This window comes from Triticum urartu, chromosome 3A, assembly GCF_056163025.1.
Source record: "Triticum urartu cultivar PI428250 chromosome 3A, HENAU_Tu73, whole genome shotgun sequence".
Lineage (NCBI taxonomy): Eukaryota > Viridiplantae > Streptophyta > Magnoliopsida > Poales > Poaceae > Triticum > Triticum urartu.
The window spans coordinates 85,758,391-85,830,479 of NC_141875.1; the positions used below are offsets into that span (position 1 = coordinate 85,758,391).

Here is a 72,089-nt window from a genome sequence, read left to right on the forward strand (position 1 = left end):
ATACCGAGGGGTTGCTACGAACACTAGCAAATGTTTTATACTTGTGTTTCATCAAGTAGATATACTCATATCTGCTCAAATCATCTGTGAAGATCAGAAAATAATGATACCTGCCGCGAGCCTCAATATTCATCGGACCACATACATCAGTATGTATGATTTCCAACAAATCTGTTGCTCGCTCCATTGTTCCGGAGAACGGAGTCTTAGTCATCTTGCCCATGAGGCATGGTTCGCAAGCATCAACTGATTCATAATCAAGTGATTCCAAAAGCCCATCAGCATGGATTTTCTTCATGCGCTTTACATCAATATAACCTAAACGGCAGTGACACAAATAAGTCGCACTATCATTATTAACTTTGCATCTTTTTGCTTCAATATTATGAAAACGTGTATCACCATGATCGAGATCCAACAAACCATTTTCATTGGGTGTATGACCATAGAAGGTTTTATTCATGTAAACAGAGCAACAATTATTCTCTAACTTACATGAATAACCGCATTGCAATAAACATGATCCAATCATATTCATGCTCAACGCAAACACTAAATAACATTTATTTTAGGTTTAACACTAATCCCGAAAGTATAGGGAGTGTGCGATGATGATCATATCAATCTTGGAACCATTTCCAATACATATCGTCACTTCATCCTTAACTAGTCTCTGTTCATTCTGCAACTCCTGTTTTGAGTTACTATTCTTAGCAACTGAACTAGTATCAAATACCGAGGGGTTGCTATAAACACTAGTAAAGTACACATCAATAACATGTATATCAAATATACCTATGTTCACTTTGCCATCCTTCTTATCCGCCAATTACTTGGGGTAGTTCCGCTTCCAGTGACCAGTCCCTTTGCAGTAGAAGCACTCAGTTTCAGGCTTAGGTCCAGACTTGGGTTTTTTCACTTGAGCAGCAACTTGCTTGCCGTTCTTCTTGAAGTTCCCCTTTCTTCCCTTTGTCCCTTTACTTGAAACTAGTGGTTTTGTTTACCATCAACACTTGATGCTTTTCTTGATTTCTACCTTCGTTGATTTCAGCATCACGAAGAGCTTGGGAATCGTTTCCGCTATCCCTTGCATATTATAGTTCATCACAAAGTTCTACTAACTTGGTGATGGTGACTAGAGAATTCTGTCAATCACTATTTTATCTAGAAGATTAACTCCCACTTGATTCAAGCGATTGTAGTACCCAGACAATCTGAGCACATGCTCACTGCTTGAGCTATTCTCCTCCATCTTTTAGCTATAGAACTTGTTGGAGACTTCATATCTCTCAACTCGGGTATTTGCTTGAAATATTAACTTCAACTCCTGGAACATCTCATATGGTCCATGATGTTCAAAACGTCTTTGAAATCCCGATTCTAAGCCGTTTAAGCATGGTGCACTAAACTATCAAGTAGTCATCATATTGAGCTAGCCAAACGTTCATAACATCTGCATCTGCTCCTGCAATAGGTTTGTCACCTAGCGGTGCATCAAGGACATAATTCTTCTGTGCAGCAATGAGGATAAACCTCAGATCACAGATCCAATCCGCATCATTGCTACTAACATCTTTCAACTTAGTTTTCTCTAGGAACATATCAAAAATAAAACAGGGGAGCTAAACGCGAGCTATTGATCTACAACATAGATATGCTAATACTACCAGGACTAAGTTCATGATAAATTTAAGTTCAATTAATCATATTACTTAAGAACTCCCACTTAGATAGACATCCCTCTAATCCTCTAAGTGATCACGTGATCCATATCAACTAAACCATGTCCGATCATCAGGTGAGATGGAGTAGTTTCAATGGTGAACATCACTATGTTGATCATATCTACTATATGATTCACGCTCGACCTTTGGGTCTCAGTGTTCTGAGGCCATATCTGCTATATGCTAGGCTCGTCAAGTTTAACCTGAGTATTCCGCGTGTGCAACTGTTTTGCACCCGTTGTATTTGAACGTAGAGCCTATCACACCCGATCATCACGTGGTGTCTCAGCACGAAGAACTTTCGCAACGGTGCATACTCAGGGAGAACACTTGTACCTTGATAATTAGTGAGAGATCATCTTATAAAGCTACCGTCGAACTAACCAAAATAAGATGTATAAAAGATAACCATCGCATGCAATCAAAATATGTGACATGATATGGCCATCGTCATCTTATGCCTTTGATCTCCATCTCCAAAGCATCGTCATGATTTCCATCATCACCGGCATGACACCATGATCTCCATCATCTTGATCTATATCAATGTGTCGTCACATGGTCGTCTCGCCAACTATTGCTCTTGCAACTATTGCTATCGCATAGCGATAAAGTAAAGCAATTATTTGGCGCTTGCATCTTATGCAATAAAGAGACAACCATAAGGCTTCTGCCAGTTGCCGATAACTTCAAAAAAACATGATCATCTTATACAACAACTTATATCTCATCACGTCTTGACCATATCACATCACAACATGCCCTACAAAAATAAGTTAGACGTCCTCTACTTTGTTGTTGCAAGTTTTATGTGGCTGCTACGGGCTGAGCAAGAACCGTTCTTACCTACGCATCAAAACCACAATGATAGTTTGTCAAGTTAGTGCTGTTTTAACCTTCTCAAGGACCGGGCGTAGCCACACTCGGTTCAACTAAAGTTGGAGGAACTGACACCCGCTAGTCACCTGTGTGCATAGCACGGCGGTAAAACCAGTCTCGCGTAAGCGTACGCGTAATGTCGGTCCGGGCCGCTTCATCCAACAATACCGCCGAACCAAAGTGTGACATGCTGGTAAGCAGTATGACTTATATCGCCCACAACTCACTTGTGTTCTGCTCGTGCATACTACATCAACGCATAAAACCTGGCTTGGATGCCACTGTTGGGGAACGTAGTAATTTCAAAAAAATTCCTACACACACGCAAGATCATGGTGATGCATAGCAACGAGAGGGGAGAGTGTTGTCCATGTACCCTCGTAGACCGAAAGCGGAAGCATTAGCACAACGCGGTTGATGTAGTCGTATGTCTTCACGATCTGACCGATCAAGTACCGAACGCACGACACCTCCGAGTTCAGCACACGTTCAGCCCGATGACGTCCCTCGAACTCCGATCCAGCCGAGTGTTGAGGGAGAGTTTCGTCAACACGACGGCGTGGTGACGATGATGATGTTCTACCGACGCAGGGCTTCGCCTAAGCACCGATACAGTATTATCGAGGTGGACTATGGTGGAGGGGGGCACCGCACATGGCTAAAAGATTGACTGATCAATTGTTGTGCCTCTAGGGTGCCCCCTGCCCCGTATATAAAGGAGCAAGGGGGGTGCGGCCGGCAAGGAGAGAGGGCGCGCCAGGAGGAGTCCTACTCCCACCGGGAGTAGGACTCCCCCCTTTCCTAGTTGGATTAGGACTTGGGAGGGGGAAAGAGGAGGGAGAGAGGAAGGAAGGGGGGCGCCGCCCCCCTCTCCTTGTCCTATTCGGACTAGGGGGGAGGGCGCGCGGCCCAGCCCTGGCCGCCTCTCCTCTTCTCCGTAAAGGCCCACTAAGGCCCATTAACCTCCCGGGGGGTTCCGGTAACCTCCCGGTACTCCGGTAAAATCCTGATTTCACCCGGAACACTTCCGATATCCAAACATAGGCTTACAATATATAAATCTTCATGTCTTGACCATTTCAAGACTCCTCGTCATGTCCGTGATCACATCTGGGTCTCCGAACAACCTTCGGTACATCAAAACATATAAACTCATAATATAATTGTCATCGAAACGTTAAGCGTGCGGACCCTACGGGTTCGAGAACTATGCAGACATGACCGAGACACGTCTCCGGTCAATAACCAATAGCGGAACCTGGATGCTCATATTGGCTCCCACATATTCTACGAAGATTGTCGATGTCAAAACCGGCGGATCTCGGGTAGGGGGTCCCAAACTGTGCGTTTAGGCCGGATGGTAATAGGAGGCAGGGAACACGATGTTTTACCCAGGTTCGGGCCCTCTTGATGGAGGTAAAACCCTACGTCCTGCTTGATTAATATTGATGATATGGGTAGTACAAGAGTAGATCTACCACAAGATCAAGGAGGCTAAACCCTAGAAGCTAGCCTATGGTATGATTGTTGTATATGGAGTTGATTGCCTACGGACTACAACCCTCCGGTTTATATAGACACCGGATAGGGTTAGGGTTACATAGAGTCGGTTACAATGGTAGGAGATCTTGAATATCCGCATCGTTAAACTTGCCTTCCACGCCAAGGAAAGTCCCATCCGGACACGGGACGAAGTCTTCAATCTTGTATCTTCATAGTCCTGGAGTCCGGCTGAAGGTATAGTCCGGCTACCCGAACACCCCCTAATCCAGGACTCCCTCAGTAGCCCCCGAACCAGGCTTCAATGACGACGAGTCCGGCGCGCAGATTGTTCGGCATTGCAAGGCTGGTTCTTCTCCAAATCTTGTGTACCTGTAGGAATAATGTCCAATTTTTGTAATGTAGTGCTCCTCGGCTTCCACGCCCGATAATGGCCGTCTTCCACGTGTCAAAAGAATGCGAAAAGCCGGGGCGTTTTTGCATCCACACCCCTAGCCGTATAAATGAGCCGCCTATTTAACGGGATGGGGATTTAGGTCCAAACCACATCTTCTCCTTTCCGCGAGTTATCATCAGAGCGCTTCCAGCAAAGGTCCATTCCAACATGACCAGCCGTCGCAGCTCCTCCCCTCGCCCCTCCGGTCCCAAACCCGGGGACTGGGAGAGTTGCACCATCCCGCATAGCGAGTTAGTGTCGCTTCAGGCCAAGGGATTTCTCCCTCAGGCATACATGGTCCCGGTCCGAGCCGGTCTCGCCACCTACAATGGCGGAAAACAAGCGGAGAGCACCCCTAATCCTTCTAAAGGAGAGCGGATGTGCCTCGTCTCCTATCTAATAAGGGGACTGGGATTTCCAATTCATCCATTTCTCCGCGGGCTTCTGGAGTTCTACGGCCTCCAGCTACACAATCTCACGCCCGCCTCCGTATTGCATATTGCGGGTTTCGTCGCCCTTTGCGAGCTATTTTTAGGCGTTGAGGCTCATTTCGCGCTGTGGAAGAGGTTATTCTGCCTACTGCCCCGTTCTCAAAAGGGGTCTATATACCAAGTGGGCGGAGCCGAAGTATGGCGCACCGCCGGGACCGGATACCTATCTGGAACCCCAAAGAAGGCGTCCGAGGACTGGCCTTCAGAATGGTTTTACATAGATGACGTCCCGCTACCGGACCCTATCCGGGTCGGTCTCCCTAAGTTCAACAGTGCTCCATTGAAGAAACGCTTGAGCTGGCGTCCGCGGAGCTCTCAGAGAGAAAGCGACAGAGATGTCCTTTACCTGATGGGCCAGATAAGACTGTTGGCTCATTCCGGACTAACCATGATTGGAGTCATGGCCGCATACATTATGCGGGGGGTGCAGCCACTTCAATATAGAGGCCACCCCATGTGGGATTTCAACGGGGAGGATGACGCCACCCGTTACGGTCGTAAGGGGCCGGCCTCAGCTGCCGCTCTAGTAAAGATCTTATCCTCTTTGTACAAGGGAGAAAAGGAGGAATTCCTCCGCGTCAACCCGCAGGCTGGATTTACTATGTACGATCCTCCAAGTTGGGTAAGTGAACAACTGCGCTTGCCCGTTTGTTTTATACTCCCACGGTTAGATATGTAGTCTAACGACTTCAATGTAGGAACTGCGACAGGTGGTAAAGGATATAAACAGCCGCCCTCCACAGCCTGAGGACCCAGAACGGTCCCTCGATCCGGACTCCGAAGAGGATCCGGACATATCGGTGGAGCTTATTGACGGGGTGTTCCATCAGCTAAGCAAGGACAATACCTTGGTAGCCATCACGGCTGATTACCCAGGGTTAATCCCGGCCTCCCAGGTGACAGAAACCGGAGTCTCATTCCCTTGAGAGAGATTCCACTCTCACGTGTTCCGGTGTTTCTGACGACAACCATGTTTTGCAGGGGAGATTTCCGAGGCAGGAGGCCGAACCTGCGGCGGCTAGCCAACGAGGGGCCGCAGGGCCCCGTGGGGCAAAAAGGAATGTAGTCCGGATTGAGATGCCGGCGCAAAGGTATAACGCACCCTCTGTTTCCCTAGTGTTATTCTGTCAGGGCATATTAACGTTCGTGCTATCTTCAGAACAAAGAGACCTCGCCAGACTACATCCGGAGAGGTTGCCAATCGCGCCTCCACCAGCCAGGCTCCAATGTCTGGCCAGGAAGCGGAGGCGAGCACAAGGCGCGCACCGGACGCTCCTCCGACAGAGGATGCGGACAGGCTGTCTGCCACAAATTCTGAAGTGGAGAGTGCCATGAACCACAGGCGTCACCAGACAGTTCTACGCGACGCTTGTTTCTCCCAAGAGGCTTTAGATGCCTTTAATTCGGGAGATGCGTACCTCTGTGCCGCTCAAAATGGTTTAGCCAGAGCCACGGAGCAGTATGTAAAAGACATACGGGTAAGAAAATTTTGGTCAAATATATATATACCAGTAGCCCCCGAGACTTGAAACAGTTAGAGCAACTGATTTAAGGATCATTTAATATGCAGGTTCTTACAGAGAAGAATACTGTACTGTCCCAGGAGCTGGAAAAGTGCAAGGCCCAACTAGAGGCCGCACTAGCCGCAGCAGGGGAGCCCAAAGAGACCCCCTCAGGTAAGATACACTTCGAAAGATTAGTATTGTGCGGTGTGGGTGCAAATCTGACAAATCATGTTGCAGATGGTGCTGGACTCGATCCAGAAAAGCAACAACTCTTACGCCGACTAAAGGCCGGTGAGAGTACGTTGACAAAGGTGAGGCGAGAGAAGAATGATCTTCAGGATGCCAACACCAGGCTGGACGTCAAACTTAAAGATGTTCGTGGCCAGCTGTCGGACTCCACGAGGGAGAATCAGCGGCTTCGACGCGGCATATTTAGTAAGTGCTTGAACAAACTTTGAAAAAAAAAGAGTTCGGCGAGGAAGTCGACTAACAGAGTAATGTCTGTAGGTATGCTCACAGGTCGTCCTGCAGAGGAGATGCCCGGTTCTACGGGTGACCTTCTTCCCGAACTCATGCAACTGCACGAGCGAATTCGGCAGGCGATGCGAGGTGTTGCCCAAGCCTTATGGCCTGCCCACTCCATGCCCGAGGGCCTTGGAGAGCTTGCGGAGAAGCTGAAGGGAGCTCGGCGGCGCTTCTGGTTGTGGAAGATATCGACCTGCCGACAAGGCGCTAGGGAAGCCTGGGCCATGGTGAAGACCCGTTTTACGAAGTCTAACCCAAACCACATGGCCGAGGTCGGACCATGGGGCCTGACAGGAAGGAGATCCCTGTGAGCTTAGTATACGGCCAAGTAGAGTTGGCCGCGAAGTATTCCTAGCAGGACTGTAAATTAGACAGCCTGTTAGATGGTATAGAAGAGGAATACAATCAGTCAGAATGACTATGTAATTTTGAATTGACATGTGTAATGCCTTCTAGCCGGATTGTAGATCGTTTGTCGTTGCCGACCTTTTCGCTTCAACCTCGGGACCTGATGGTCCGGACTGTGTCCGAGTACCATAGCGGTTATATAAGAACCGTGGTATGCGTGGAGACCAGGCATAGGGGTCATTAGTGCTTTATCAGACAAGTGCCCAACTAGTTATGTTATATTACATGGTTAGTAAGAAACATCTTCCAGAGAAAATAGTTCCGTTAGGGGTTCCTTTCGCTGGGAGGCATGCCCTAAAGTGCATGTCCGGACTGCGTAAAAAGACGCATAAAAAAGCATCTGGGGGCGCATAAAATGAGTAAAAAGATCATCTTTTATCTCACCGACCGAATATTCCCTTAAGAACGCTAGCTTTCGGCTTCACCCAGTCTGAGGTACACATCCGGCTGACCCGGCAGTAACAATCGCAGAGGTGCTCCCTTTACCGCCTAGTCGAACAATCGTGAACGTAGGGGTAAGCACAGGAGCCAGGCAACCCCGCTTGGCCAAAACTTAGGTCATATCGATGCATATAATGGTGAAGAAAAAGGTACATGCGGAAGTTTGACGCATGTGTTGGGCGTGAAGCCCGTATAAATAAGCTTCTGTTAAAGAAGCCCCCAGGTTTAATGAGCGCGAGTGGCGCGTCACTAGATGAGACTTTAAGGGATATAAAAGAAAAGAGGGGAAGGAGAGAAATGTAAGACAGAAAAATGCAAAAAATGGACAGAGGAAGGAGACGAACACAGAGTCCGGCGCTAGGCATAGAATCTTCGGAGACGGGTGGCGTTCCACGGGTTCGGCTCGAGTCGGTTATCCGACGCATCTCGCAGGTGGTACGCCCCGCCAGTCAAGACTTGGTCGATTATGAATGGACCTGCCCACTTGGGCTTGAGTTTGTCCTTTTTCTTATCCTGCAGGCGTAGAACTAGTTCGCCAACATTGTAATTTTTGGCCCGTACTTCTCTGCTTTGATATCTTCGGGCCTGCTGTTGATAAAATGCGGAACGGGCTTTTGCCACGTCACGCTCCTCCTCCAAGGCGTCCAAGTTGTCCTGCCGATCGAGCTCGGCTTCTCTTTCTTCGTAAATGCGCACTCTAGGTGAGTCATGAATTATGTCGCAGGGCAGAACTGCCTCTGCACCGTACACCATAAAAAATGGTGTGTATCCGGTGGTGCGATTTGGCGTGGTCCACAGCCCCCATAGCACAGAGTCGAGCTCCTCTACCCAGTGCGTGTTAGATTCCTTGAGGGACCGCACCAGTCTGGGTTTAATGCCGCTCATGATAAGACCATTTGCACGTTCGACCTGGCCGTTGGTTTGTGGGTGATAGACGGAAGCATAATCGAGCTCGATGCCCATGTTTTTGCACCAGAGTTTTACCTCGTCGGCAGTAAAGTTTGTACCGTTATCGGTTATGATGCTGTGGGGGACGCCATAACGGTGTACAACCCCGGATATGAAGTCTATCACAGGTCCGGATTCGGCCGTTTTAACAGGCTTGGCTTCTATCCATTTGGTGAACTTATCCACCATGACCAGTAAGTATTTTTTCCTATCGGTCCCACCTTTAAGGGGCCCGACCATGTCAAGCCCCCAGACCGCAAAAGGCCAGGTGATGGGTATAGTTTGGAGTGTGGTGGGTGGCATATGGCTTTGGTTGGCAAAAAGTTGGCAACCAGCGCATCGTTGGACTAGGCCCTGAGCGTCTGCCCGGGCCGTCGGCCAATAAAAGCCTGTACGGAAAGCCTTGCTAACAAGGGACCAAGCAGCAGCGTGGTGACCACCGAGTCCGGCATGAATTTCAGCCAGAAGGTTCCGCCCTTCCTCTTCGGAGATGCACCCTTGAAGGACTTCGGTAGTGCTTTTCTTATAAAGCTCTCCCTCATGGACTCTATAGGCTTTAGATCGCCGCACTATGCAGCAGGCCTTGTTTTGGTCCTCCGGGAGTTCCTGCCTAGTAAGGTAGGCTAGGAATGGTTATGTCCACAGGGCGATAACCGCCATTATTACGTGGGCTGAAGGTGTAATTTCATTGGCAGAGCCTCCAATTGTGTCAGATTGTTCGGCGTCGAGTGGTGCGGCTGGGTCCGGGCTGTTATTTGCGGGTTCCCCCTCCCATGCTACGGATGGCTTGAACAATCTTTCTAAAAAGATGTTGGGGGGGGACTGCATCATGTTTTGCTCCGATGCGTGCCAGGACGTCCGCTGCTTGATTGTTTTCTCGGGCTATATGGTGAAACTCCAGCCCTTCGAACCGAGCTGACATTTTTAGGACGGCGTTGCGGTAAGCTGCCATTTTTGGGTCCTTGGCGTCGAAGTCTCCATTTATTTGGGATATCGCGAGGTTTGAATCCCCGCGTACCTCTAGGCGCTGGATACCCATGGATACTGCTATTCGGAGACCATGTAGGAGGGCCTCATATTCGGCTGCATTGTTGGAATCCGTGTACATGATCTGGAGCACATATTGGACTGTGTCTCCTGTGGGGGACGTCAGGACGACGCCAGCCCCCAGTCCGGCCAACATTTTGGAGCCGTCGAAATGCATAATCCAGTTTGAATATGTGCCGTACTCTTTAGGGAGCTCGGCCTCCATCCATTCTGCGACGAAGTCGGCCAAAACTTGCGATTTAATAGCTCGCCGTGGCTAAAAGCCTGCGTTTAAAACGCTCTTGTTCAGTGGGGTCTGATGGTATGACGAATTCGTCGTCATCGAGGCTTGCCTCGTCTTCAGAGGGAGGCGTATAGTTATCATCCTCGACCTCTTGGTCTGCCGCTCTCTCATGAGGGATGGCTTTTCCATCTTCCTGTGCCGAATCTTGCTGAGTTGGGTGTTCTTCGGCGCTATCCGGGGTAGTATTATCTTCCGTGCCGGAATCACCATTTTTGCTTTGGCGGGATTTAGAGCGGCGCCGCTGACGCCGACGCTTTGGCTGTTTCTTGGGGGCGTCATCCCCCACTATTCCATCGCCATCTCCATCTTTTGGAGTATCCACCATATATATGTCATATGACGAGGTGGCCTTCCAGCGCCCTACAGGTGCTGGTTCCTGTTCGTCTCCTACATCGTCGTCCATGCCGTCGATGTCTTCGGAGCTGAAGTCAAGCATGTCGGTTAGGTCGTCGACAGTGGCTACAAAGTGGGTGGTGGGTGGGCTTTGAATTTCCACATCGTCCGTATCCCACCCTCGCTGACCGTAGTCCGGCCAGGGCTCTCCTGATAAAGAGAGAGACTTAAGAGAATTCAGGATGTCGCCAAAAGGCGAATGCTGAAAGATGTCTGCGGTGGTGAACTCCATTATCGACGCCAAATCGGATTCGACTGGCAGAGGCGCGGGGGGGTCGGAGTCCGGGGAGGAGTCCGGATCCTCGGAGTCACGGGTCGTGCAGAGTGCGGGGCTAGCGTTCGGCTCGATCGCTTTCGGGATCGCAGCCCCCGAGGTGACGTCCAACCGCTCATCCTCGATTGGCGCAATAGGCTCCGAGTTAGGGGTCGGAACCGATGCATGTGCGGCCTCCAGGACACTGTCCGGGGGCAGGGCTAGATCATGCCCCTCGAGATAGTGCGGCGCGCTTGGCCGTGGCTCGAGCTCGTCGAAGATCAAGTCTCCGCGGATGTCAGCCGTGTAGTTTAAGCTTCCAAACCTGACTTGATGGCCAGGGGCGTAGCTTTCGATCTGCTCCAGGTGGCCGAGCGAATTGGCCCGCAGAGCGAAGCCGCCAAAGACAAAGATCTGTCCGGGGAGCAAAGTCTCACCCTGGACCGCTATAACACCCTCGATGCAACTATAGCTCCCACGTGTCGAGGCACGACTTAGAGGCATAATCGCATTGAAGGCATATGTCGCAAGTTAGGCAATCTTCACAACATCCCATGTAATATAAATAATAATAATAAAGGGGAGATAACATAGTTGGCTTACACTCGCCACGTCAATCAAGTACATAAATAACATTTCATCATCCAAACACTCATGGCCCGACTAAAGTGCCAAAATAAAAGAGAACCCAACATGCGACACGGTCCCGTTCACCCCCAACTGGGCACCACTACTGATCATCGGGAAAGGAAACATAGTAACGTTGAGAGTCTTCGTTGAACTCCCACTTGAGCTCATACGCGTCTCCTGGAGCGGAATCATCAGGCCCTGCATCTGGTGTAATAGTAATCTGTGAGCCACCGGGACTCAGCAATCTCGCACCCTCGCGATCAAGACTATTTAAGCTTATAGGTATGGCAAGGTAAATATAGGTGGAGCTGCAGCAAGCGACTAGCAAGTGTGGTGGCTAACTTATTCGCAAAAGAGGGCGAGAAGAGGAGGCAAAGCGCGAGCGAGAAACTAAAGAGCAACCTGCGCAAACATTACTCCAACACCGTGTCCACTTCCCGGACTCCGCCGAGAAGAGGCCATCACGGTAACACACTCAGTTGATTCATTTTAATTAATTAAGGTTCAAGTTATCTACAACCGGACATTAACAAATTCCCATCTGCCCATAACCGCGGGCACGGCTTTCGAAAGTTCAAATCCCTGCAGGGGAGTCCCAACTTAGCCCATGACAAGCTCTCACGGTCAACGAAGGAATAGACCTCCTCCCAAGATGTTCCGATCAGACTCGGTATCTCGGTAACTCAAGACACTTCGACAGGTTAAAACAAGACCAGCAACACCGCCCGAATGTGCCGACAAATCCCGATAGGAGCTGCACATATCTCGTTCTCAGGGCACACTCAGATAGGTCAAGCTACGAGTAAAACCAACCCTCGAGTTTCCCCGAGGTGGCCCCGCAGGCTGCCTGGTTCGGACCAACACTCAGAGGAGCACTGGCCCGGGGGGGTTTAAAATAAGATGACCCTCGGGCTCCGGAAACCCAAGGGAAAAGAGGCTAGGTGGCAAATGGTAAAACCAAGGTTGGGCATTGCTGGAAAAGCTTCAATCAAGGCAAACTATCAAGGGGTTCCCATTATAACCCAACCGCGTAAGGAACGCAAAATCCGGGAACATAACACCGATATGACGGAAACTAGGGCGGCAAGAGTGGAATAAAACACTAGGCGAGAGGCCGAGCCTTCCACCCTTTACCAAGTATATAGATGCATTAAGATAGCAAGATAATATAATGATATCCCAACAAGTAAATAAAAGATGTTCCAACAAGGAACGGCCTCCAATCTTCACCTGCAACTAGCAACGCTATAAGAGGGGCTGAGCAAAGCGGTAACATGGCCAATCAACGGTTTGCTAGGACAATGGTGGGTTAGAGGTTTGACATGGCAATTTGGGAGGCTTGAAAGCAAGTGGTAGGCATAGTAGCAATGGCATAGCAAAATAGCGAGCAAACTAGCATAGCAAAGATAGTAGCCATTTCGAGGGTATGATCATCTTGCCTGCACAGTTGTCAGAATTGACTGGATCCTCAAAAGCAAACTCAACGGGCTCCTCGTTAGCGAACTCGTCTCCCGGCTCTACCCAAACAAGACAAACAAGCAACAAGGATATAATCAACCACGTGCAAACTCAAACAACACAATGCAAATATGATATGCTATGCGGGATGCGATGCGGGATGCAAAATGCAAGATATGACAGGAATTGCATGAACCTAGATTCAACTTGGAAATCCAAGTGTGCCACTGGAAATATGAGATGAAATTTCTTGAAAACGATATAAAGAACGCCGGAATCGGAGTTACGATTTGGAAATGGCAAGCGATTCAAATGACACCGGTCTGCGATTTACAGCAAGTAGGCATCTAAATGCAATGAGATGAACATGCTACAGCAACCAAACATGACAACAAAATACATGACAGGGATGCTCACAAGATGCTTAACAAAAGTCTAGCACTGGGCTACGGCCAATTCATCCATTAACAGGTTCAAACAAGCATGGCAAAAATGCATATGGCAAACAGATCTCAGACTTAGTGAAATTAACACTTGTTTGGAATTTCAGATCAGGTAGCCCTCTTCGGAGCAACAAAACTATATGCTACAGGAACTGAACATGGCAAAGTAAAGCATGGCATGGAGCTACTCAAAGAGCTTAACAAAAGTCCCTTAGTGACCTTGAGCCAAAAGGGATCAGAAAATACAATTGCAAGCACGTGAACATAGCAAAAACATAATCAGTTTTCAGACTTAGTGAAAACTGGCACATGCTGAAATATAACTCAAGTAGGCATGTTTACGAGCTCGATGCACTCACTAAGGTGCAAGTCATGGCAATACAAGCATACATCCATCAAGAAGGCACAAAATGCAAGCTAGACATGGCAAGAACAATAGCATAGCATGCACGGATCAACTACAACATCACCGGCAAAATTGCAAACAAGTTGACAATCTGCCCAGATTCACAAAGTAGCAAAAGTAGAGCTCGATTGACTCAAGCTAGGGTGCTCCATAAATGCAAACAAAGACATGGATGGATAGGGCACTACAATATTAACAAAACTCCATAACTGATCATCCTCAAAAGAGGCATGGATCACTAGGAAACAACATGAACATATGGCATCATGAGATAAACAGCTCCAGGACTTAATGAAATTACTAAGTCCCTGAAAACAGAATTAGCAAGTGCACCACTTTGCAAGCTTGCAAAAGACACCACACACATCCTAAAAATACATAGGTTGCATATCTGGAAACATGACAAAACCCTTAACAAAACATATGTAGAACTCACGGGCATATCATGCACACAATAATCATGGCAAAAATGACAAAAGTGCTAAACGGAGTAGCAGATCTGACAATTAACTCAAGTAGCCCTCTTCTAACAGCATTTCGGGCATCAAGATGAGCTCAAATGAAAATTATGCAATGGAATGAAATGATGTAATCTCTGAGATGAACATTTTGATATGCTATATGCATGAATCGGAGCTACGGATGCAAAGTTACGGAGCTATGAACATGAGCACTTGGACTGAAAAATAACAGGGACTTAGAAGAAATTTCGACCTCCGGATCTAGGGTTGACCCGGCACACGAACCGAGGCGGCGGCGCTGCTCGCCGGAGATGGCGCGGACGGTGGCCGGAGTGGAGGGGATCGCCGGATCCGGCTCTCCCGCGGCCGGATCTGGCCGGAGGCGAGGCGGGGAGGCGGCGGAGCTGCCGGAGGGCGCGGCGGCGGCGTGCGGTGGCCGGGCCGGCGAGCTCGGGTGACGGCGAGCTCGCGCCGGCGAGATCTCCGGCGATGGCGCAGCGGGGCTGGGAGGAGTGCGGCGGCCGGATCGGGAGGAGAGGGGCGGCGGCGGCGCGCTGGGCTGGGAGGGCCCCGCCTGGGCCCGGCGGGCCGGAGCGCGGGGATGTGGGCGCGGCGCCTCCGTGAACCCGGTGGCGACACGTGGCGGCGGACACGGCAGGCGGACACGTCCGTCGGTGGCGCCTTTGTCCGGCGGTAGCGGGTGGAAATGGATCTGAGGTTAGGGATGGAGGGGATCCGGGATTTTTAGAAGGGGGAGGTATAAATATAGGCATAGAGGGAGCTAGGAGAGTCCAAATGAGGTGCGGTTTTCGCCCACGCAGTCGTGATCGAACGCTCTAGATGATGGAGCAGAGTTTGGTGGGTTTTGGGCCAAATTGGAGGGGTGTTGGGCTGCAACACACACGAGGCCTTTTTGGTCCCTCGGTTAACCGTTGGAGTATCAAACGAAGTCCAAATGGTACGGAACTTGACAGGCGGTCTACCGGTAGTAAACCAAGGCCGCTTGGCAAGTCTCGGTCCAATCCGGAAATGTTTAATCCCCACACACGAAAGAAAGCTAGAAATGACCACCGGAGGAGAACGAAACGCCGGAATGCAAAACGGACAACGGGGAAAATGCTCGAATGCATGAGATGAACACGTATGCCAATGCAATGCACATGATGACATGATATGAGATGCATGACAAAGACAACAACACACGGAGACAAAGACCCGAACCCGAGAATATAAATTAACTTAACGCCGGAAACGGCAAGAGTTGGAGTACAAATTGGGAAAGTTACATCCAGGGTGTTACAACCGCATCGTTGTTGATGATCAAAGGAGCCATCGGGCCTAAAGGCGACGACACAGAGGAACTCTCAATGAAAGCACCAATGTCGGTGTCAAAACCGGCGGATCTCGGGTAGGGGGTCCCGAACTGTGCGTCTAGGCCGGATGGTAACAGGAGGCAAGGAACACAATGTTTTACCCAGGTTCGGGCCCTCTTGATGGAGGTAAAACCCTACGTCCTGCTTGATTAATATTGATGATATGGGTAGTACAAGAGAAGATCTACCATGAGATCAAGGAGGCTAAACCCTAGAAGCTAGCCTATGGTATGATTGTTGTATATGGAGTTGATTGCCTACGGACTACAACCCTCTGGTTTATATAGACACCGGATAGGGTTAGGGTTACATAGAGTCGGTTACAATGGTAGGAGATCTTGAATATCCGCATCGCTAAACTTGCCTTCCACGCCAAGGAAAGTCCCATCCGGACACGGGACGAAGTCTTCAATCTTGTATCTTCATAGTCCTGGAGTCTGGCTGAAGGTATAGTCCGGCTACCCGAACACCCCCTAATCCAGGACTCCCTCAAAGATCTTTATCGGTCAGGCCGCATAACTACATACGTTGTTCCCTTTGTCATCGGTATGTTACTTGCCCGAGATTCGATCGTCGGTATCTCAATACCTAGTTCAATCTCGTTACCGGCAAGTCTCTTTACTCGTTCTGTAATACATCATTCCGCAACTAACTCATTAGTTGCAATGCTTGCAAGGCTTAAGTGATGTGCATTACCGAGTGGGCCCAGAGATACCTCTCCGACAATCGGAGTGACAAATCCTAATCTCGAAATACGCCAATCCAACAAGTATCTTTGGAGACACCTGCAGAGCACCTTTATAATCACCTAATTACGTTGTGACGTTTGGTAGCACACAAAGTGTTTCTCCGATAAACGGGAGTTGCATAATCTCATAGTCATAGGAACATGTATAAGTCATGAAGAAAGCAATAGCAACAAACTAAACGATCAAGTGCTAAGCTGACGGAATGGGTCAAATCAATCACATCATTATCCTAATGATGTGATCCCGTTAATCAAATGAAAACTCATGTCTATGGTTAGGAAACATAACAATCTTTGATCAACGAGCTAGTCAAGTAGAGGCATACTAGTGACACTCTGTTTGTCTATGTATTCACACATGTATTATGTTACCGGTTAATACAATTCTAGCATGAATAATAAACATTTATCATGATATAAGGAAATAAATAATAACTTTATTATTGCCTCTAGGGCATATTTCCTTCACTAGCCACGACGGCCCATACCATAGAGGAAATAGAACCCGCACGAAGCGGAGAGGTTCGGGATGGAGGGCATCCGGAGCCACGGCGGTGCTTGCCATCGCCGTCGACGTAGCCGGCGGTTCTACCCCCGACGAAGGCTGGGTTCTGCCGCGTCGGGTTTCTGTCATTTGGGGAGAGAGATAGAGATGGGGAATATGAGTCGCACGAAGTATGTTTTGATTGGTGGACGGTTCGCTTCTACTTCCGCTTTCGTGGGGCCGAGAAAGGAATCGTCAACGGGAGGGATGTGATCGTGTGGAGCATAGGGATCAACTCTTGAGCTGTAGATCTAAGCCATCTGTGATCAATCAAATGACTGAAATGTTTTAGGATGATGTGGACGCACGAAAACACAGAAAAATCAAGTAGTGGGGTGCCGATATAGTAGATTTGGATGAATAGAGCACTAACTATTTGTGAAAATTAATTTAGAACATAAATGATGACATGGCAACATGGCTGCATTATGCATGTTGATTGGTTGGTGTTTGGATCTGAACGCCGATGTGGCATGCATGATGATGTGGACAGTCCGCATGTAGAGAGAATTGGTAGAAGTGGGGAGGAACTTCTTAAGAATGTAGGATTTGGATACTGTTTTGGTTTTGTTCCCGTAATTGTTGGTGCACGTCCACTGCTGGCGTGGTGTAAAAATAGATAGTAATCAATGAAGAACTTGTTTTCCCCACATATCACTGTTCATGCAAATACATTGTTCTGGTTTACTGCTTTGTGCCTCGGTAGCACCATCATCGAAAAGGAGCGGGAGACAACCGGGGCGGCTCTACATCTCCACTTCGGCCTCTGCCTCTGCCTCTGGGGGTGGCGCGACGGGGTACCTCCTCCTCCGCCTGCCATTTTTAGAAAACTGAACACATTTCTGCAAACACAAGACGATATTTTGAATAAATGTGAACAAAATTTGAAATTCTAAAAGAAGTTTTTAGAAAACATGAATTTATTTTCGGACATCAAACAGATTTTTAAAAAATGGTGAATATTTTCTAAAAACAAGAATCAATATTTGTGAAGGTGATTCTTTTTTAGTTTCGAACAATTTTTAAAATACATGAAAAAAATTTGAATTTTTTTTGTAGTAAAAACGAATAAATATTGAAATCCTGAAGGTTTTTCAAAACAATGAACCAAAATTCAAGTTCCAAACGTTTTTAGTCATTTATGAACAAAATTTGAAGATTTCAACATTTTTGAGAAGAGTGAACAATTTTTTGAAATGCGAACATTTACAAATTTGTGAACAAATTTTAAAAACTCAGACATTTTGTAAAAAAAAAGGAATTTCAAACATTTTTTCTCAACAAAAATTGGAACAAAATAGAACGTGAGAATATTTATTCAAATTATGAACAATTTTTCGGAAATAGGATCAGAAATTACAATTCACCAAATATTTTTAAACACTTTTTAAATTATGAACATATTTTGGATTTAAAAAAAAATCAAAATGGAAAACAATTTTGAAAAATCCTAAACAATTTGAAATGTGAACAAATTTTGAATACGTTAACAAAAATTTGAAAATAGAAACATTTTTCTAAATTTTGTGAACAATTTTTGGAAACAGTGAAAATTTTTTGAAACCCCGTTCATTATTTAAAATGTACTAAAGAAAAGAAAAGAAACATTCCGCGCAACTTTTGATAAACAGAAACATTTTTTGAAAGTCCCGAATTTTCGTTTAGAAATGTGAACATTTTTTGAATTCATGAATAATTTTCGAAAACACACCCATTTTTTAAATAATTGAACATTTTTCATAACCACGAACAGTTTTTTGAGTTTTTGAATTATTTTTGCAATATGATTTTTTTTAAAAAGAATTAAAATTGAAAAATAAAAAAGGAATGAATAAATAAAAAATGAAAAAGAAAAGAACAAAGAAAGAAGGAAAAAAAGAAACAGAAAAACCGGTTCGGGGAACCTTCTAGAAGATTCCCAAAACAAAAAAAAACAGCTGGGAAACTCTGCAAGGTACCCAAAACTGGAAACACTATAATACGTTAATGGGCTTGCCCAGCTTACCGCTTGATCGCAGAATGCAGTAAATAGGATATTCCCTTGGGGGGCCGAACGGCTGAAGATGCTTAAATGGGCCGGGCCATTTCACCTGCCCATGACGCAGAGTGCCTTAAATTGGAAATACCCCCATCCTGCCGACCACACAAAAACTCCGAGGCACCCTTCCAAACAGCACCAACAGAACCCGCGCAAAGCACGCAGCCAGAGGGTAAATCCGTCACTCCACCGAACCGACAACCTTTGGCGCACGGCCAGCCAGTGTGCACCCCACCAGCGTGAAAACCTCGCCAAGATTCGTGCGCGTCGGAAACCGCAGGGGCATACCCGTAATTACCCCGTCACCCAAAGGAGATTGCCTTTGTCACCAGCTGAGACCCACCCACTCTCTCTCCTCCGCCTCCGAGATGGCCAGCTCCTAATCCACACCACCACCACCGCCACCGCCATTTCCACTTCGGCTTCTGCTTCTGCCTCTGGGGGTGGCGCGATGGGGTACCTCCTCCTCTCGCCCTCGCCCTCGCCGCCACTCGCGTCCCGGCACCGCTGCCCCGCCGCCGCCGCCGGCCGCCACCGCGCGCGGAGGGGCGCGGCCGTCGTCGCATCGTGCGATGGCGGGCCGTCTTCGTCTCAGGCCGCCCGGTACGCGCTGGCGCGGCGGGCCGTGCTCCTCGGGGTCTCCGCGCTGCCGCTCCTCCGCGACACCGCCGCCAAGGCCGCCGCGCCCAGCAGCGCGGGTCTCGTGACTGGTTAGTGCGATGCTCCGACCCGGGATCTGTTTGTTCATGTCAATTCCGTCTTGTGTTTATATTCATCATATGTTTACCTGTCTATGTAATACTGTCTGACGAAAAGGGTTTTACCCCCAATTCGTTACTGTCACCAACGTTTGCAGTACAAAGAGTCGAAGACTGTAAAACCAAAAACCTTCTATGGAATTGCTAAAGCAAAGAGATTGAATGTCAGCCTGCCATCTTAGACTCTCACCTAAACATATCAGATTGAAATTTTCACCTGACCTTATGACCTGACATTTCAAAGAATGTCACAGCAGCCTGAATAAAACAGTGCAATCGCACACCTAGTACAACTAAATAACACCATATGCAACCCTCAAAAAAAAAAAAAAAACCCACCATATGCAGAGAGTTACATGTCTTGTGTTGTAGAGATGCATGTGATGTTTCATGTCAAATCTCAAGACTATTTCTGTCGAAATGCAAATTTCCTCTAACTGTGGATCTTTGTTGCATTTTAAATTCTCACTAGAAAAATCCCCCGAGGCCCATTAGTTTATAAATATTGCTTAGAACTACAAATTTGAGTTTGGGCTGGATTTTTTCCCCATACTATCGTACTTCTACAAAAAGATGGTGATGACTATAGATAACTCCTCAAACTAAATCTTACCCTTGATATGTGCCACGCCACAAAGGTTTATGTCTAGGTTTTGTGAAAGGTTCATACCTGAAGCATCAGTCAGTTTGGACATGGCATAAATCCTGTACTTAATGCAGTTAATTGTCATGAGAATGCTTAAACCTGATATTTTTGTGGAATAGACTTGATATTGGAGATACACAGCTATGCTCTCATTATTCACGACTTATCTCAAGTGAATTTGATCAGATGTCACTTTTTAAATTTTCCCGCAGTTTATGGCATGTCATTACCCCAAGGGTTTATTAGAAGAAAGGGGATCCTTGCCCCGAGGATAGATCATCATGCGCAGAATTGCTACAAAACTTTCAAGATTGGACGTAATAAAGTCATCTGTAAACCTAACGATGCCATGCTTGATGGTCAGAATTCCCGCCCTCATTTAAATAGGCATATTGAAGATGGGATTTACAGTATCATTTATGACTTTGGTAGTAACCCTGTCGGGGTCTACTATGATGCATTCCTTTGCTTTTGCTGCCTGGTATAAATATTTACTATTGTGCCTGGAAACTCTACTCCAAGATAAGGTTATTTTGAATTCCCTTGTCTTTGTGCTGCCTCATTGTCATCACATTGGAGTGCTATTTAGTGCTTGCATACGAATACTACTAACTTGGGAACATTTTGTAAACATAAACATACTGATACTAGATTACTAGTTCATTTGTTTTCCACATTTATGGTGGCTTGGAAAAATAGATAAATAGTTGACGTTGCTTTTCTCTGTAGAGACAAAGGATGTCCCAAAGGTGGATGAACCTCAGGCTGGCGGGACTATGGTTGATGAACCTCAGACTGGCGGGACTCAGTCAGAAACTCCTCTACTTGAAGCCCCTCAACCCGAATCATCCTTACCAGTGGTGCAAACACAATCTTCAGGGAATCCACTTGCCGGACTTCTGAATGCAATTGCGGTTATTGCCTCGGGAGTTCTTGCTGGATTGTATGGTACATCTCAACAGGAAAAGAAGGCCCTGCAATCTGTCGTCTCATCTGTAAATCATCTGCAAACCACACTCACTTTGATATATTTCATAATACTTGCTGATATTCTTGTGTAGTCTTGACCAAGATCCTAAGGAAGGAAAAAGAGAAATGGACACAAATAGCAATGTGCATACCCATAGACAAACACACGTGTTTGTGCATGTTGGTGCGCGTGTGTGTGCTTTGATTACTGGGCGTGGGCATGTGTTCTATAGAAAAATGAACACTCTCAAATTAGGGTGTGTGGGATCTTACATATATTGGACTGATTAAAACTAATTTTCGTTAGGCTTGGAAGTATAGGACTCACTGGAACCTTGCGAGCTTGAATACTCTTATTTCCCACCATGACGTTCTCAGGGAAGCATGTCTTAAGTTGACTCGCTTAGAGAGTGTAACTTGCATATGAATGCAATCAGATTTAAAAATATTATAAGTACTTTAATGCCTTGAAATTTTTATATGTTCAAATTGATCCATGAAGCATTTGTCTGACATGTCTAAATTGCTACTTTGTTCAGTTGGAGGTCAAATTGGCTGAAAATGAGGCAGCGATCTCATTGATGAGGGAGACTTATGAAAAAAGGTTATTAGAGCAACAAGCAGCACAGAAGAAGCAATCTATGAAGTTCCAGGAGCAGGAAGCTTCATTGCTAGATCAATTGGCTTCAACAAAAAAGACTGTAACATCACTAAGTGAAGAATTCAGAAGGGAGAAGGCACGGGCTGAGGAGCTCAAGGATGAAATACGGAGATTAGAGAGTAGTATTGTTAAAGCTGGGGATGATAAAGATGTGCTTGAAGCCAAACTGACAGAAAAGGTTGGTGAAATGAATGATTTGCAGGAAAAGTTAAGTCTACTCAGCCAACAGTATGATAGCAAGGAGAAACGCATTGAGGAACTCAACTCATCACTTTCTTCAAAGGAAGCGGAGTATCAGAACCTGCGCCGTTTCTCTCATCAAACGAAAGAGAGTCTTGAACTTGCAAATGCTAAAATACAACAACTGGAGGAAGAGATTCATACAACTAAAAATGATCTTGCTTCTAAGATATCGTCAATTGATTCACTGAGTGAGAAACTTCAAGTATTAAGCTCTGCAAAGAAGGAAGCCGAGGAAAAAATAAATGAGCTAATTAAAGAGTGCACAGACTTAAAGGCTTCTTCTGAGATAAGAGCGAACCATGATTCTGAACTACTGTCTGAGAAAGATGATCTGATCAAACAGATGGAAGAAAAGCTCTCTGTTGCATTAAGTGCCTCTAGCAAAGACCATGAAGTCATTGCCGGATTGAACAAGGAATTGGATGCCACCAAAGCAATGCTAGACGATGAAGTTGCAGCACTGAAAAGCCTTAGAGATTTACTTAAATCCACTGAAGAGACCCTAAGTGATTCCCGAACTGAGGTTTCCAAACTTTCCGAGGACCTTGATGAAGCAAATAGGACAAATAAGGACCTGGCATTGCAGATTTCAAATCTCCAAAGCGAGTTCAATGAAATGCGAGAAGGTCTGACTTACAAGCTTGGAGAGGCTGAATCAGTATCTAAAGCTCTATCAGATGAACTGGTCTCAGCTAAAGAGATGATTCAAAAGGGTCAGGAAAAACTTGAAGCTACCTCTAATGAGTTTGCTTCTGCCGTGGAAGCTCGTGACAACCTGAAGAAAGAATTGCTGGATGTGTACAAGAAGTTCGAGTCCACCACACAGGAGCTTGTTGATGAAAGGAGAATCGTGACCACTTTGAATAGGGAGCTTGAGGCTTTGGCCAAACAATTGAATGCAGATTCTCAAGCACGAAAAGTACTCGAAGCAGACCTGGATGAAGCAACCAGATCACTAAACGAGATGAACACGAGCGCAGTGTCACTCTCTGAGGCGCTAGAGAGCACTCATTCCAAGAATACCACTCTTGAAGCAGAGAAAGAAATGCTATCAAAAGCTCTCGATGAACAAACAAAACTGACAACCGAGGCTCAAGAGAACTGTGAGGATGCTCAGAATCTTATCACAAGGCTTCAGACAGAAAGGGAGACTTTTGAAATGAGGTCTAGGCACCTCGAAGAGGAACTGGCCTTAGCGAAGGGTGAGATGTTGCGCCTAAGGAGGCAGATTAGTGCAAGCAAATCCCAGAAAACAAGATATGTTCCCAGAGCAAGTGCATCCACAGAAACCAGCACTGCTCCCAGAGCAAGTTCGCCCACAGAGACCAGCAATGTTCCCCGAACAAGTGTTCCCACAGAGACCAGTCAGACCCCGAACGAGCAGTCTGTGAATGATGGTACTCAGACCGGCGAAATTGCTGCTGAGACTCCATATACTGTAAGAGTAAAGGCTAGGAGAGGAAAAGGCGGTGGGCCGCGATGAATCTATCTGGTAGTCCCATAGAGAAGTGCCATCTTCCTTTCATTTTGTTTAATCATCAGTTATAACTTCATTTTTGATACTACCATCCTGTAGCATGGGTCATCATTTCAGTGCTATTTAGTTTACTTCCTTGTGACGTTTGAGACATCCAGTTCCTTTCCTGTAATTCACGTGCCATGGGTTTTGAGAATTTGAGAGTTTACTTGTGTACAGGTTAATTTTTGAACGGTCGACATGATGGAGAATTCTCCTATCTGTAGTTACACTGAATTGTTCATAGATATTATCCGCTCATTTTATCTACTTGGTAGAATCAATGGTCTGCTATTCACTGTTAATCCAGCAGTATTGCTTATTTTCAAATGCAGTAGCACTACCTATACTTTGTGCATCACATGTTTTTGGTTAACCCACATTCTCCTGCTTAATCACCCCAATGCACACATTTTCATATGCTGGAGGCAGGTTTGTTTGTTCCCTGGGGATCCATTGGTTGCTGCTGCCATTTGGTTTAAGGGAAACAGGGTGTATAAAACTTGCAGAGCTTTATTATTATATACTACAAGTATGTACGCCAAATTTCAAGGGATAGATACCTAATATCTTCTCAAGGAATATACTCATATTTTGGATGAACATACTCCAACATCTTTTTCATGGACATGGTTCCGTTCTGTTGAACATACTCTATTTCAACAGATAATGAAACTTTGGAAGAGTATATGCATCACAGATTTAATTAATATACTCAACAGAAATAATGTCTCCCACGTTCAATTCTCATGGAGACACACCTCACCTGTTTATCTAGAGCACGTGGCCCACACAGTCCAGGTTTCTGTGTTGTTTGGTTAAGTCACAAGTCAGGCCCCGACTAATAGATTGGCAGATATATTCTCAATCTAACATGAAACTGCAACGCATTTTTTTATCAGTGGCAAATATTATGGGCTTAAATCATCTTTGCATAATGGGCATGTGCCAGTCTAATTGAAGATCCCAACCTCAGGCAGTTACCCCATGGATCAAGTTGTATTGTTAATTTGTGAATCAAATCCTTGAGCTGAGGCAATCTGAAACTGAAGTCCAAGGTGAAATATGTTTAGGCATTTATATATTTGATTTGATGATCATTGCAGAAGTTCTTGGTAGAACGAGCGTCATGGCACTAGCATTGGAAGCATGCCCATGAGGCGGTTCTATAACACTATATCACTAGATGAAATAATCGGCAGATCGGCGCTTGTTTTAAAACAGTAGTGAAACGAAGCGCAAAACATATACAGAAAAAAGACTTGCACAACGGGTGAGATAACTTAATGAAACGAGCATGTAACAATACATGATTAAACATTGAGAAATCATGATAATTTGACATTAATTTTCAACAGCATGGCACTGGCTGCAAGGCTCCACAACGTTTAACTCAACTGTAGAGGGAACTTTCTCTAAGATGTAACTTCTCACAACCACGAGTGCTTTACGGGCTTCCATGATCATATTCATATTCCCAACTGAGCATCCACTAGCACCATCCGAACACCTAAGATCATAACAGACAGTGTCCAGTGTAAGGCGCTCCAGCGAAACCGCGTTCTCAAGAATATGGACTGTTAGCTCAACCATGCTTTTCGCGGAGCAGAAACCGATGATCTTCACATCCTTGATGCTGCCATGGCAGTGTCCTGGCATCTGCCTTAGATGTGAGGAATCACCTAAAACTGAATCATGCTCTACACTCTGTTGTGTTACCTGCCCATGATAGATATCAATGTCACTCATAACAGACAAAAAACAAGATATGTGCTCGAATTAACTGTTTCAATAGACACTAGATATCCTTGGGAAGATGAGCATGACTTACAGACAACATCAAGGTCTCCAAGGAAGGACAAGCATCAAGAAAAGAAACCAGAGAAAAGTAATCATAGTCTGGGCAAAAAGCCCCTGCTGATACCATGAAAAAAATACACAAGTGCTTGAGGTGAAGGAATTTGCCAGGTAAAAACGGTATGTCTGTCTGTATAAAAAAAAAAGAACACCTCAGATTAATAATATACCAAGGAAATCGCCGGTAATAACCCAGAGTTTTAGAGTATTACCGCCAAAGATGAGGTTATGTCAAGAGTTTCAAGATTTGGGACCATCTGTGGAAGCTTGGCGCGAGCATAATGAACAACGTTCCAACCAGAAGCTGAAATCATAATGTCTAGCACCGCATCTCCAATTGACACTTCTACTACGCCACCAGTGTATTCAAAAACGGTGAGATTAGGAGCTTTGCTCTTTATAACCTCCAGATTTTCACAGTTAGTGACCACCAACTGGCTGAGCCGCTGGAGCGCGCAAGGTATCTTGAGGCAAGCTATCTCTTTGCAATACGTGAGTACCACTTCCTCCAAAGCTAAAGAACATGAAAGAAGGCACCCTAACTCGTCCCCTGTAATATACACTTCAGACAATTCTAGACTTGTCAGGCTTCTTAAGCAACTAAATCCAGCCATGGGACGGAAGACACAACTGCTGAGACGAAGATCCCGAATTGTGTTTGCAATCCCATTAAGTAAAATTGAGCATGGAAAGTTGTAATCCAAGTCATCATGCAGCAAAAGGGCAAGTTCTTCAATCCCTGGCTTAACAGCAAGGTGAAGCCAATCATTAAGATAACATGCGCTAATATTGGCAACATCATCTATTTCAAGCCTGAGTGCCTTCACACCATTGCCTGAGTGGTTTTTCAGAATGCGGTAAATTATCCTGACAAGATCACTCGTTGTTTTATCTGATGTTTTATTCTTTCTGTACAGGTTTTCATCGAAGATTGTTTCCTTACTAAAGGTGAGATCGGGATGGCATTTCCAAGAACGTTGAAACAAGTGTGACACGCAGGCAGCACGTGCAGCATCTCGCAGGGACAGCAGAGAATGTATATGAGCCCAGATTTCCTGCTCGCACATGTGTTAGAGAAAAGTTCAATATTGGACTTGTAGAGGCGACCGGTTACTTCAATTTCGAAAAGAAAAATAAGGCCGTAGTGAATACCATTCGGAACTACGTGCTTCCGCTAAGTAAAGTGCATTGCGGTAGTTAGATTGAGCATTGCGCAGAGAAGATCCTTCCCGCAATGTTATTAGTGGCTTTCCTAAGAAGTGCTGTTAGTGACTTGTACGGATTAAGTAATATGCAATCCATCCACGAAATGTGCATTGAGTAACTGACATTCAACAATGTTAGTAGGTGCATTTTAGTCAAACAAGATGCACTGGATGTGATATGTTGCACAATCGCACGTGATAAACAAGTCAGTTTTGCAACAACAAAAGGCAGAACTGAACATGTAACTTCAGCTAGGCTAAAAATATTAAATAGTATTCCCCCGATCCATAATAAGTGCTGCAGTTTTGAACTAACCATAGTCCAAAACTGCGACACTTATTTTGGATTGGAGGGAGTATAATTTTTTTACCTGAATATTTATAAATATATCTAGAAGCCCGTGTAATAAAACGCAACAGCGCTAGCAGGTACAGTGAAGATACATGACATGAGCGTTGGTAACTAAGGTGAGAGGATAACAAATTACACAGACCAGATAGAATGTCATTCTACAATTACTAGAATATGCAGTTTAATCTTTAATTTTTTACTAGAATCAGGAAGCACTGTTATGAAATCAACACCTTAGTCCAAACCATAAAGCCAGTGAAAGCTTTCAGAGCAGCACTTAAATAGCTTCTATCTTTCCTAGTGGTTTTAAGGTGCCTAGGAAAGATAGAAGCTATTTAAGTGCTGCTCTGAAAGCTTTCACTGGCTTTATGGTTTGGACTAAGGTGGTTTGGACTATTGTGGTTTTGCGCCAAGTAAAAAAGCTCATGGTTCTACGCATCAATCAAGTAACCCAACGAGTTGGTGTTTTGTGCAATTTCCTTTTATTTTTCCGACCAAGTAGAAATAGATTCTAAGATGGAGCTCAAACAAACAAAGGAGCTCTTGTGTCAGGTACTAGAGGGAGTACATGGAAGAGGATTGGATGGCTAAGATGACTCTTAATTCCATCTAGATCTAAGGCTATCTGTGTTTCTTCTTATTACTGCTGCTATTTTTCCTTTTGCTTCCAAGTTACTCTGAATTCCCTACTCTTAACTCAGTGAAGATCGATTCCTTTACGCAGATACATGCGACGTAAACAGAGAAGAAGCTTACTACGGTGGGGACGTGGGGTTGGATCTGGTGGTGACGCCGATGATGCTGCATCCACATGAGCCGCTGGAGCCCCATGATTCGATGTGTCGACGATGACTGAGGTGGAGACTCGGGATGATGAAGTCCAGACAAGCGTTCTGCCTCTCGGTAAACTCGCTCTATTTACCTGCAGCAATTTGAACGAGGGCCGGGGGATGAAATCGCATCGGAGCCGCCGCCGACCCCGAGAGGGGGAGAAACACACCCGTGATGCAAAAACTGCCTGTTGGGCCTTTTCGACGGGAAAAAAACGCTCCAACAACAACAGCCTCGATGGGCGTGTTTGGTGGGCGCGGCTATACCGGGCGCCCCTATTTCTCGCGTCATGCGAGACGAGAGGTTCCTCTCGCTGAAGAGCGCTTGAGCTTGGCCGGCCCGAGCGCGGGGGGCCACAGCCTTTTTTCCCTTTTTTTTCGTTTTCGGTTTCCTTTTTTAATTTAATTTTTGTACTTTTGTTTATACTTTAAAATATTCTAAATATATGTATTACAAAAAAAATAAAAAATTGAATTTTTTATGAACAGGTATTAAAACATGTTGAATAAGTATTTGAAAAATGTTGAACAAGTATTTGAAAACATATTGATCATGTATATAAACACATTGAACAACTATTTGAAAAATGTGAACAAGTATTTGAAAAAATGTTGAACAAGTATTTAATAAAAATGTTGATCGTGTATATAAAAGTGTTGAACAAGTATTTGAAAAATGTTGAATAACTATTTAAAAAAAATTCAATGATTATTTGAAGAAATATTGATCACGTATATAAAATTTTTGAACAAGTATTTGAAAAATGTTGATATTTATAAAATAATGTAGAATGAAAAAAAAGAAACAAAGAAAAAACCAAAAAAATGAAAAAAATCAGAGAAAAAAAGAAAGAAAAGAAAAGAAAGAACAAAGAAAAAATGGGGAAAACCGGCTTAGACAGCCTCTAGTATGTCTCGATCCTAGTACTCCCTCCGGTCCTTTTTACTCTGCGTATTAGATTTTTATCAAGTCAAACTTTACAAAATTTGACCGAATTTCTATTTAAAAAATATCAGCATCTATAGTACTACACACACACACACACACACACACACACTATGAAACTACATTTCACAATGAATCTAAGAATATATTTTTGGCATTGTGTATGTTCATAATTTTCTCTATAAGTCTGGTCAAAATAAAGATACTTTGACTTCAAACAAAACTTATATGCAAAATAAAAAGATAACTCATAAGCGGAAGCGGGCGCAGTGGTTAAAGCCTCGCTTGAAGGAGGCGTGAAATGCGCCGGCCCAGGTGCGCGGGAGGCCACAACCTCGTTTTTTTTCACATTTTTTCTTTCTTTCTTTCTTACTTTTGTTTATACTTTCAAATATTCTAAATAAATATATTATAGAAAACACTTTACGTAAATTACATTTGAAAAAATTGTTAACAAAGCATTTTAAAAATATTAAATGCATATAGATAAAAAAATTCTCATGCATACAAAAGATGTATACAGAAAAATACAAATGTATATGAAAACATTAATCATGTATTTAAAAAATGTTAATCAAATGTGCAGGTCACCGCACCAAATGCGCCTTTTGAGCAAATGATCAGCCTCGCTGGGTGGCCCGCCGGGTACGAGCTAGGCAACTCACTGCTCCACTACCCTCACCGCTCCAGGCCGTCAATACCATGGGCGAGTGCTACCATGTGAAGGAGCAAGTGGCCGCTCCAAGCCTGCCGTGGTTCAGCAACTCGCTGCTCCAAGCCAGCTCGCAAAATAGTGGCAAGTTGCTCCAGGCTGGCACATGGAGGAGCACGATGGCACAGGCACTGTGGCTGCCGTGGACGAGGCGGTGTCGTACCGCTCCTCTCGCGCCATCTGATGTCGTCAATATGCGCATAACCGCGTGCTGCCGGCGGAAAAACAAGTCGGCTTCGCGGAGATCAACATGGCGGCCAGCACGTCTGTGGCCGCTGACGACAATGAGGAAAAGTAGATCATGAGGGGCCGCTGCCACTTGGTTCCCATAAAGGTCTTGCTTGCTTCGCAGCCATCGTCGCCCCCTGCCCTAAAATCCAACTCGGATCCATTCTTCACGGAAGCAGAGGCCACCCTTCCCCTCCGGCCGAAGCATATCGCTCTGGTGCCACTCCGATGAGTGGCACAACCGGACAAAGGGAAGATACGCGGGGGAGCAAAGGGTGCTCTTGCCCTTTGAGCTGAAGCATATCCATCTGGAGCTCACGACGGTCCGATGAGCGGGCTGCCAGACATACAAAAGATATGTCGTGGGAGGGGAGATCCGCCGCGGCCGGCCTAGCTTAGTTTTATGCTAGTACTTTATAGTTTTAGTTAAAATATGTTCGAATGTAAATGTTTTCGTCCTGTTTATATGAATATCATCTACTTTTCATGAATTCCATCCGTTTGTTGAAACAGTGTTTGAAATGTATATTGATAGTGTTGAATGGCCAGCTCTTGCATCCGTGTCCGTGAAATGGTGGTCCCCGTATGTTTTGCTGGTCAGTCTTCGAGACTCCCTAAACAGACCAAATGCGCCATGCTAAAACACACGCACGCACACACCGAATGCGCATTTGAGCAGATGATCGGCCTCGGGCAGAAAAATTCGAGTTGCCTTTCCTTTTCCCCGGATTGTATGTCCTCCAAGTCGCTGCCGTGACCGATCACCGATAGACCGAACCGAACACGCATACGTACGTATACGCGCTAAAACACACCGCTGTCCATCAACCTACGACGATCGCCGCCGCACCGAACGCCATGTTCGTACGTGTCGTCGACCGAACACCCGGGCACCACCATGCACGTAGCACACTAGCACGTACGTACGTTCCAGAGAGTTTCCATCGAGCGTTAGGTTGCGCGTCACTGTTGACCCTTTCCCGCGCCCCCGCCCCGCTCGTCCGCTGCGCCGTGCTCCGGAGGACGCGACGCTCCTGCTCCGCCTTGAATGGCATGCGCCATGCATGAGCATGATCCAACGCGCGCGACGCTACCTAACGGCGCAGAACAGTACATGGATTTCCTCTTAACGATGCCGGAACAGTACAATGATTCTCTTCCTTTTAATGCTTTCTTCTTCTACCGCTCTACGTACGTATGCGCAGTGGCTTCAAGTAGTATAGAGCTTGAACCGTCCACGCGCGCGCATGCATGCGGCACCCATAGACATAGACCGGCAGATTTGACTGTTGATCCGGGACAGTTAGCCTGGCTGTGGCTGGCCGAGGGATGATCAAGGTAGTACTAGGTGCTAGGCTGTCTGATCACCTAACCAAAATCCCGCCGTCAATTTGCCAGCGCTTCGCCATCAACGTGCATGCCATTCCAATTCCATCTGCTCAGTGCTGGCTCGCTCGCACAGGAGCGTAAATGCAGTAGCACCAGTGTACTGCTGCTGCTGGCACGGAGGTGATGAAGGACCTGAGGCCGACGTGTCCCCCACCTGGGCGCGGCGGCCGTGGCGTGGCCCGCCTGCGCCGCACATGGGTTGGGTGCCGTGCTATCCCGGTCACCCCCTCGCATGGACAACGACGGGACGCGAACGCCCCTCGCCTGCAGCGTACGTGCCGCGGACCCACCGCCAAGAGCGCACTGTGGCCTCGCGCCCTCGCTCTTCCGTGGCTGTGTACCCTACAGTTGACTGCTGAGGCAGCAGAGGGAGAGGGAGAGGCAGGATAATAGGGTGTGTTGGGTTGAGAGGACACCTTCTGTACCCATTAGCATTTGCACCCACTTTTTAAAAAATGCACTTCAAACACATTTTAAAAAGTCAAAAAAACTCAAAAGAAAATTGCATGCATACATGTTCGCAAATGTGTGTGCACGGCACAAAGTTTTATGAAAAAATGTCTTTTTGTTTTGTCTCTGTAAAAAGACGAATTTCAGTGCTTCTAAATAGCGTTTCACGACATAATTTTTTGTTTTTTTTGCACACGCCACAAAAAGTTATTTTTTCGTGAAACTTTATGCACACACATAAAACATGAAAGCGTATCCGTGCAACTAGTTTCAGATTTTTTTTAGCATTTAGAAATATGTTTTCAGAAGTGGGTTCATATGTATCCGGGTTCATCCATGCACTTCCCGTGTTGGGTTTGTGGATCAAAAGACATGGAATGTCGTGGTTCCATTCCGGATGCATGGCTTGGTTCCGTTTTAGTGTTCAGTTGGAGATAAAAAATGACATGGATTGGTTCCATCCATGTGTTTGGTTTGAGAGGTAGAATGAGAAGAATTTGATTTCACTCGCCTCTTTCATACGAACATATATATATATAGCTCTCTGTATTTGGACAACATATAGTTGAAAATTTTGGCAGCATTTCCTTTGTATTTTCAGGAACAACCAATTTTTTTTGCGAAACTTCAAGAACAAGCAATTTAACAATATATGATCAGAAGTTAAACAAATAATAACATCACATATAACAAGTTTTCGATACAAATATCATAAGATGCAACAACATCACAAGTTCATCATAAAAAAGAAACACTATCCATTGCAATTCATACATATGGTTCACATACTAGCCCACCAAAAGCTCTCCTAATTGAAGTCCAGTGTAAGTTCATAATGCAAAGTCCATCATCTCCACAAGTGCATCATGCAAGTATCCTCGTCCCATAGAGTTCAACTTAAATTCTTCAATGTGACTAGCCTGCCCCAAATCTTCCTCCACTTCTTAAGATGGTTGTAAACTTGACCGCCGGTGGTAGCTAGCTTGAAGTGTTCGTTCAAAGCTGCAACACATTGGTTGTGATGCGTCATCTTGAAACCAGCTGAAGTCCTCCTGCGACCAGCCATGAAAAGTTATCAAAAAAATTGAATAAATCATCAAAAAAATGAAGTTTCAACATATAGAAAGTAACATTCTATCCATCCATAAAAGAATAACAAAAAATGGACTAGAAACGAGAGGGAGAGTGTCGTGGAATTGTCACGGCAGATGTCCTAATGTGAGGACTTAGTCGTGAGGCCAACGCATCTATGTGGTAGCTTAAGAGAGGTTGAGCGGAATCGAGAGAGGCAACACAAGACAAGGATTTAGACAGCTTCGGACCCCGGGAAACATCATCCGGTAATAACCCTACGTGCTGTTTGTGGCTAGATCTCATTATGATCATGAGGAAGTCGCCATAAACCGGCTCTCCCAGTTAACCCTAACCCTTAAGATTGTTTCTTCTTACTTGTTCCTCTTTGGGGAGCCCCGCCCCTCCTTATATAAGTTGAAGGGGCGGGTTACATGTAGAGTCCAACTCGGACTTAAGACTTAACTATTATGACTTATCTTCATGGGCTTCTTAACATCTTGGGCTTCATAACGCCTCGGGCTTCATAACTTCTGGCAACCCAGTTATCACTGTCTGCTGGGTTATAACTGGTGCTGGTTTAAGATGGTCTGCCGCTTTATGATTGTCTGCTGAGTTATCATCTGACTTAACTCCTGTCTTAACTGTCAGCCAGTTTAACAACCTGCCGATTTATCGTCTGGGTTAACTGCCTGTCTTACCTGTCTGTCTTAACTGTCAGCCGGTTTAACAACCTGCCGGTTTACCGTCTGACTTAACACCAATCGGTTTACCACCCGCCTTAACACCTGCCGGTTTACCACCTGCCGTAACACCTGCCGGTTTACCACCCGCCGGTTTACCGTCCGCCTTAGCCATCTGTCTTAACTGTCAGCCGGTTTACTAAGTACCAGCCGGGTTATAACTCCGGCCGGATCATACCATGGGGTATATCCCCGATAGAGAGGGATATGGTTCTGGTGTGGGGGGGGAGGGGGTTGAGAGTGGTGAGACTTTAGCTTATTTCCTTTTTGTTTTGCACTTGACAGATGAATGATGAGGTCGTTCCTCCAAATCGTGGGCATCGCTAGATAAAGCATCTTGGGGGAATATCCGTTGCATGCAGACAGTCTGGTTCTGGTTACATACCCAAGTGAACACGAGGACGGGCTGCCAAAGACCGAATCAACCCATTCATTGACACCTTATCCTCAAACCGAACACACCCCTAGAGAGAAGGTAAAATGGTCAATCTTGCACCCCGTCCACTTGAAGTTATTAGTTGTAAAGTACGTGCTTCGCTATGGAGTAAAAGTCAGGTCGAGGATCAGGGTCACATGACAAGGGTCGATGATGGCAAAAATGATGGATTGATTTAGGGCAGAGTTCTTCAGGACGTCAGTTAGGGACATGTGATATATGTTTCCAAGTTTTGCAGCCCCATCCACTTGCAGTTTTTATTATCATAAAGTCCATGCTTAGCTATGAAGCAAACGATGATAGTTGTCATGAAGTATGATTGGTCAGGTCAACGATTAGGATCATAGGACAAGAGTCGATGATGACAAACATGATGGATCGATTAATAACAGGGTTCTTCAGGACATTAGTTGGGGACATGGGATATGATCCCTAATCAATTGATCCACGTGAACAAATGTAATTCCATATTATTAATTAGTACTGATATTTAAAGGTAGAGAATGAGAAGTAGCATTATCAACAAATTTGGATTAACATGTGCAACAATCAGATCATCCTCGAGTAACAACATCACCAAACAAAATTTGCTTGGCCGTGTTCAGCAGGTCATGATTCCTATCTAGTGAGATCGTTCATGTTCGTTGAGATTAGGTGCTCTTGTTTACAACCTTCAGAAGATCAATGTTTTCCTTGCATGAAGATCCTCCTCCTCATATTCGCAAAAAAGGTCCTCCTCCTGTTGCTAATCGAATAGGAAAAGCAAGGAGTTTGTGTAGGATAGGCCATGGAATTATTTGATTTGAGCTACCATCTTTGCTTTCAATTTGGTTCCAATTTACAACTCGCTGCGTCGAAGACGCATGCCACACGGACACACCCGGGCATTAACCTCCCAATGGTGAGGAGAACATGTCTTCCTCGACTTCGACCACCATCTACTAGAACTTCGGCGTGAAACAGTAATATCTAGACGAGGTGCCGCCCGGTGGTGCGGAGCCTACATTTTTGTAACGCCTCGGCCATGGTCATTGGTTCTTGGTCATTACGCCTGCCTACCACCTGAGATCTAGACTTGCCGTACAAACTAACACTGGTCCTTCCTGAGCATTTTATTCTCACTCATGCGCACCCGGGAAAGCTTCCCAATCAGTCACCCATCCTCAATTACAAATACCAAGCACATTTAGCCTCAAAGTTCCTTGGACATGAGATTCCAAAACATAAGATGCATTATGATATGAGTAGTCTATCAATCTTATTAATCAGGGGGTCACAATCTTCCTCAACTCCGTGAAGGAAATATTCCCTAGAGGCAATAATAAAGTTGTTATTTATATTTCCTTATATCATGATAAATGTTTATTATTCATGCTCAAATTGTATTAACCGGAAACTTAGTACATGTGTGAATACATAGACAAACAGAGTGTCACTACTATGCCTCTACCTGACTAGCTCGTTAATCAAAGATGGTTAAGTTTCCTAGCCATGGACAAAGAGTTGTCATTTGATGAACGGGTTCACATCATTAGAGAATGATGTGATTGACTTGACCCATCTGTTAGCTTAGCACTTTGATTGTTTAGTTTACTGCTATTGCTTTCTCCATAACTTATACATGTTCCTATGACTATGAGATTATGCAACTCCCAAATACCGGAGGAACACTTAGTGTGCTATCAAACGTCACAACATAACTGGGTGACTATAAAGATGCTCTACAGGTGTCTCCGATGGTGTTTGTTGAGTTGGCATAGATCGAGATTAGGATTTGTCACTCCGTGTATCGGAGAGGTATCTCTGGGCCCTCTCAGTAATGCACATCACTATAAGCCTTGCAAGCAATGTGACTAATGAGTTAGTTACGGGATGTTGCATTACGGAACGAGTAAAGAGACTTGCCGGTAATGAGATTGAACTAGGTATTGAGATACCGACGATCGAATCTCGGGCAAGTAACATACCGACGACAAAGGGAACCGACGATCGAATCTCGGGCAAGTAACATACCGACGACAAAGGGAACACCGTATGTTGTTATGCGGTTTGACCGATAAAGATCTTCGTAGAATATGTAGGAACCAATATGAGCATCCAGGTTACGCTATTGGTTATTGATTGGAGACGAGTCTCGGTCATGTCTACATAGTTCTTGAACCCGTAGGGTCCGCACGCTTAATGTTCGGTGACGATCGGTATTATGAGTTTATGTGTTTTGATGTACCGAAGGTAGTTCGGAGTCCCGGATATGATCACGGACATGACGAGGAGTCTCGGAATGGACGAGACATTAAGATTGATATATTGGAAGCCTATGTTTGGACATCGGAATGGTTCCGGATGAGTTCGGGCATTTACCAGAGTACCGGGAGGTTACCGGAACCCCCCGGGGAGTATATGGGCCTTACTGGGCCTTAGTGGAAAAGAGGAGAGGAAGGCCAAGGTGGAGGGCGCCCCCCTAGCCCAATCCGAATTGGGCGGGGGCCGGCCCCCTTCCTTCCCTCTCTCTCTCCTCCTTCCTTCTCTCCTACTCCAACTAGGGAAAGGGGGGAATCCTACTCCCGGTGGGAGTAGGACTCCCCCTAGGGCGCGCCATAGAGAGGGTCGGCCCTCCCCTCCTCCACTCCTTTATATATGGGGAGGGGGCACCCCATACACACACAAGTTGATCTCTTAGCCGTGTGCGGTGCCCCCCTCCACAGATTTCCACCTCGGTCATATCGTTGTAGTGCTTAGGCGAAGCCCTGCGTCGGTAACTTCATCATCACCGTCATCACGTCGTCGTGCTGACGAAGCTCTCCCCTGACACTCAGCTGAATATAGAGTTCGTGGGACGTCACCGAGCTGAACGTGTGCAGATCACGGAGGTGCCGTACCTTCGGTGCTAGGATCGGTCGGGTCGTGAAGACGTACGACTACATCAACCGCGTTGTCATAACGCTTCCGCTTACGGTCTACGAGGGTACGTGGACTACACTCTTTCCCTCTCGTTGCTATGAATCACCTAGATGGATCTTGCGTGTGCGTAGGATTTTTTTTGAAATTACTGCGTTCCTCAACACTCCGACCATCATCTATAGGAACACAGGTTGGGATTGACAATGAAGAATGCCGACAATAATGGATTGTTGGGGCACATACATCGGCATGGAGCTAGCCAGTGCTAAGCATGTGCGTCTACTGCACCTTGGCCTGGGAGAGGAGCAGGAGATGGAGCTGGTGGTACTGCAAAGGCCAAGTAGAGTGTGTGTTCCACCTCATCCATCATCATCACCATCGCCTTCGACATCCTCTTTTATGCCATCGCCGTCTGATGCCTTGCTCCAACCCAATGTTATGGCCCAACTAAATTGCACTGCAAGGGCCTCCTTGGCTAGTACACTAATTATATACTAGATGATACCTTGCACGTTGTCTTGGATTTAGATATATAGTTTCTAATCGTGTAGAATATTAATTTAGTCCTTATGGTTAAACTATGTGAGAATTTTTTGCATAAGGAAAAAATCGTAACATGAAAAGTTGTGCATGCCACAATTAAATGCAATGTGATTTGAAACTCACTTATAATGCACTAATGCATGTTGCATGGTAGAGTATTCTCATGCATAGATAAAATAAATCCTAGTGGATTAAGCTAGTAAATATAATGAAAACACCAAGTTTGATGATGTGGAAGCACCCATGTTGAGATAATTGGAAGTAGTTAAAAAATTCCTCACCTCCTAAGTGACACTACAACCGGCAAATTTTTTGCAAAATTTGATGGCCATTTGTTTGTTATCACTTGGATCCTCTATCCAATCTACATCATGGGTCAACCTCTTGTGTCATCGAACTGTTTCCACAAACCAGCACCACCTGCCTTTAATGTAGTTGCCATTATGCATAACTGCATTTGCCTTGTATTATTTACAATAGTGTCCGAAGAATTTCTATTTTATTAAAAAAAACATCCCACCAAGTGTTGGCATCCATTACAGTAATAAAAGGATTAACGATAATAGTATTATACATTTTTATTTTGTTTGGAATGACATCAGGTCGTTATGAAAATTTCCCTACAAGAAACCCATCTCCTTCATATAAGCAATCACAATATGTAAGGGGAAGTTGAGGAAACATACAATGTCTCATACCTTGTGTGAAACATTTGTAAAAACACCAAAGCCATGGAATTCTTGATTTTCCTGCCAGGAAATTCATAACACCAAACATAATTTATAGAAGCAGAAAATCAAGATCCCACACTAATACTAAGTTTCAGTTATAATCCACCCACTATCATGTCTATTTTAAGTGTTTATGCTAATATATGCACATGCTTACACCAGAAAAAATTATACCAAGATCGGATACACTTCTTGTAGATTTGACTATTATTGTAGAAAAAGATCTACCTACAATTTCCCACAATAGTATCCCAAGCCAATACCAAGCTTCAGTTATAACGCACTCACTGCCATGTATCCTTTTTAACAATGTTTATCCCATTATCTATGCGATAATTCATCTCTGAGCCCGGGCTCATCTACTCCTGGTGAATAGTAAAATCGTTAAAAATAGCAAAGATCATACACACTTTATATAGATTCAATTATTGTTGTAGAGAAAGATCCATCTACCTCCCACAGAATAGTTAACATTAACAACATAAATGATGAAGCTACAGTTGATAAATACTAAAAGATACAATATGTGAATTAGCCAAGTAGGTATCAAGGTAAAGCAAACAAAAATATGATTTGCAATAACTAAGACCATAAGATTAATGGTCCTACACTTTAGAACATTTTTTCTTCAATAAGGTAAAAATAACCATCTATAGAAAATCATGCTATGGAGATACTAATGTTAGGAAGATTTGTAAACTTACCAAACGATAGTCTCTTCTTGAAAGTGGCTCTCATGCTTTTCTGTCATTCAGCCATAGAAGATACACTAACAGAAGCTTCATGTGCCATAGTATCATCTAATGAGGCAACTGATTGAATTGGTTTACAACTAGTATCACATTCTACCTTATTTTGGCAGTAGCCACTAACAATATATGGCATATACACCACATATAAACACTTTACAAAGGTAGTAGGTGTAACCTGAGGTTCGTGTTGGCCCCTTCTTCGGTGAAAACCAAGCGTGGCGACGAAGGAAGGAGCGGAATGACAAAAGAGCAGAACAGAAAGCTTATGTTCTTTAAGTAGGAGATATTTCATACAATTTTTTAATGTCTGAAGCATTTACGTGGTTATATTCCCCTCAAATAGCTAAGAAATTCAAGAGAAATGGTGTGAAGCAACTAACTACTCCACAAAAGGCACATAATGGAGCATTCAACCGACACGAATAGTGCTTGGTATGCAATATATTAGGTTATAAAAATATACAATGTCTAAGCACAAGAACTTACCATTCAAAAGCAAGAAGACTAGATGCCCAAAATGCTTCTTTACGAGCCATACATTTTCTTTCTGCATCATTGATGCCAGCTTTCAAATATAAATGTAAATCCAAATATGGGATTACCAGTATAAAAATAAGGCATAAGCATACACAAATTCAACCAATTTAAGAATAACATTGCTTACACGAAGAGAATCATGGGTAGTGCATCAAAACGAATGACTTTTTTGTGTGTGTATGTGAAGATTTTAGCACAATTTGTAGCACTAGTGTAAAATGAAGTCCATAAGGTAGAATGAAGAAACATATCTCCAATGTGAAGTCTATCTTTCATTGCAGCACGTATATTGAACAAAGCAAAACCGCGTTCTTGATTGTTTGTCTGTTTGACATACGTCTTAGTAGAACCATTGTTCCTGAGGTTACATTGGGGAAATCGTATTAAAATTCATAAGCATGGGAGCCTATGATTGTGAAGAAGTAAAATAAAATAATTACAATCCACACTTGTAATGTATTGCTGCCTTGGTAGCATGAATTAATAGGGAAAATATCTAAAAAACAACCCTTTTAGTGAGGACCATGTACAAACCATGTGTTTAATGGTAAAAACTCCACTCCTTTAGACTAGTTCACAGTGGGGAGTAACTTAGAGTAGTAACATGCACATGTTACTAGTTTATGTTACTACCTCCACAGTGGGCAGTAACATATGTGTTGTCTCATGCATCACTTCATTTATTACATTATAGACTCATATTTTCTTGATATGTGTGATGTTACAAACTAGCTATGTTACCACTTGCCTCTCTTTCTTCATTAATTATTGTTGGTGAACGTAGTAATTTTAAAAAAAATCTTACACACGCGCAAGATCATGGTGATGCATAGCAACGAGAGGGGATAGTGTTGTCCACGTACCCTCGTAGACCGTTAAGCGAAAGTGTTATGACAACGCGATTGATGTAGTCGTACGTCTTCACGATTGACCGATCCTCAGTACCGAACGTACGGCACCTCCGTGTTCAGCACACGTTCAGGTCGGTGACGTCCCGCGAACTCATGATCCAGTAGAGCTCGGGGAAGAGTTTCGTCAGCACGACGGCGCGGTGACGGTGTTGAAGAACCTACCGTCGCAGGGCTTGGCCTAAGCACCGCTACAGTATGACCGAGGTGGATTATGGTGGAGGGGGCACTGCACACGGCTAGGAGAGATCTTGTGATCAACTTGTGTGTCTAGAGGTGCCCCCTGCCCCCGTATATAAAGGAGCAAGGGGGGAGGCCGACCGGCCCTTGTAGGCGCGCCAGGAGAAGGAATCCTCCTCCTAGTAGGAGTAGGATTCCCCTCTTTCCTACTCCTACTAGGAGGGGGAAAGGAAGGGGGAGAAGGAGAAGGAAAGGGGGGCGCCGCCCCCCTCTCCTAGTCCAATTCGGACCAGAGGGGGAGGGGGCGCATGGCCTGCCCTGGCCGGCCCCCCTCTCTCTCTCCACTAGAGCCCAACAAGGCCCATTAACCCTCGGGGGGTTCCTGTAACCCCTCCGGCACTCCGGTAAAATCCTGATTTCACCCGGAGCTCTTCCAATGTCCAAATGTAGGCCTCTGATGTATCAATATTCATGTCTCGACCATTTCGAGACTCCTAGTCATGTCTATGATCATATCCAGGACTCCGAACTACCTTCGGTACATCAAAACATATAAACTTGTAAAACCGATCGTCACCGAACGTTAAGCGTGCGGACCCTACGGGTTCGAGAACTATGTAGACATGACCGAGACACGTCTCCGGTCAATAACCAATAGCGGAACCTGGATGCTCATATTGGTTCCTACATATTCTACGAAGATCTTTATCGTTCAAACCGCATAACAAGATACGTTGTTCCCTTTGTCATCGGTATGTTACTTGCCCGAGATTCGATCATCGGTATCCCAATACCTAGTTCAATCTCGTTAACGGCAAGTCTCTTTATTCGTTCCGTAATGCACTATCCCACAACTAACTCATTAGCTGCATTGCTTGCAAGGCTTATAGTGATGTGCATTACCGAGAGGGCCCAGAGATACCTCTCCGACAATCGGAGTGACAAATCCTAATCTCGATCTATGCCAACTCAACAAGTACCATCGGAGACACATGTAGAGCACCTTTATAATCACCCAGTTACGTTGTGACATTTGGTAGCACACAAAGTGTTCCTCCGGTAATCGGGAGTTGCATAATCTCATAGTCATAGGAACATGTATAAGTCATGATGAAAGCAATAGCAGTAAACTAAAACGATCAAGTGCTAAGCTAACGGAATGGGTCAAGTCAATCACATCATTCTCTAATGATGTGATCCCGTTAATCAAATGACAACTCATGTCTATGGTTAGGAAACATAACCATCATTGATTCAACGAGCTAGCCAAGTAGAGGCAAACTAGTGACAATCTGTTTGTCTATGTATTCACACATGTATTAAGTTTCCGGTTAATACAATTATAGCATGAATAATAAAATTTTATCATGATATAAGGAAATATAAATAACAACTTTATTATTGCCTCTAGGGCATATTTCCTTCGGTCTCCCACTTGCACTAGAGTCAATAATCTAGTTCACATCGTCATGTGATTTAACACCAATAGTTCACATCTTTATGTGATTAGTTCACATCTTCATGTGACTAACACCCAAAGGGTTTACTAGAGTCAATAATCTAGTTCACATCGCTATGTGATTAACACCCAAAGAGTGATCATGTTTTGCTTGTGAGAGAAATTTAGTCAATGGGTCTGCCACATTCAGAGCCGTATGTATTTTGCAAATTTTCTATGTCTACAATGCTTTGCACGGAGCTACTCTAGCTAATTGCTCCCACTTCCAATATGTATCTAGATCGAGACTTAGAGTCATCTAGATTGATGTAAAAAGCTTGCATCGACGTAAGTCTTTACGACGAACTCTTTTATCACTTCCATAACAGAGAAATATTTCCTTAGTCCTCTAAGGATAATTTTGACCGCTGTCTAGTGATCTACTCCTAGATCACTATCGTACTCCTTTGCCAAACTCAGGGCAGGGTATACAATTGGTCTGGTACATAGCATGACATACTTTATAGAACCTATGACCGAGGCATAGGGAATGACTTTTCATTCTCTTTCTATTTTCTGCCGTGGTCGGGTTTTGAGTCTTTACTCAACTTCACACCTTGCAACAAAGGCAAGAACTCCTTCTTTGACTGTTCCATTTTGAACTACTTCAAAATCTTGTCAAGGTATGTACTCATTGAAAATATATCAAGCGTCTTGATCTATCTCTATAGATCTTGATGCTCAATATGTAAGTAGCTTCACCGAGGTCTTTCTTTGAAAAACTCCTTTCAAACACTCCTTTATGCTTTCCAGAAAATTCTACATTATTTCTGATCAACAATATGTCATTTACATATACTTATGAGGAATGTTGTAGTGCTCCCACTCACTTTCTTGTAAATACAGGCTTCACCGCAAGTCTGTATAAAACCATATGCTTTGATTACTTTATCAAAGTATATATTCCAACTCCGAGATGCTTGCACCAGTCCATAGATGGATCGCTGGATCTTGCACACTTTGTTAGCACCTTTAGGATTGACAAAACCATCTGGTTACATCATATGCAACTCTTCTTTAAGAAATCCATTAAGGAATACAATTTTGACATCCATTTTCCAGATTTCATAAAATGCGGCAACTGCTAACATGATTCGGACAGACTTTTAAGCATCAATACGAGTGAGAAAATCTCATCGTAGTCAACACCTTGAACTTGTCGAAAACATTTTTGCGACAATTCGAGCTTTGTAGATAGTAACACTACTATCATCGTCCGTCTTCCTCTTGAAGATCCATTTATTCTTAATGACTCACCGATCATCAGGCAAGTCAATCAAAGTCCATTCTTTGTTCTCATACATGGATCCCATCTCAAATTTCATGGCCTCAAGCCATTTCGCGGAATCTGAGCTCATCATCACTTCCTCATAGTTCGTAGGTTCATCATGGTCAAGTAACATGACTTCCAGAAAGGATTACTGTACCACTCTGGTGCGACCATACTCTGGTTGTCCTACGAGGTTCGGTAGTAACTTGATCTGAAGTTTCATGATCATCATCATTAGCTTCCTCACTAATTGGTGTAGAGATCACTAGAACTGATTTATGTGATGAACTACTTTCCAATTCAGGAGAAGGTACAATTACCTTATCAAGTTCTACATTCCTCCCACTTACTTCTTTCGAGAGAAACTTCTTCTCTAGAAAGGATCCACTTTTAGCAACAAATGTCTTGCCTTCGGATCTGTGATAGAAGGTGTACCCAACAGTTTCTTTTGGATATCCTATGAAGACGCACTACTCCGATTTGGGTTTGAGCTTATCAGTTTGAAACTATTTCACATAAGCATCGTAACCCCAAACTTTAAGAAATGACAGCTTTGGTTTCTTGCCAAACCATAGTTCATACGGGGTCATCTCAATGGATTTAGATGGTGCCCAATTTAACATGGATGCAACTGTCTCTAATGCATAACCCCAAAATAATAGCGGTAAATCAGTAAGAGACGTCATAGATCGCACCATATCTAGTAAAGTGCGATTACGACGTTCGGACACACCATTACGCTGTGGTGTTCCAGGTGGCGTGAGTTGCGAAACTATTCCGCATTGTTTCAAATGAAGACCAAACTCATAACTCAAATATTCTCCTCCACGATCAGATCGTAGAAACTTTATTTTCTTGTTACGATGATTTTCCACTTCACTCTAAAATTCTTTGAACTTTTCAAATGTTTCAGACTTATGTTTCATCAAGTAGATATACCCATATCTTACTCAAATCATCTATGAAGGTTAGAAAATAATGATACCCGCCGCGAGTCTCAACACTCATCGGACCGCATACATCAGTATGTATTATTTCCAATAAGTCAGTTGCTCGCTCCATTGTTCCGGAGAACGGAGTCTTAGTTATCTTGCCTATGAGGCATGGTTCGCAAGCATCAACTGATTCATAATCAAGTGATTCCAAAAGCCCATCAACATGGATTTTCTTCATGCACTTTACACCAATATGACCTAAACGGCAGTGCCACAAATAAGTTGCACTATCATTATTAACTTTGCATCTTTTGGTTTCAATATTATGAATATGTGTATCATTACGATCGAGATTCAATAAACCATTCACCTTGGGTGTATGACCATTGAAGGTTTTATTCATGCAGACAGAACAACAATTATTCTCTGACTTTAAATGAATAACTGTATTGCAATAAACATGATCAAATCATATTCATGCTTAATGCAAACACCAAATAACATTTATTTAGGTTCAACACTAATCCCAAAAGTATAGGGAGTGTGCGATGATGATCATATCAATTTCGGAACCACTTCCAACACACATCGTCACTTTACCCTTAACTAGTCTCTGTTCATTCTGCAACTGCCATTTCGAGTTACTAATCTTAGCAACTGAACTAGTATCAAATACTGAGGGGTTGCTATAAACACTAGTAAAGTACACATCAATAACATGTATATCAAATATACCTTTGTTCACTTTGCCATCCTACTTATCCGCCAAATACTTGGGGTAGTTCTGCTTCCAGTGACCAGTCCCTTTGTAGTAGAAGCACTTAGTCTCAGGCTTAGGTCTAGACTTGGGCTTCTTCACTTGAGCAGCAACTTGCTTGCCGTTCTTCTTGAAGTTCCCCTTCTTCCCTTTGCCCTTTTCTTGAAACTAGTGGTCTTGTCAACCATCAACACTTGATGCTTTTCTTGATTTCTACCTTCGTCGATTTCTGCATCACGAAAAGCTTGGGAATCGTTTCCGTTATCCTTTGCATATTATAGTTCATCACTAAGTTCTAGTAACTTGGTGGTGGTGACTAGAGAATTCTGGCAATCACTATTTTATCTGGAAGATTAACTCCCACTTGATTCAAGCGATTGTAGTACCCAGACAATCTGAGCACATGCTCACTGGTTGAGCTATTCTCCTCCATCTTTGTAGGCAAAGTACTGTCAGAGGTCTCCTACCTCTCGACACGGGCATGAGTATGAAATACTAATTTCAACTCTTGGAACAACTTATATGCTCCGTGGCGTTCAAAACATTTTTGAAGTCCCGGTTCTAAGCCGTAAAGCATGGTGCACTAAACTATCAAGTAGTCATGGTACCAAGATTTGCCAAACGTTCATAACATCTGCATATGCTCCTGGAATAGGTCCATCACCTAGCGGTGCATCAAGGACATAATTCTTCTATGCAGCAATGAGGATACTCCTCAGATCATGGATCCAATCCGCATCATTTCTACTAACATCTTTCAATTCATTTTTCTGTAGGAACATATCAAAATAAATGGGAAAGCTATGTGCGAGCTATTGATCTACAACATAGATATGCAAATACTATCAGGACTAAGTTCATGATAAATTTAAGTTCAATTAATCATATTACTTAAGAACTCCCACTTGGATAGACATCCCTCTAGTCATCTAAATGATCACGTGATCCAAATCAACTAAACCAAAACCGATCATCACGTGAAATGGAGTAGTCTTCAATGGTGAACATCACTATGTTGATCACATCTACTATATGATTCACGCTCGACCTTTCGGTCTCAGTGTTCCAAGGCCATATCTGCATATGCTAGGCTTGTCAAGTTTAACCCGAGTATTCTGCGTGTGCAAAACTGTCTTACAACCGTTGTAGATGAACGTTGAGCTTATCACACCCGATCACCACGTGGTGTCTCGGCACGATGAACTTTGGCAACGGTGCATACTCAGGGAGAACACTTTTACCTTGAAATTTAGTGAGAGATCATCTTATAAACCTACCGTCGAACTAAGCAAAATAAGATGTATAAAAGATAAACATCACATGCAATCAAAAATATGTGACATGATATGGCCATGATCATCTTGCGCCTTTGATCTCCATCTCCAAAGTACCGTCATGATCTCTATCATCACCGGCATGACACCATGATCTCCATCGTCTTGATCTCTATCAATGTGTCATCATATGGTCCTCTCGCCAACTATTGCTCTTGCAACTACTGCTATCGCATAGCGATGAAGTAAAGCAATTGTATGGCGCTTGCATCTTATGTAATAAAGAGACAACCATAAGGCTTCTGCCAGTTGCCGATAACTTCAACAAAACATGATAATCTCATAGAACAACTTATATCTCATCACATCTTGACCATATCACATCACAACATGCCCTGCAAAAACAAGTTAGACGTCCTCTACTTTGTTGTTGCAAGTTTTACGTGGCTGCTACGGGCTGAGCAAGAACCGTTCTTACCTACGCATCAAAACCACAACGATAGTTCGTCAAGTTAGTGCTGTTTTAACCTTCTCAAGGACCGGGCGTAGCCACACTTGGTTCAACTAAAGTTGGAGAAACTGACACCCGCCAGCCACCTGTGTGCAAAGCACGTCGATAGAACCAGTCTCGCGTAAGCATACGCGTAATGTTGGTCCGGGCCGCTTCATCCAACAATACCGCCGAACCAAAGTATGACATGCTGGTAAGCAGTATGACTTGTATCACCCACAACTCACTTGTGTTCTACTCGTGCATATAACATCTACGCATAAACCTGGCTCGGATGCCACTGTTGGGGAACGTAGTAATTTCAGAAAAAAATCTTACGCACACGCAAGATCATGGTGATGCATAGCAACAAGAGGAGAGAGTGTTGTCCACATACCCTCGTAGATCGTTAAGCGGAAGAGTTATGACAACATGGTTGATGTAGTCGTACGTCTTCACGATCGACCGATCCTCAGTACCGAACGTACGACACCTCCACGTTTAGCACACGTTCAGCTCGGTGACGTCCCGCGAACTCACGATCCAGTAGAGCTCGGGGAAGAGTTTCATCAGCACGACGGCGTGGTGACGATGTTGATGAAGCTACCGCCGCAGGGCTTCGCCTAAGCACCGCTACAGTATGACCGAGGTGGATTATGGTGGAGGGGGGCACCGCACACGGCTGGGAGAGATCTTGTGATCAACTTGTGTGCCTAGAGGTGCCCCCTGCCCCGTATATAAAGGAGCAAGGGGGAGGCCGACCGGCTCTTGTAGGCGCGCCAGGAGGAGGAATCCTCCTCCTAGTAGGAGTAGGATTCCCCTCTTTCCTACTCCTACTAGGAGGGGGAAAGGAAGGGGGAGAAGGAGAAGGAAAGGGGGGCGTCGACCCCCTCTCCTAGTCCAATTCGGACCAGAGGGGGAGGGGGCGCGCGGCCTTCCCTGGCCGGCCCCTCTCTCTCTCTCCACTAGGGCCCAACAAGGCCCATTAACCCCCGGGGGGTTCCGGTAACCCCTCCGGCACTCCGGTAAAATCCCGATTTCACCAGGAACTCTTTCGATGTCCAAATGTAGGCTTCCATATATCAATCTTCATGTCTTGACCATTTCGAGACTCCTCATCATGTCCGTGATCATATCTGGGACTCTGAACTACCTTCGGTACATCAAAACATATAAAATCATAAAACCGATCGTCACCGAATGTTAAGCGTGCGGACCCTACGGGTTCGAGAACTATGTAGACATGATCGAGACACGTCTCCGGTCAATAACCAATAGCGGAACCTGGATGCTCATATTGGTTCCTACATATACTACGAAGATCTTTATCAGTCAAACCGCATAACAACATACGTTGTTCCCTTTGTCATCGGTATGTTACTTGCCCGAGATTCGATCGTCGGTATCCCAATACCTAGTTCAATCTCGTTATCAGCAAGTCTGTTTATTCGTTCCGTAATGCACTATCCTGCAACTAACTCATTAGCTGCATTGCTTGCAAGGCTCATAGTGATGTGCATTACCGAGAGGGCCCAGAGATACCTCTCCGACAATCGAAGTGACAAATCCTAATCTCGATCTATGCCAACTCAACAAGTACCATCGGAGACACCTGTAGATCACCTTTATAATCACCCAGTTACGTTGTGACGTTTGGTAGCACACAAAGTGTTCCTCCGGTAATCGGGAGTTGCATAATCTCATATTCATAGGAACATGTATACACTACAAAAAAATACACTTCCGTCATGATACGTGTTTGTCACAGTAGGTCACGTTTTCTGTCATGCATGTACATCCATGACAAATTTATGACAAAATCAAGATAGTCATACCTGTGCTGTCGTAGAAGTGTTCCATGACATTACCCAAATTATCATCACGGAAGTGTCCACTTGCATGACGATAAATCACGCGTCACAGAAGTGCTTTTGTCAAGGGTGACCGACACGTGGCATCCACCGTAACGGAACGCCGTTAAGCTATCAGCTCCGGTTTTGGATTCGATAACCCGTTAACAACCCCGACTAATGGGGATTTTCCATGTGTAAAATCATCATTGGCTGGAGGAAACACGTGTCGGCTCACCGTTGGGACAGATGTCATCCACTCATTGGACCCAAAGCGCCTATGATACGTCGACACGTGGCACGGCCCAACAGAGTCCCATTATTGTGAAAAGGCCGCCCGTTTGACTTGGTCAAAATGTGGCGGGCCGGCCCACGGCAAGCATGTTAACGGCCTGTTCGCATATAGCCCATTTACAACCCGCTAACCCAGGGCCCGTTTACGACCTATCCGAATTAGGCCCAGTAGCGTCATCTGGGCCGTCCAATATAATTCCAGCCCGTTTTAACTCCCGGCCCATGTATGGCCCATGACGTCTTTCGGCCCGTATGTGGCCCTTATTACTCTCGGCCCATTAATGGCCCGTGGTAAAACTGGCCCGTAATGAACAGTGTATCACTTTATACCCATTAACGGCACGTGGTGAAACTGGCCCGTAATGAACAGTGTATCACTTTATACCCATCAACAACCCATTATTCCGTCGGGCCGTTTCCAGCCCATGTTATCTTTCAGCCTTCTCGGGGCCCATTTATTCTTGGGCTCATTTCCACATTTGTTTACTTATGGTCCGTTACTGTCATTTTCCGCTTGTGGGCCAAATTCAGCCCGTGGTTACAGTCGGCCCGTTTGTGGCCCGTTAATACGTTGGGCTGTTTTCATAGCGTCATCAAATACGGCCGATTAACAATGGCCCATTATGGTCGGGCCATGAACGGACGATTTCAACTCTAGCCCATTTACGGCCATGTTTGGCCAACCGATCATAAGCCCGTAGAAGGCCCATTAATGATACGGCCCATAGAAGGCCCATTGTGTCTACGGTCCGTATAAGGCCCATTGTTTCTATGCCACGTAGAAGGAGCATTGTTTCTATGGCCCTTAGAAGGCCCATTATTTCTATGGCCCGTAGGAGGCCCATGTTAACTACAGCCGGTGGGCATCAAAGTTCGCCACCAGTGAAAATATAGGGAACACCCTACACTATACAAAAATGGCTTGCTGTTTTCTTCAGCCGGTGGCTGCACGTTAAGAACAAATTTTGTATCGCACCAAAACAAATTACAACTATAAAACAAAAGGAAGGTTGGCATAAAAGTTAACAGTCTAGCAGATAAATGCACCACAAGAAGTTCAGAAGCTCAGTTCATTTGAGCTGACTGTTATGTTTTCATGCTGTATTGTCCGATGGAGCACCATAACCTTCGCCTTTAGTTCTCCTAGGCTCCTGAACAACATAGAAAATGTCCGATAGTCTGGTTTCAAAACCATGCATATCTTGACAACATCGAACAATGTCTCTCCTTGTTTCACAAAGGGTCTTTGTTAGGGAATGGGCTTGTGTCTGGAGCGCAGATACAACATTGTTTTGAGCTTGCATATCTTGATCATGAGGCAGTTTGGACGAGATTGCCTTAACAACCAAGCCAATATTACATAGGAACGTGCTTTTGGCACTGTTAGTGGACAAGTACTGACCCACTGCAGCAAGAGCTGACATTGTGGTTATAGTTGCCTTGCCACCTTCAGAAGGTGGTGGTTCCACCATTTTTTCCATAGCTCGCTGAAAAGTTGTGGTTTTACATTAGTAGTACCAGAATAGAAGATATTAAGGAGGCGGCAAAACCAAACAAAATAGCTTTGGTCTATATACAGAACTTATTTTGGTGAACCCATGTAAAATAATAGTTGTATTTTATTGCAAAGTACATAATAAAACCAGGTTCCAAACATATGACCATGTACCATCGCTAATGTATTGTCTATTTCTTCACATTGTATTGAGGGCTAAGGATAAAGAGACGAAGTTTATAATACGGTAAGCATAGTATGCCATCATTCATATCACAAAACAACTGAGAACAGACAAATATGCAATTGTAACGTTGTGTGGGCAAGTCCAGCACAGAACTAGATTACAAGTCAATATCAAAGGAACATCACTCCTCTCTTTTAAACCTTGTAAGGTGCAATGATACACTAAGACAATTGTGTATAAAATTGAAAAGAGTGATAGACATTGGCTGCAAACCATGTAGTTCAAGGCACAAGTCAGAGTAAGTAGTAGTTAAAAGGCATGAGGATTAAGGACTTACAACAGCGGCTTTGACTGGTGTAGTCATGCCCTTCTTCTTGTTGGTGTGACAGTCCTTGAAGATTTCGACAACATTTGGTTCAGGTACTTTTTGGTCCTTGCGGGCTTTCCTCTGCATTTGGAACAAGTCAATATAGATCTGATAATATGGTACAACGAAAAGAGTGAAACATCAGCTAATTACAAGAGCCTCGTAGTGTGCAATATATCTGCGAGATCCTATCGTCTGTTGGAACTTCACTTTCGTATGGTTGGCCTTGTTCTTTGAATAGTTCACCTACAAGAAGATAGATTTGTGTGGGACATGCATAAATAGGACTTCAACATGTGATCTGATCACATATATATAATGTACCTGATACTTCGGATCGGACCAGTGTTTAACGAGGCCTCTCCAGTCTTCATCAGATATATTTTCCACTGGAGATGTTTGGGCAAGTTCACTGTTAGCCTTGCCTTCAAAGTGAGTTTTCCTCAAGTTATACCGATACTGTCGCAGAGCAGACTTGAAAGCATGGGTGCAAGCTTGTATGATTGCATCATCTTGGCTATCCAACTTGAACCTCATCTGTTCAAAATTATGGGAGTCTCATTATCAGCAACCTAGAAAGTATTGGACAGAGCAAGATGATATTACTAGTTTCCATACATAACCATACTTACAGATAAATGGTCGAGGAAGGTGTTTAACTGGGTTTCGTCTTTGTCATTCATGTACTGAATCCATGTTGGGAGGATACGTACATGACACCTAACAGCAACCGCTGCCTCTGATACTAACTTGGCTGACTCTATAGCATCACGTGGCCTTTTTAAACCTGCCTCAAAACGGATCTCCATTCTTCCTCCTCTAGATTTAGTTAACCTATCGAGCATTATCCCTGATGTTTGTTTCCTCTTGCGCCTAGGTGCTAGGCCAACAACAAACATATGAAGTGTTAGTGTACATCGAACTGTGAGACTACATATAAAGAAGCATGCAACTGTAACTTGACTCTAGCAACTACCTTCTTGCTGTTGAAGCTCACAAAGTTCATCTGATCTTGCCAACTCATCTTATGTCAAGAGTGCTTCGGAAGTAGTGTCAGGTGGCAAGGGAGCTTGGGAACGTGCTGCTAGCTGAGTTGACGAACGAGTAAATCGTGCAGCTCGTGGTACTGTGGAAGGTGTTGCAACAACTAGGGTTGTCTTTGCTTGTTTGGTGGCAACTATTTGTTTCTGTTTGGCTTGTTCTGCAGCTCGTGTAGCATGGGATACCATGTCGGTACAATTTTCCGCTGGACTTTGACCTTCTATTGCACCATCAGTACTGATACGTCCATTTTGCATCATGCTTTTATATCGATATTTATTGCATTATGGGTTGTTATTACACATTATGTCACAATACTTATGCCTATTCTCTCTTATTTTACAAGGTTTACATAAAGAGGGAGAATGCCCGCAGCTGGGATTCTGGGCTGGAAAAGGAGCAAATATTAGAGACCTATTTTGCACAGCTCCAAAAGTCCTGAAACTTCACGAAAGCTATTTTCATAATACATAAAAAATACTGAGCACAAGAAGTTCCAGAGGGGGCCCACACCCTGGCCACGAGGGTGGGGGCGTGCTCCCTGCCTCGTGGGCCCCTTGTTGGCCCTCCGGTGCCCATCTTCTGCTATATGAAGTCTTTCGTCCGAGAAAAAAAATCATAAGCAAGCTTTTGGGACAAGACTCCGCCGCCACGAGGAGGAACCTTGTCGGAACCAATCTAGGGCTCCGGCGGAGCTGTTCTGCCAGGGACACTTCCCTCCGGGAGGGGGAAATCATTGCCATCGTCATCACCAATGCTCCTATCATCGGAGGGGGCCAATCTCCATCAACATCTTCACCAGCACCATCTCCTCTCAAACCCTAGTTCATCTCTTGTATCCAATTCTTGTCTCTAAGTCTGGGATTGGTACCTATAGATTGCTAGTAGTGTTGATTACTCCTCGTAGTTGATGCTAGTTGGTTTATTTGGTGGAAGATCATATGTTCAGATCCTATATGCATATTAATACGCCTCTGATTATGAACATGAATATGCTTTGTGAGTAGTTACGTTTGTTCCTGAGGACATGGGAGAAGTCTTGCTATTAGTAGTCATGTGAATTTGATATTCGTTCGATATTTTGATGAGATGTATGTTGTCATCCCTCTAGTGGTGTCATGTGAACATCGACTACAAGACACTTCACCATTGTTTGGGCCTAGAGGGAGGCATTGGGAAATAATAATTAGATGATGGGTTGCTAGAGTGATAGAAGCTTAAACCCTAGTTTATGCGTTGCTTCGTAAGGGGCTGATTTGGATCCATATGTTTCATGCTATGGTTAGGTTTACCTTAATACTTCTGTTGTAGTTGCTGATGCTTGCAATGGGGGTTAATCATAAGTGGGATGCTTGTCCAAGTAAGGACAGTACCCAAGCACCGGTCCACCCACATATCAAATTATCAAAGTACCGAACGCGAATCATATGAACGTGATGAAAACTAGCTTGACGATAATTCCCATGTGTCCTCGGGAGCGCTTTCTTCTATATAAGAGTTTGTCCAGGCTTGTCCTTTGCTACAAAAAGGATTGGGCCACCTTGCTGCACTTTATTTGCTTTTGTTACTTGTTGCTCGTTACAAATTATCTTATCACAAAACTATGTATTACCTATAATTTCAGTGCTTGCAGAGAATACCTTGCTGAAAACCGCTTATCATTTCTTCTGCTCCTCGTTGGGTTCGACACTCTTACTTATCTAAAGGACTATGATAGATCCCCTATACTTGTGGGTCATCAAGACTCTTTTCTGGTGCCATCGCCGGGCAGTGAAGCGCCTTTGGTAGGTGGAATTTGGTAAGGAAAAATTTATATAGTGTGCTGAAATTTACTGTCACTTGTTACTATGGAAAGTAATCCTTTGAGGGGCTTGTTCGGGGTATCTTCACCTCGACCAGTAGAGCAAAGAGTTGCTCCTCAACCTACTCAACCTACTGAACCTACTGAAAATGAAAATGTCTACTTTGAAATTCCTTCGGGTATGATAGAAAAACTGCTAGCTAATCCTTTTGCAGGAGATGGAACATTACATCCTGATGAGCACCTAATATATGTGGATGAAGTTTGTGGATTATTTAGGCTTGCAGGTATGCCCGATGATGTTATCAAGAAGAAGGTCTTCCCTTTATCTTTGAAGGGAGATGCATTGACATGGTATAGGCTATGTGATGATATGTGATCATGGAACTACAAATGATTGAAATTGGAATTTCATCAGAAGTTTTATCCGATGCATCTTGTTCATTGTGATCACAATTATATATATAATTTTTGGCCTCGTGAAGGAGAAAGCATCGCTCAAGATTGGGGGAGGCTTAAATCAATGTTATATTCATTCCCCAATCATGAGCTCTCAAGAGAAATGATTATCCAAAAAAAATTATGCTCGGCTTTCTGATAACAATCGCACCATGCTCGGTACTTCTTGTGCTGGCTCTTTTATGATGAAGACTATTGAATTCAAATGTGATTCATTGGAAAGAATTAAATGCAACTCTGAAGATTGGGATCTCGACGAAGGTAAGGAGTCAGGTATGACACCTAAGTTTGATTGTGTTAAATCTTTTATGGATACCAATGTTTTCCATAAATTTAGCACGAAATATGGACTTGACTCTGAGATAGTAGCTTCTTTTTGTGAATCTTTTGCTGCTCATGTTCATCTCCCTAAGGAGAAGTGGTTTAAATATCATCCTCCCATAGAAGTAAAAGTAGCTGCACCTATTAAAGTTGAAGAAAGACTATCACTTATAATGATCCTATTGTTCCTACTGCTTATGTTGAGAAACCACCTTTTCCTATTAGGATAAAAGATCATGCTAAAGCTTCAATTGTGGTTCGTAAAAGCAATACTAGAACCTATAAAACTCCTGAGCAAGTTAAAGTTGAACCTAATATTGCTATTGTTAAGGATCTCTTGGCTGATAATATTGATGGGCACGTTATTTATTTCTGTGATGAAACAACTAGAATTGCTAAACCTTGTGCTAAAGATAAACATAGACCTGTGGTAGGCATGCCTGTTATTTCTGTTAAAATAGAAGATCATTGTTATCATGGCTTGTGTGATATGGGTGCTAGTGCTAGTGCAATACCTATTGACTTATACAAAGAAATTATGCATGATATTGCACCTGCTGAGTTAGAAGATATTGATGTCACAATTAAACCTGCCAATAGAGATACTATTTCACCAATTGGGATTGTTAGAGATGTTGAAGTCTTGTGTGGGAAAACTAAATATCCTACTGATTTTCTTATTCTTGGTTCCCCACAAGATAGCTTTTGTCCCATTATATTTGGTAGACCCTTCTTAAACACTGTTAATGCTAGGATAGACTGCGAAAAGGATGTTGTCACTATTGGTTTAGGTGATATGTCTCATGAGTTCAACTTTTATAAATTCCGTAGAAAACACCGTGAAGAGGAATTTCCTAGTAAAGATGAAATTATTGGTCTTGCTTCTATTGCCGTACCTCCTAGTGATCCTTTAGAACAATATTTGCTAGACCATGAAAATAATATGTTTATGAATGAAAGAAGGGAAATAGATGAAGTGTTTTTTAAACAGGGACCTATTCTGAAACACAACTTACCTGTTGAAATCTTAGGGGATCCTCCTCCACCCAAGGGTGATCCCGTGTTTGAGCTTAAACCATTGCCTGATACTCTTAAATGTGCTAGTCTTGATGAAAAGAAGATATATCCTGTTATTATTAGTGCTAACCTTTCAGAGAAGGAGGAAAAAAATTATTGAAAACTCTGAAGAAGCACCGTGCTGCTATTGGATATACTCTTGATGATCTTAAGGGCATTAGTCCCACTCTATGTCAACAAAAAATAAATTTGGAGAAAGATGCCAAACCAGTTATTGATCATCAACGACGGCTGAATTCTAAGATGAAAGAAGTGGCAAGAAAAGAAATACTAAAGCTCCTTGAGGTAGGTATAATTTATCCCGTTGCTGATAGCCAGTGGATAAGTCCTGTCCATTGTGTTCCTAAGAAGGGAGGTATTACTGTCGTTCCTAATGATAAAGATGAATTGATTCCGCAAAGAATTATTACAGGTTATAGGATGGTAATTGATTTCCGCAAATTAAATAAGTGTAACGCCCTCGATGCGGCTATATCTCCCACGTGTCGAGGCACGACTTAGAGGCATAACTGCATTGAAAGCAATGTCACAAGTTAGGCAATCATCACAACATCCCATGTAATATAGATAATAAAAGGGGAGATACATAGTTGGCTTACACTCGCCACGTCAATCAAAGTACATAAATAGCATTACAACAATCAAACACTCATGGCCCGACTACGGCGCCAAAATGAAAGATAACCCAACATGCGACACGGTCCCGATCACCCCAACTGGGCACCACTACTGATCATCAGGGAAAGACACGTAGTAACGGCGTGAGTCCTAGTCGAACTCCCACTTGAGCTCAAGCGCGTCATCTGGAACGGAGTCATCAGGCCCTGCATCTGGTTTGGAAGTAATCTGTGAGCCACAGGGACTCAGCAATCTCGCACCCTCGCGATCAAGACTATTTAAGCTTATAGGTAAGGCAAGGTAAATATGTGGAGCTGCAGCAAGCGACTAGCATATATGGTGGCTATCCTGTTCGCAAAAGAGGGCGAGAAGAGGAGGCAAAGCGCGAACGAGTAACTAGAGAACATCCTGTGGCAAGCATTACTCCAACACCGTGTTCACTTCCCGGACTCTGTCGAGAAGAGACCATCACGGTAACTCACACTATTGAATCATTTTAATTAAGTTAAGGTTCAAGTTATCTACAACCGGGCATTAAAAAATTCCCATCTGCCCATAACCGCGGGCACGGCTTTCAAAAGTTCAAAACCCTGCAGGGGAGTCCCAACTTAGCCCATGACAAGCTCTCATGGTCAACGAAGGAATAGACCTTCTCCCGAGACATTCCGATCAGACTCGGTATGCCGGTTCTACAAGACACTTCGACAAGTCAAAACAAATCCAGCAACACCGCCCGAATGTGCCGGCAAATCCCGATAGGAGCTGCACATATCTCGTTCTCAGGGCACACTCGGATTGTCTTAACTTCCGGTAGGCTAGCCCAGAGTTGCCCCTGGTGGCCACCGGCGGCTGACGAGTTGGACAAACACTCACAGGAGCACTGGCCCGGGGGGGGGGGGGGTTAAAATAAGATGACCCTCGGGCTCCAGAAACCCAAGGGAAAAAGAGGCTAGGTGGCAAATGGTAAAACCAAGGTTGGGCATTGCTGGAAAAGCTTTAATCAAGGCAAACTATCAAGGGGTTCCCATTATCACCCAACCGCGTAAGGAACGCAAAATCGGGGAACATAACACCGATATGACGGAAACTAGGGCGGCAAGAGTGGAACAAAACACTAGGCAAGAGGCCGAGCCTTCCACCCTTTACCAAGTATATAGATGCATTAAGATAACATGGCAATATAATGATATCCCAACAAGTAAATAATGTTCCAACAAGGAACGGTCTCAATCTTCACCTGCAACTAGCAACGCTATAAGAGGGGCTGAGCAAAGCGGTAACATAGCCAATCAACGGTTTGCTAGGACATGGTGGGTTAGAGGTTGAACATGGCAATTTGGGAGGCATGATAAGCAAGTGGTAGGCATCGTAGCATAGGCATAGCAAAAGAGCGAGCATCTAGCAAAGCAAAGATAGTAGTGATTTCGAGGGTATGATCATCTTGCCTGCAAAGTTGTCAGAGTTGACTGGATCCTCGAAAGCAAACTCAATGGGCTCCTCGTTAGTGAACTCGTCTCCCGGCTCTACCCAAACAATACAAACAAGCAACAAGGACACAATCAACCACGTGCAAACTCAAACAACATGATGCAAATATGGTATGCTATGCAGGATGCAGTATGTGATGCATATGCAAGATTTGACAAGGAAAGCATGAACCTGGCCTTAACTTGGAAATCCAAGCACGCCACTGGAAAGGTGAAGTGAAACCGCTTGAAAACGATATAAAGAACACCGGAATCGGAGTTACGGTTTGGAAATGGCAAGCAATTCAAATATGACCACGTTCTGCGATTTACAGCAAGTAGCCAACTAAATGCAACAAGATGAACATGCTACAGCACCCAAACATGACAACAAATTACACGGCAGGGATCCATTCATGATGCTTAACAAAATACTAGCACTGAGCTACGGCCAAATCATCCAATAACAGGTTCAAACAAGCATGGCAAAAATGCATTTGGTAAACAGATTTCAGACTTTGTGAAATTAACACTTGTCTGGAATTTCAGATCAGGTAGCCCACTTTGGAGCATGAAAACTATATGCTACAGGACCTGAACATGGCAAAGTAAAGCATGGCATGGAGCTACTCAAGGAGCTTAACAAAAGTCCCTTAGTGACCTTGAGACAAAAGGGATCAGAAAATACATTTGCAAGCATGTGAACATGGCAAAAACATAATCAGTTCTCAAACTTAGTGAAAACTGGAGCATGCTGAAACAGATATCAAGTAGGCATGTTTACGAGTTCGATGCACTCACTACAGAGCAAGTCATGACAATCTAAGCATACACCCATCAAGAATACACAAAATACAAGCTAGACATGGCAAGAACAATAACATAGCATGCACGGATCAACTACAACATCCTCGGCAAAATTCCTAACAAGTAGACAATCTGCCCAGATTCACGAAATAGCAAAAGTAGAGCTCGATCGACTCAAGCTAGGGTGCTCCATAAATGCACACAAAGACATGGATGGATAGAGCACTACAAGATTAACAAAACATCCTTACTGATCATCCTCACAAGAGGCACGGATCACTAGGAAACAACATGAACATATGGCATATTGAGATAAACAGATCAAGGACTTAGTGGAAATGCTAAGTCCCTAAAATCAGCATTAACGAATGCTCCACTTTGCAAGCTTGTGCTAGTCACCACAAACATCACAAAAATACATGGGTTGCACCTCTGGATAGATGGCAAAACATATAACAAAACTCATGTAGAACTCCTGGGCATATCATGCACACAATAATCATGGCAAAAATGACAAATATCTAATTGGAGCAGCAGATCTGACAATTATCTCAAATAGCACTCTTCCAACAGCATTTCGGGCATCAAGATGAACTCAAATGAAAATGATGCAATGAGATGAAATGATGTGCTCTCTGAGGTGAACATTTTGATATGCTATATGCCCAAAACGAAGCTACGAATGCAAAGTTACGATGCGATGAACATAGCCAAAATATTAGGGTTTTGGGAAAAAAGTCAACCGATCCAGATCCAGATCCAGACCCGAGTGTACTGTAGCAGCGGAGCGGACTTCGAGGTTCGTCGGCCGGAGTTCGTCGGGGTGCGCCGGAGTCGAGGGAGAGGGGCGGCCGGGGTACGCTGGTGACGAGGAGGACCCGGGCGGCGGCGGAGCTCTGGTGGGTGAGCTCGCCGGCGATGGCGACGACGTGCGGCGGCGCTTGGCGGGCTGACGAGGAGGCATCGGGCTGCGGTGGGGCGGCGACTACCGGGCGGCGGAGGCGGAGGCGGCCGGCGCTGCCCGCGGTGGCGCGGGGCGAGGCACGGGCCTCAGGCGGCGCGCGATGGAGGTAGGCGCGGGCGGCGGCTCCCTGGGCCGCGGGGGCCCCGAGCGGGCTCGGCGGGCCGTGGCGGTGGGAGAGTGGCGCGGGATAGGTGGCGGCCTCCTACTGGGCGGCGGCGGCGAAATGTCCGGCCGTCAGCGGACGTGTCCGGCACGGCACGGTGGAAGAGGAGCTAGGTTAGGGGAAGAAGATCCGGGAATTGGAAAGGGGGGTTCTTTATATAGGCATAGGAGGAGCTAGGAGAGTCAAAATGAGGTGCGGTTTTCGGCCACACAATCGTGATCGAACGCTCTTGATGATGGAGAGGGTTTTGGTGGGTTTTGGGCCAACTTGGAGGGGTGTTGGGCTGCAACACACACGAGGCCTTTTCGGTCCCTCGGTTAACCGTCGGAGCATCAAACGAAGTCCAAATGGTACGAAACTTGACAGGCGGTCTACCGGTAGTAAACCAAGGCCGCTTGGCAAGTCTCGGTCCAATCCGGAAATGTTAATCCCCACACATGAAAGAAAGGTAGAATTGACCACCGAAGGAGAACGAAGCGCCGGAATGCAAAACGGACAACGGGGAAAATGCTCGAATGCATGAGATGAACACATATGCAAATGCAATGCACATGATGACATGATATGAGATGCATGACAATGACAACAACACACGGAGACAAAAACCCGAACCCGAGAAAATAAAATAACTTAACGCCGGAAACGGCAAGAGTTGGAGTACATATTGGGAAAATCATATCCGGGGTGTTACAACACTCCACCACTATGAAAGGATCTCGTCCCGAGATCTAGGACTGAAAGAACGCCGGGTACTCAGAATGGAGGTGATCCTCGCGTTCCCAGGTAGCTTCACGGTCGGAATGGTGTGACCACTTGACTTTGAGGAATTTGATTGACTTGTTGCGAGTCTTGCGTTCAGTCTCTTCAAGAATAGCAACGGGGTGCTCATGATAAGAGAGATCTTCTTGGAGCTCAATGTCCTCGAAGTTGACGGTGCGGTTAGGAGTCTTGAAGCACTTTCGGAGCTGAGAGACATGGAACACGTCATGAACATTTGCAAAGTTTGAAGGAAGCTCGAGTTCATAGGCGAGATCTCCTCTCTTGCTGACGATCTTGAAAGGTCCCACGTATCTGGGGGCAAGCTTCCCTTTGATATCGAAGCGATGAGTACCTTTCATAGGAGAGACGTGGAGGTAAACATGATCTCCGATCTCGAAAGCCAAATCATAGTGCTTACTATCATAGTAGCTCTTCTGGAGGGATCGGGCTACTTTGAGGTTATCTCGAATGACTTTGCGCATTTCCTCTGCCTCTGTGATTAAGTCATTTCCCAGAAGCTGACGTTCACCGGTTTCAGACCAGTTGAGAGGGGTACGACACTTCCTGCCATACAGAATTTCAAATGGGGCCTTGCCCGAACTTGCTTGAAAACTGTTTTTGTAGGAGAATTCAGCATAAGGAAGACAATCCTCCCACTTCATGCCGAAGGAGATCACACAAGCCCTGAGCATATCTTCAAGAATCTGATTGACACGCTCGACTTGACCGCTAGTTTGAGGATGGAAAGCTGTGCTGAAGCGGATGTTGGTGCCCATGGCCTTCTGAAAAGAATCCCAAAACTTGGAGGTAAAGATGCTGCCACGGTCTGAAGAGATCACCTGTGGAATACCGTGCAGAGAGACAATTCGAGAGGTATAGAGCTCCGCCAATTGAGCTGCAGTGATTGACTCTTTGATAGGCAGAAAGTGAGCCACTTTAGTGAGTTTGTCGATGACCACGAATATGGTATCATTGCCACGCTTGGACTTTGGAAACCCAGTCACGAAGTTCATCTCAATGTGGTCAAACTTCCATTTTGGAATGGCAAGAGGTTGGAGGAGACCAGCTGGCCTTTGGTGTTCTGCCTTCACTCTTCTGCAGACATCACACTCATTCATGAATTGAGCAATCTCGCGCTTCATTCGAGTCCACCAATAAGCCTGCTTAAGGTCCTGATACATCTTCGTGCTCCCAGGGTGGATGGAGAGGAGAGAATTGTGAGCCTCGTTCATGATCACTTTACGAAGGTCACCTTTGGGCACAACAATACGATCCTCGAAGAAGAGAGTATCCTTGTCATCAAGGCGGTAGCACTTGTACTTGGGTTGACTCTTGGCAATCCCAATCTTCACCTTTTTCACCATAGCATCGAGAAGCTGAGCTTGGCGAATCTAGTCTTCCAAGGTAGGAGAGACTTGAAGGTTGGCGAGGAAACCTTGAGGAACAACTTGCAGATTAAGTTTGCGGAAAGCTTCACAAAGCTCAGGTTGATAAGGCTTGAGAATTAGACTGTTGCAATAAGCCTTCCTGCTCAATGCGTCAGCAATCACATTGGCCTTGCCTGGAGTATACTCGATACTCGGATTATACTCTTGAATCATTTCGACCCATCGAGTCTGCCTGAGGTTGAGATTAGGCTGAGTGAAGATGTACTTGAGACTCTTGTGATCAGTGAAAATGTCCACTTTTCTTCCCAATAAGAGATGTCGCCAAGTCAAAAGAGCATGCACAACTGCCGCCAACTCAAGGTCATGAGTGGGGTAGTTCTTCTCGTTGGGCTTCAACTGGCGAGAGGTATAAGCCACAACTTTCTTCTCTTGCATCAATACTGCGCCAAGACCTTGGAGAGAGGCATCACAAAAGACCTCGTACGGCTTGGATTCATCAGGCGGAGTCAGAATTGGAGCAGTGACCAATTTCTCTTTCAAAGTGTTGAAAGCAATGTCACACTCCGGAGACCAAACGTACTTGACGTGCTTCTGGAGAAGATTTAAGAGAGGTTTCGCGATCTTAGAAAAGTTTTCAACGAATCTTCGACAGTAGCTTGCGAGACCGAGGAAGCTACGGAGTTGCTTCACATTCTGAGGTGGTTCCCAATTCACAATTGCAGACACCTTCTCAGGATTCACCGCAATGCCCTTGGCAGAGATGATATGACCAAGATAAAGAACCTCATCGAGCCAAAATTCGCACTTGGAGAACTTGGCGTAGAACTTGTGTTCCCTGAGCTTATCGAGTACCAAATGCAAGTGCTTGGCATGATCTTCCTTGTTCTTTGAAAAGACCAGAATGTCGTCGAGATAGACCAAAACGAATTCATTAGTGTAGGCGTTGAAGATGAAATTCATCATGCGAGAGAAAGTTGGAGGAGCGTTGACGAGGCCAAAAGACATGACAGTGTATTCATATGAACCAAAACTTGTCCTTAAAGCCGTCTTGGGAATATCTTGCTCACGGATACGAATCTGATGATAACCCATACGGAGATCAAGCTTGGAGAATACTTGGGCACCTTTGAGTTGTTCGAACAGCTCGTTGATGTTGGGCAGTGGGTATTTGTTCTTGATGGTCTTCTTGTTCAATGGACGGTAATCAGCACAAAGTCGGTCCATTCCATCCTTCTTCTTCACAAAAAGAACACCACAACCCCACGGAGAAGAACTAGGTCGGATGAGGCCCATTCTCTCTTGAACATCGAGTTGCTTCTTCAGCTCCTTCAACTCTTCAGGTCCGAGCTTGTAAGGACGCTTGCACACAGGTTCCGTGCCAGGCTCAAGATCAATGACGAATTCAACTAGCTGGTGCGGAGGCATTCCTGGAAGCTCTTCTCGAAAGACGTCTTGATATTCGCAAACGACTGGAATTGGCGAGATAGCATCCAGTTCACCCTTCTCATTGAGAGAAAACAGACGGATGGTATTATCCCGAGCGGCAAAGACAATTACATCCTCAGACGAATGAGTCAATTGAATCTGCCTGGCTGCACAATCAAGCTGAGCCTTGTGCTTAGATAGCCAATCCATCCCAAGAATAAGATCAATATCTGAGTTACCAAGGATCATTGGAGAAGCCAGAAACTTGAAATCACCCAACGAAATAGAAATATCCGGAACCTCGTAGTTAGCGAGCAAACATCTACCCAGAGAGACAACTGCTAACGCTTTATGCATAACTTGAGAAAACCACCCTTGCTTAGATGCAAAAGGTCTCGAGATAAAACAATGCGATGCACCAGTGTCAAAAAGAACTTTTGCAGGAACATCGTTAATAGGAAGGTTAACCATGATGACATCTGACGAGTCCTCTGCCTGAGATGCATTCAACAAGTTGACCTTGGCGGACTTGGTGTTATGCTTGACCATAGCTGTACTTGCCAATCTCACAGGAGGAGGAAGAGGAAGACGCCTCTGATTGAAGCATTTGTTGGCATAGTGACCCTTCTGTTGGCACTTGTTGCACGTGACCTTATGCTTGATACGAAGTCTTGTTCTGAAAGCCAGGGTTGGGTGGGTGGGAAGATCCACTGCCACCTTTGCTCTTCTGATACGACTGACGAAACGGAGGAGGAGGAAGCCAATACTTCTGCTGCTTGGCCACTTGAGTAGAGGAAGAAGGAGTAGTGTCTCTGACTCTCTTCTTGGAAGCATCACACCTCAGTTGAGCAGCCTCTTGCTTCAATGCCATGTTGTAGAACTCATCGCACCTCAAGGGCTCAAAGAGAACAAGAGCTAGCTGAATTTCTTCTCTGAGACCACCCCTGAACTGGTATATCATGCTCTTCTCGTCAGGGACGTCCTGCTTAGCAAAGCGGGCGAGCTTCTGGAACAACTTGTTGTAGTCATAGACAGACAAAGAGCCTTGCTTCAGGTTGCGGAATTCCTCACGCTTGCTTTCAACCACACTGAGGAATATGATGAGCTTTGAAGTCTTGACGGAATTCATCCCAGGTAATCGCACGGCCTCCTCTGGAATCCTTGTACTGCTGGAACCATTCTACAGCTTGATCTTTGAGTTGGAAGGAAGCGAACTTGACGAAGTCCTCAGGCCTGACATTACTGCACTCGAAATGCTTGCACAGATCCACGAGCCAATCGTCAGCATCAGTTGCCTCAACACAATTGCTAAAAGTCTTTGGCCCGTTAGCAAGGAACTAGTTGAGTGTAGCAAAGTGATTCTGATTGTTGCCTTGGTTGCCTTGGTTCGCTTGATTGCGCTCTTGAAGAATTTGCATGATCAACTGTGTGTTTGCATTGGTTGCGGCCATCACAGCTTGCCATGCCTCCGGAGGAGGAGGAGGTGGTGGCGGATCTTGATTCTGATTCTGATTGGTGCTCTTAGCGGGAGCCATCCTGAAGAGGGTGACAACCGTTAGCACATTGACAGATAAAATGAAGCTGAATCAAATGGGTTGAAATTGCAACATATAGTCTTCACATCCGAACATAAGAACGAATGCATTCCACTTGAAATGGTCACATATCCATAAATTGAGAAGCCACTTAGAATTTAGGTAGAGGAATAAATCAACAAGGTACGGATCAAGAACGAATACTCGGTAAGAAATCCCAATCTCAAACCAAATATCCGTGGAAGAAGAACTAGAGCTACAAGAATTCCCACCTATGAAACTCCCGAACCTTTCCGGTTATGCAATCAGGTGATGGGGATACAGGGGAAGCATAATATCTCACCCAAATCTAGCAATTCCTACATCCAGCTGTATCCATCCTTCAACACATAACCGATAAAACTTCGGAAACCATCTACCTCAACCTTCGAAAAGCATCCGTTATACAAGTTATGGCGATACTCCCGAACTCCCGCCCCAGTACTGGGTGGCGTCGAGGTTATCTCACCAACGAACTGCATAAAAGATATTTTCGATGTCGGCATACTAAACTCAGGTATTCCAGAACTGCAATGATAAAATTGTGACGACAACACCTCGGAGCTCAACTCCCCGGGACACTGCCACAACCCCTAAAGACAGGAGGCACCAAGAACAATGTTCTCGTCACAAAACCATCGGAACAATTCCAAGATACCCGCGTGATCCTAAATTTTTTTAGTGAAATTTGAGAAGAGAAGAGACAAAACTCTACGTCAGGATGCCTTACCAGAGCGATGAGGAGACTGGGGAGTAAAAAGAATTCCTAAACTCTCCGATATATAATTCCTAAATGACTCAAAACTTTTTTTTCTAGACACAACTCGGCTGCTAAAAACGATCAAGCAATGGGGGCTCCTAAGGTCGGGGAAGGCTCTGATTACCTACTTGTAACGCCCTCGATGCGGCTATATCTCCCACGTGTCGAGGCACGACTTAGAGGCATAACCACATTGAAAGCAATGTCGCAAGTTGGGCAATCATCACAACATCCCATGTAATATAGATAATAAAAGGGGAGATACATAGTTGGCTTACACTCGCCACGTCAATCAAAGTACATAAATAGCATTACAACAATCAAACACTCATGGCCCGACTACGGCGCCAAAATGAAAGATAACCCAACATGCGACACGGTCCTGATCACCCCAACTGGGCACCACTACTGATCATCAGGGAAAGACACGTAGTAACAGCGTGAGTCCTCGTCGAACTCCCACTTGAGCTCAAGCGCGTCATCTAGAACGGAGTCATCAGGCCCTGCATCTGGTTTGGAAGTAATTTGTGAGCCACAGGGACTCAACAATCTCGCACCCTCGCGATCAAGACTATTTAAGCTTATAGGTAAGGCAAGGTAAATATGTGGAGCTGCAGCAAGCGACTAGCATATATGGTGGCTATCCTGTTCGCAAAAGAGGGCGAGAAGAGGAGGCAAAGCGCGAACGAGTAACTAGAGAACATCCAGCGGCAAGCATTACTCCAACACCGTGTTCACTTCCCGGACTCCGCCGAGAAGAGACCATCACGGTAACTCACACTGTTGAATCATTTTAATTAAGTTAAGGTTCAAGTTATCTACAACCGGACATTAACAAATTCCCATCTGCCCATAACCGCGGGCACGGCTTTCGGAAGTTCAAAACCCTGCAGGGGAGTCCCAACTTAGCCCATGGCAAGTTCTCACGGTCAACAAAGGAATAGACCTTCTCCCGAGACATTCCGATCAGACTCGGTATCCCGGTTCTACAAGACACTTCGACAAGTTAAAACAAATCCAGCAACACCGCCCGAATGTGCCGACAAATCCCGATAGGAGCTGCACATATCTCGTTCTCAGGGCACACTCAGATTGTCTTAACTTCCGGTAGGCCAGCCCAGAGTTGCCCCTGGTGGCCACCGGCGGCTGACGAGTTGGACCAACACTCAGAGGAGCACTGGCCCGGGGGGGGGGGGTAAAATAAGATGACCCTCGGGCTCCAGAAACCCAAGGGAAAAAGAGGCTAGGTGGCAAATGGTAAAACCAAGGTTGGGCATTGCTGGAAAAGCTTTAATCAAGGCGAACTATCAAGGGGTTCCCATTATCACCCAACCGCGTAAGGAACGCAAAATCGGGGAACATAACACCGATATGACGGAAACTAGGGCGGCAAGAGTGGAACAAAACACTAGGCGAGAGGCCGAGCCTTCCACCCTTTACCTAGTATATAGATGCATTAAGATAACATGGCAATATAATGATATCCCAACAAGTAAATAATGTTCCAACAAGGAACGGTCTCCAATCTTCACCTGCAACTAGCAACGCTATAAGAGGGGCTGAGCAAAGCGGTAACATAGCCAATCAACGGTTTGCTAGGACATGGTGGGTTAGAGGTTGAACATGGCAATTTGGGAGGCATGATAAGCAAGTGGTAGGCATCGTAGCATAGGCATAGCAAAAGAGCGAGCATCTAGCAAAGCAAAGATAGTAGTGATTTCGAGGGTATGATCATCTTGCATGCAAAGTTGTTAGAGTTGACTGGATCCTCGAAAGCAAACTCATCGGGCTCCTCGTTGGCGAACTCGTCTCCCGGCTCTACCCAAATAAGACAAACAAGCAACAAGGACACAATCAACCACGTGCAAACTCAAACAACATGATGCAAAGATGGTATGCTATGCAGGATGCAGTATGTGATGCATATGCAAGATTTGACAAGGAAAGCATGAACCTGGCCTCAACTTGGAAATCAGAGTGTGCCACTCGAAAGGTGAGGTGAAACCTCTTGAAAACGATATAAAGAACGCCAGAATCGGAGTTACGGTTTGGAAATGGCAAGCAATTCAAATATGACCACGTTCTACGATTTACAGCAAGTAGCCAACTAAATGCAACAAGATGAACATGCTATAGCACCCAAACATGACAACAAATAACACGGCAGGGATCCATTCATGATGCTTAACAAAATACTAGCACTGAGCTACGGCCAAATCATCCAATAACAGGTTCAAACAAGCATGGCAAAAATGCATTTGGTAAACAGATTTCAGACTTTGTGAAATTAACACTTGTCTGAAATTTCAGATCAGGTAGCCCACTTTGGAGCATGAAAACTATATGCTACAGGACCTGAACATGGCAAAGTAAAGTATGGCATGTAGCTACTCAAAGATCTTAACAAAAGTCCCTTAGTGACCTTGAGCCAAAAGGGATCAGAAAATACATTTGCAAGCATGTGAACATGGCAAAAACATAATCAGTTCTCAGACTTAGTGAAAACTGGAGCATGCTGAAACAGATATCAAGTAGGCATGTTTACGAGCTCGATGCACTCACTACAGAGCAAGTCATGACAATCTAAGCATACACCCATCAAGAATACAGAAAATACAAGCTAGACATGGCAAGAACAATAACATAGCATGCACGGATCAACTACAACATCCTCGGCAAAATTCCTAACAAGTAGACAATCTGCCCAGATTCACGAAATAGCAAAAGTAGAGCTCGATCGACTCAAGCTAGGGTGCTCCATAAATGCACACAAAGACATGGATGGATAGAGCACTACAAGATTAACAAAACATCCTTACTGATCATCCTCACAAGAGGCACGGATCACTAGGAAACAACATGAACATATGGCATATTGAGATAAACAGATCAAGGACTTAGTGGAAATGCTAAGTCCCTGAAATCAGCATTAACGAATGCTCCACTTTGCAAGCTTGTGCTAGTCACCACACACATCACAAAAATACATGGGTTGCACCTCTGGATAGATGGCAAAACATATAACAAAACTCATGTAGAACTCCTGGGCATATCATGCACACAATAATCATGGCAAAAATGACAAATATCTAATTGGAGCAGCAGATCTGACAATTATCTCAAATAGCACTCTTCCAACAGCATTTCGGGCATCAAGATGAACTCAAATGAAAATGATGCAATGAGATGAAATGATGTGCTCTCTGAGATGAACATTTTGATATGCTATATGCCCAAAACAGAGCTACGAATGCAAAGTTACGATGCGATGAACTTAGCCAAAATATTAGGGTTTCGGGCAAAAAGTCAACCGATCCAGATCCAGATCCGAGTGTACTGTAGCAGTGGCGCGGACTTCGAGGTTCGTCGGCCGGAGTTCGTCGGGGTGCGCCGGAGTCGAGGGAGAGGGGCGGCCGGGGTACGCTAGTGACGAGGAGGACTCGGGCGGCGGCGGAGCTCCGATGGGTGAGCTCACCGGCGATGGCGACGACGTGCGGCGGCGCTTGGCGGGCTGACGAGGAGGCGTCGGGCTGCAGTGGGGCGGCGACTACCGGGCGGCGGAGGCGGAGGCGGCCGGCGCTGCCCGCGGTGGCGCGGGGCGAGGCACGGGCCTCAGGCGGCGCGCGATGGAGGTAGGCGCGGGCGGTGGCTCCCTGGGCCGCGGGGGCCCCGAGCAGGCTCGGCGGGCCATGGCGGTGGGAGAGCGGCGCGGGACAGGTGGCGGCCTCCTACTGGGTGAGGGCGGCGGCGGCGAAATGTCCGGCCGGCAGCGGACGTGTCCGGCCCGGCGCGGTGGAAGAGGAGCTAGGTTAGGGGAAGAAGATCCGGGAGTTGGAATGGGGGGTTCTTTATATAGGCATAGGAGGAGCTAGGAGAGGCCAAATGAGGTGCGGTTTTCGGCCACGCGATCGTGATCGAACGCTCTAGATGATGGGGAGGGTTTTGGTGGGTTTTGGCCAACTTGGAGGGGTGTTGGGCTGCAACACACATGAGGCCTTTTCGGTCCCTCGGTTAACCGTCGGAGCATCAAACGAAGTCCAAATGGTACGAATCTTGACAGGCGGTCTAGCGGTAGTAAACCAAGGCCGCTTGGCAAGTCTCGGTCCAATCCGGAAATGTTTAATCCCCACACACGAAAGAAAGGTAGAATAGACCACCAGAGGAGAACGAAGCGCCGGAATGCAAAACGGACAACGGGGAAAATGCTCGAATGCATGAGATGAACACGTATGCAAATGCAATGCACATGATGACATGATATGCGATGCATGACAACAACAACAACACATGGAGACAAAAACCCGAACCCGAGAAAATAAAATAACTTAACGCCGGAAACGGCAAGAGTTGGAGTACACATTGGGAAAATCATATCCGGGGTGTTACAATAAGGCTACTAAAAAAGATCATTACCCCTTACCTTTTATTAATCAAATGCTAGAAAGATTATCCAAACATACACATTTTTGCTTTCTAGATGGTTATTCTGGTTTCTCTCAAATACCTGTGTCAGCTGATGATCAATCAAAGACCACTTTTACTTCCCCATTCGGTACTTTTGCTTATAGACGTATGCCTTTTGGTTTATGTAATGCACCTGCTACCTTTCAAAGATGCATGATGGCTATATTCTCTGACTTTTGTGAAAAGATTTGTGAGGTTTTCATGGATGATTTCTCCGTTTATGGATCCTCTTTTGATGATTGCTTAAGAAATCTTGATCGAGTTTTGCAGAGATGTGAAGAAACTAACCTTGTCTTGAATTGGGAGAAGTGCCACTTTATGGTTAATGAAGGTATTGTCTTGGGGCATACAATTTCTGAAAGGGTCATTGAAGTTGATAAAGCTTAAGTTGATGCTATTGAAAAGATGCCGTGTCCCAAGGACATCAAAGGTATAAGAAGTTTCCTTGGCCATGCACGCTTTTATAGGAGGTTCATTAAGGACTTCTCAAAAATTTCTCGGCCTCTGACTAATTTATTACAAAAAGATATACCATTCATCTTTGATGATGATTGTGTAGAAGCATTTGAAATACTTAAGAAAGCATTGATCTCTGCACCTATTATTCAACCACCTGATTGGAATTTACCTTTTGAAATTATGTGTGATGCTAGTGATTATGCTGTAGGTGCTGTTCTAGGGCAAAGAGTTGATAAGAAATTAAATGTTATTCAATATGCTAGTAAAACTCTAGACAATGCCCAGAGAACTTATGCTACTACTGAAAAAGAATTTTTAGCAGTTGTATTTGCTTGTGATAAGTTCAGACCATATATTGTTGATTCTAAAGTAACTATTCACACGGATCATGCTGCTATTAAATATCTTATGGAAAAGAAAGATGCTAAACCTAGACTTATTAGATGGCTTCTCTTGCTATAAGAATTTGATTTGCATATTATTGATAGAAAGGGAGCTGAGAACCCCGTTGCAGATAACTTGTCTAGGTTAGAAAATGTTCTTGATGACCCACTACCTATTGATGATAGCTTTCCTGATGAACAATTAAATGTCATAAACGCTTCTCATACTGCTCCATGGTATGCTGATTATGATAATTACATTGTTGCTAAATTTATACCACCTAGTTTCACATACCAGCAAAAGAAAAGGTTTTTCTATGATTTAAGACATTACTTTTGGGATGACCCACATCTTTATAAAGAAGGAGTAGATGGTGTTATTAGACATTGTGTACCTGAGCATGAACAGGAACATATCCTACGTAAGTGTCACTCCGAGGCTTATGGAGGACACCATGCTGGAGATAGAACTGCACATAAGGTATTGCAATCCGGTTTTTATTGGCCTACTCTCTTCAAGGATGCCCGTAAGTTTGTCTTGTCTTGTGATGAATGTCAAAGAATTGGTAATATTAGTAGACGTCAAGAAATGCCTATGAATTATTCACTTGTTATTGAACCATTTGATGTTTGGGGCTTTGATTATATGGGACCTTTTCCTTCCTCTAATGGGTATACACATATCTTAGTTGCTGTTGATTACGTTACTAAGTGGGTAGAAGCTATTCCAACTAGTAGTGCTGATCATAACACCTCTATTAAGATGCTTAAAGAAGTTATTTTCCGAGGGTTGGGGTCCCTAGATATTTAATGATTGATGGTGGTTCACATTTTATTCATGGTGCCTTCCATAAAATGCTTGCTAAGTATGATGTTAATCATAGAATTGCATCTCCTTATCACCCACAGTCTAGTGGTCAAGTAGAATTGAGTAATAGAGAGCTCAAATAAATTTTGCAAAAGACTGTTAATAGATCTAGAAAGAATTGGTCCAAGAAACTTGATGATGCATTATGGGCCTATAGAACTGCATATAAAAATCATATGGGTATGTCTCCGTATAAAATGGTTTATGGAAAAGCATGTCACTTACCTCTCGAACTAGAACATAAGGCATATTGGGCTATTAAAGAGCTCAACTATGATTTCAAACTTGCCGGTGAGAAGAGGTTATTTGACATTAGCTCACTTGATGAATGGAGAACCCAAGCCTATGAGAATGCCAAATTGTTTAAAGAAAAAGTT

General features: G+C 44.7%; 2 protein-coding genes and 1 long non-coding RNA gene across 4 annotated transcripts; 1 reads left to right on the forward strand and 2 right to left on the reverse strand.

Annotated features, from left to right (window-relative positions):
* Positions 1-19,246: 19,246 nt before the first annotated feature.
* On the forward strand, positions 19,247-23,884 carry LOC125530915 (uncharacterized). Of its 2 annotated transcripts, XM_048695329.2 has the most exons (4): positions 19,247-19,644; positions 20,551-20,697; positions 21,068-21,333; positions 21,847-23,884. In XM_048695329.2, the coding sequence occupies exons 1-4, from the start codon at positions 19,386-19,388 to the stop codon at positions 23,692-23,694; spliced, it is 2,520 nt and encodes an 839-aa protein (XP_048551286.2). In that variant the 5' UTR covers positions 19,247-19,385; the 3' UTR covers positions 23,695-23,884. The 2 variants fall into 2 exon arrangements, with proteins under 2 accessions (XP_048551286.2, XP_087402604.1); XM_087546478.1 differs by lacking the exon at positions 20,551-20,697 and having other exon boundaries at positions 19,249-19,644.
* A 247-nt stretch (positions 23,885-24,131) lies between these two features.
* Positions 24,132-28,289, reverse strand: LOC125530916 (uncharacterized). The gene is made up of 4 exons (XM_048695330.2): positions 27,898-28,289; positions 25,797-26,639; positions 25,559-25,714; positions 24,132-25,446 (listed from the first exon to the last, which is right to left on the reverse strand). Exons 1-4 carry the CDS (start codon positions 27,970-27,972, stop codon positions 25,072-25,074), a joined length of 1,449 nt encoding a protein of 482 aa, XP_048551287.2. The 5' UTR covers positions 27,973-28,289; the 3' UTR covers positions 24,132-25,071.
* Positions 28,290-32,381: 4,092 nt separating this feature from the next.
* On the reverse strand, positions 32,382-38,926 carry LOC147978698 (uncharacterized). Its single transcript, XR_015599612.1, has 3 exons — positions 38,826-38,926; positions 38,089-38,139; positions 32,382-32,748 (listed from the first exon to the last, which is right to left on the reverse strand). It is a non-coding gene; the product is annotated as an uncharacterized LOC147978698 (long non-coding RNA).
* Positions 38,927-72,089: the final 33,163 nt, after the last annotated feature.

Excerpts from the sequence above, each read along its gene's own strand:
- LOC125530915 (XM_048695329.2), top strand. The coding sequence starts at position 19,386 with ATGGGGTACCTCCTCCTCTCGCCCTCGCCCTCGCCGCCACTCGCGTCC. Across the intron at positions 19,645-20,550 it reads CAGCGCGGGTCTCGTGACTG|TTTATGGCATGTCATTACCC; the intron begins GTTAGTGCGATG and ends ATTTTCCCGCAG. Across the intron at positions 20,698-21,067 it reads TAACGATGCCATGCTTGATG|AGACAAAGGATGTCCCAAAG; the intron begins GTCAGAATTCCC and ends TTTTCTCTGTAG.
- LOC125530916 (XM_048695330.2), bottom strand. The coding sequence starts at position 27,972 with ATGGGGCTCCAGCGGCTCATGTGGATGCAGCATCATCGGCGTCACCAC. Across the intron at positions 26,640-27,897 it reads AACCCCACGTCCCCACCGTA|GAAATCTGGGCTCATATACA; the intron begins GTAAGCTTCTTC and ends ATGTGCGAGCAG. Across the intron at positions 25,715-25,796 it reads ACATAACCTCATCTTTGGCG|ACAGACATACCGTTTTTACC; the intron begins GTAATACTCTAA and ends TTTTTTATACAG.